Here is a 72089-nt window from a genome sequence, read left to right as displayed (position 1 = left end):
AGCTGGAGTGTGGGTTTGGGCATTGGAGCAGGAAGTGATTCTGAGGCTGTCTCATGAGGCAGCTGTCCAGAGGAGGAACTCTTTGGGTTACCCAGTTTATCTCAACTCCATTAAAAGCCAGAGCAGGCCTTTCTTGCCTGAAGGGTTTTCTCTGACAAGAGGAGATTCATAATTCATGCCACTGGCTCTTATCTGGCCTGTCACGCATTGTGTTGGATACAGATTCCCTGTCTTTTTCAGAATTTGTGTGTGCCACAATGTGCATAAAGGGGAAGCTACTACTGTCCTTAGGGTAGCAATTCTCAAATTTGGGGGGTTCATCAAAATCATCTGGGGATCTTGTTACAGTAAAGAGTCTGACACTTTCCCCCCAACATCAAATTGTTTTAGGAAGTCCGGAGTGAGGCCTTGGAATCTGCATTAATAGTTAAGCCCAGGAATTTCTGAACCAGGTGTCCTGACGATCATACTTTGAAAAGCACTGCTCTGGAGTTTATATTCTGAAGTTAGGGCATTGGCTGCATCACACCAGACCTGACAGACTTAAATGCACACAGGCATCTGCACCATACACTCTGTTCCCTGTCTTGTGATTCCTGCCCCCAGTAAATCCTCACAAAACTCTATGAGATGAGTCTTACCATTCTTCCCATTTTGCAAATGAAGAAAATGAGGCACAACAGAGTTAAGCGCTTGCTCAATGTCATGCAACTAGTAAGTCACTGAAAAAATGATTGAAACTCTGTAGTCCTTTGCCAGTGTTTGAATCCTTAACCAGGGTGCAACGTTGCCTCTCACTTTTTGCAACCCAGCTCTTGGTGCTATTCTGTAGAAGAGTTCCAAGCAAGTTACAGTTCTTAACTCTTTCAAATGGCCTCTCTTGTCTCTCACTCCCTGGTGGCCTAGGGAGCAGCGAGGCTCCACCTCCCCAAAATCATTCCAGGAAGAGAAATGGGGAAGGGGACAAGCTTTGTTCAAGGCCATGAACACCCCACAGCCCAACTGTAGGAGAAGTTTCCTCCAACAAAAGAAAAAGCAGCTCCCCCAAGCAGAAAGCTTAGTAATGCATCTCAGCACACCTGGAATCTGATGAAAAGTGAGGGTCATACTAATGACTTAAAGGCTCTGCAAATACTGAAAGGCTTTCTCAAGACAGAGGAAATCATGTTCAATAATAATGTGTATTATTATTATTACTATAGCTAATTTCTATAGAGAGCAGAGATGTGCAAAGTTTTTTCTTAAGGGGTAGCTCATAAATATTTTAGGCCTTATGGACTACATGATCTGCGTTCTAGCCACTCAGCTCTGCTGTCATAATGTGAAAACAACCATAGACAATACATAAAGGAATGCATGAGGCTGTAAACTTTATGTACAAAAACAGGTTGTCATAGTTTACTGCCCCCGGTATAGAGCATTAGAGTTTACAGCATGCTTTACAGTCCCTTATCCTGTTGCATCTAGAAGAATAGGATTCCTAGGGAAGTTAACAACCCACTTGAGGTCACCAGCAATCTGGTGACACAACTGTAAACTATGCCCATCTGTGCTGCTTCCATGTCTAGTCCTGCAGCTACAACCCCAGCCACCATAGGAGATGGTGTTGCAAAGATCTGTAAAATGGTTTCCTGCATACGGTAGCCATCATGACAGAAATGGGATGGCTTTACTGTGTAGAATCCTTAATAAGCCAGAATGCCTGATTTTCCTTCTTGGCTAGAAATTTAGTATTTATTGCAGTAAACAATTATACTACAGTGAGTAATTTAAGGCCAGGGCCCAGAATCATATTTTTTTTCACATTTGCATCTTCAGAATCTAAACCAGGGATCTCAAACTGGAAATCCTACAAGGACCTAGACAGCTAACACTAATGGATGAAATCTTGGAGTGGTAGGAACAGGGGCAAACTTAGGGGCACACAGTCCATTTCCAAGAGGCAGCTACCCAAGTTGAGACAAATGTTGCCTTCCAGAAATACTGGCCCAGTGTTGCCAAATACTGGTTTTTCCAAGAGATGCCAGAAACCTATATTTTAATATGAAATATCCTGATTTTAAATATTGGCCATTTGCTTCCAACTATAACAAAATGATGGTGCAGATCAACTAAGCAGGACATATAGAGCAAGTGTGAGGTTCATATTCTACTTATAAATCACTAGCTTTTGACCTCTGACTTTGCACATAGTAGGTACTCCACAAATGTTGACCAGATGAATGGAATTTCCATTTTATAGATGGGGATATAGAATTCAGTGATTATAACATGGTTCAGTGCTCCTTCTGTTAAGTAAAATCCAGCTCCTAGGAGCTCCAGCAATTTCTCCTCCTCACCTCTCTCTTTCATTAGAAAGCTATTGACAAATGTTTTCTCAATCAATTACTGTAATCAGTCAGCTGCAACATTTACAGGTCAGGAGAACACATCAACACCTGTCAGGAGGCCAGACAATCATGATTCCCATTTGTCAAATGTGCCATCTCCCTCATTCCATATGCAACTCCATCCACAAGTGCAGTACCTCACAAATAAAAGGCTGTTACAAGGCCCTTTAAGAAAACAGCTGGGAGAAACAAGATCATGGTAGAAGTGGACCCAATTGAAAACCTCATGGTTACCCCACCAACTTAAAACCATGTCCTGTAATGGAATAATTAAAAGAGGCATTAGGATATGACAGGAGCAACCAAGCTGTCCTTGACACAGAAGGGTAATAGCCAGTATGGGAGGCCTTTATTTGTTCGTAATCCGAATTTGGTGTTCGCCTAACACCTCCCAGGCTGGTGTGCACTGTTTCCCTGTTTTATGGAGCACCCATGGCGGAAGAAGGGAGGGGAGAATGGAGGTCTGCCTGTTCATCTATTTCACATATGAGGAGCCTTCAGTCTGGATTCATCCGTGAGTGACAGAATTTCTAGGGAAACCATACGGTGATTATTAAACATTTATATAATGCCATCTGTATACTCCATGCCTCATGAATCATAAATGAGACAAGAGCCCTTCTCAGCAAGCTGAGGATTTCTGTAAAAGTGAAGCAGAGAAAACGGAAGACGGGCCAGTGAACAGGGACCTGTCAAGTGGGCCCGTTGAACAGAAGTGATGGGACTCCAGAGGAAATCTGAAGACACTGGGAGGGGAGGGGCTTTGGGTTTAGCGGGAGCTGGGAAACAGTGCCAGCAAATCAATAATGGTAATCATCAGAGTAACAGTAGCAATGTTGATTGTTTGAACACTTACTATGGACTGGGTAGGAAGGAAGTTAAGTGCTTTCCAGCCACAGTTTTACTTCGTGCTCATGACTACCATATAAGGTAGGGATTACCACTTCACCCTGTGGATGTGAAAACTGAGCTCAGAACGTTTACCCGACTTACCCAATCCCAAGACCTAGGATGTGGCAGAGATGGAATTTGGGAATTCAGGTCCAGGTTTGTGAGGCCTTAGGTAGTTTCTGGTGAGCCTTGAGGGTCATGAAGGCTCAGTATACTTCTTTATTCCTTTTACCACGAGCTGGCTTTGGTGTTAGGCTTCTGAAACAAACATGAGAGATGGTTCTTGTTTTGGTGTTGCTTCCTCCCTGAAGCTTGTTCATTTTTTTCCCGCTTAATGGCAGGTGATTGATTGCCTGGCAGTGTATTGAAAATATTGGTAATGAAAATTATAAAAATAATAATGACAAGTACTTTTGAACGTGTGTTAACTATGTGCCAGGAATTGTGGTACTGTGCATATGTTATCTCCTCTAATCTCCCTGAAAACTATGTGTCGTAGGGATAATTATACTAGGGAAAATTGGGAGGCAGAGAGAATAAGCAGCTTGTCGAAGGATTTGAAGTTATCTTTGCTCCAGTCTAAGTGTTGCGCTCTGTCAGTAAAATAAGGGGATTTAGGCATGAAACCAACCTTTCAATATAAAGATCCCAGAAAGGGCAAGAAATAAGCACTAGATCATAAGGTAAGGAGAGGCAGAGGCCACACTGGTCCCAGGGTCAATGGACTCCTCTCCAAGTGCTTTTTCCCCTATTTCTATATTTTTCTTACCAGCTTCTATAAGCTGCCTCAAAGCAGAGGCCAAGAGCAGTCTTATCATTTAAGCAAACAAACAAAAAAGCACAAGGAACCCAGAATGATGCTTGTATTAAGACTTTGGAGGGCGCCTGGGTGGCTCAGTCGTTGGGCGTCTGCCTTCGGCTCGGGTCATGGTCCCGGGGTCCTGGGATGGAGTCCCACATCGGGCTCCCTGCTCGGCGGGAAGCCTGCTTCTCCCCCTCCCACTCCCCCTGCTTGTGTTCCTGCTCTCGCTATCTCTCTCTCTGTCAAATAAATAAATAAAATCTTAAAAAAAAAAAAAAAGACTTTGGAAACTACCTGACTCAAAATAGTTGATCTAGACTTAAAAACCAATAAGGTCACCCTTACAACTGAGCTGATGCAGGTTGGCTCTGACAGTCATCATTAAGATGGCCAAATAAAAGGACAGAAAGGAACAATAACTGTTGATTCAGTATTAGCAGATACACAGAGATCTGGGTTTGGCTCACTGAGTGCATTTTTCCAAGGAAGAAAGCCATTAGTCCTGGAGATTTCCCCACCCAACATGAAGATCTCTAATTTATTACATACATATCTTAGGCTAGATTTTTAGAGCAATATGATTTTTTATTTATAGGGGAATTTAAATACGGCATTTTTCAAAGTGTAAACATCAGATCTAGCCTATCAGCTAGAGTCATAAATCACAGCTGTTTCATTTCCAAATCATTAGGGAGACTGAAAGCTTAAAGTATTTAATTTATCCAAACCACATGGGGTAGTTTATCATTGTGCATGATGTACCATTTTTTTTTATTTCAATGCTGACTAGTAAAGTTTTTAACAAATCATGCTGAGTTTTGAGGGTGAATGAAGACAATGCAAATCTTCTAAATCTCCAAGAAGTAGGTAATGTGAGAATCCCTATGAAAATTTGCAGAAATGGAAGTTTATATAATACTTAGGATATCTCCCTGATGTGACAAGGTAGCTCATATTAGAATCCATTTTGCATGGAATAAGTTGAACAGTTTTTTTTAAGAGAGAAAAATGTGTTGGGCTGATAGATATGGATGACATGACTGAATAAGATGGACACAAAATGTTCTAGTCCCTTCTTGGTCAGAAAAGACATTTTTCCCCCAGTTAAAAGTTTCTCTTTATAAATAACATGAATCCTACTGCACCTGCCTTGGAACTTATCTTGGTGTTCACAAGAAAATGTCTTGGATTCTTTGATGAGTACTTTTTTTTTAATGGACTTAGAATTCCATGCAGCCTCTAGTCAAGGACTGGAGCAGTTGGGTTACTCATCTCTTTTAAAGCTTAAGTGGTATGTATTCATTAAGATAACAAAGATTTAATATGTTAACAATGCTAAAACTTGGGATTTGAGTCCCGATCTATTTTGACTCCAAAGCCCCCAAGGTGAAGCAATCTTGGTGGTACTCAGTGCTTTTCCTCTCAGAGAAAAACAGACAGCTCTAGGCGGGAGTAAGCTGATGTGAATGTAATTTTCTTCTTAGCCTAAAATGGGTTAGTTTGTCTCCCAAGTGTGACTCCACATTTACACATTGCTTTTACTTTTGCATTGAAGCTTTCATTTATATCTGCACTCTCATATTCATTGCAGCATTATTCATAATAACCAAGATAAGGAAACAATCCAAGTGTCCCTGACAGATGGGTAGATAAAGAAAATATGGAGTCTATATACAATGGAATATTATTCAGCTTTAAAGTAGAAGGAAATCCTGCTATTTGGGATGACATGGATGAACCTGGAGGACATTATGCTACATGAAATAAGCCAGCCGCAGTAGGACAAATACTGCATGATTCCACTTATAGGAGGGATCTATAGCAGTCAAATTCATGGAAGCAGAGAATGTAATAGTGGTTGCCATAGCCTGAGGAAGGAGGGATATGGAGAGGTGTTATTCAATGAGTATAAAGTTTCAGTTCTGCTAGATGGACAAGGTCCAGAGGTCTGCTGAACAACATAGTGTCTATAGTTAACAAGACCATATTGTCTATGTTAAAATTTGTTAAGAGAGTAGATCTCACGTTTAGTACTCTCACCACAAGAAAAGAAAACACACACACATAAACAACAACAACAAAGGGACATCAGGAAACTGGGAGGTGTTGGATATGTCTATTACTCTGATCGTAGTGATGGTATCATGGGTGTCTGCATATATTCAAACTCATCAAATTGTACACACTAAATATGTACAGTTTTTGTATATCAATTACTCCTTAATAAAGAATTGGTGTCACACTAGGTGATGGGCATTCTATATTAGTCCCATATGTGTGAATATCCAAATTTGGTGTGGCCTGGACCTGAAGTTATTTCCCAAGTTCATCCTATAACTTTAGGTGACTCTAAAACATTTACATGCAAAATTTCTCTACCAATCTCTATCATCTTTCATTCTTAAATTTTTTTTAAAGCATGAACATTCATCTGCTTTTTCATTTACTTTTTAAAAAATATTTACTTATTATTTGAGAGAGAGAGAGTGAGTGAGACAAAAAGAGTGCACATGTGAGTAGGGGGAGGGGCAGTAGGAGAGGGAGAGAGAGAATCCCAAGCAGACTCCCTGCTGAGTGTGGAGCTCGATCCCACGACCTTGAGATCATGACTTGAGATGAAATCAAGAGTCAGATGCTTAACCGACTGAGCCACCCAGGTGTCCCTCCATTATCTTTTAAATTGTGGAAGTCATGAAACATTTTTGAGCCTCCATTTTTTTAGTTGCAAGATGGAGACAATAATGCCTTCCTTTCTAAACTGGGAGGATTAAAGAAGGTAGGGTAATGTAAAATACAAGCAATAACAATAGGACTAATTATTGAGTTAAAATTTAATAGCTAACCTTAATTGAGCATTTAGCATGATCTACGCAATCCTTGCTTTTCATTTTACATAATCTTCAGTCAGAGAGGTATTATTATTATTTTTAAGGCAAGTAAACAGAGACTTAAGAGAGATTAAGAACTTACCCAAGATCATGGCCTATTGTACATTAACATCACATAAAGCTTTATGACTTTGCAGGGCAGCCTGAGACAATCTTGAAGACTAGAAGACTGGAATTGTCACACCCAGCTTTGGGACAGGTTGGGGGATGCTCGTGCGTCTGTGAGATATTTTAAACTTGGCTACAGGTTCCCATGCCTCAGATCTGTCACATCTTATTGAAAATGTTTTAAATGGACCACATAATTCAGCCAACTTTTTGCCTCCTCAAGGAAAGGAGAGCACTCATATTTAATAGGCATCTTTCATGTTCAAGGCTATGCTAAAAACTATCTCATTCCATCTTCATAACAATGCCATGTAATAGGTGTGTATGTACACATTTATAGGTCTGAAAATGGAAGTGCAGATTTTTTTCTTTATACTTTGCTTTGATTTGCAAAGATTCAATAAAACACATTTATATGCTCATTTAGTAAAAAGGGAAATTATGAATATAAGCATAAAAAGTCAAAATCATGGAAAATATGGTAAGGGAGAAGCTGAAAACCAAAAGGTAAGTTAGGATTAATGTAGATATCATTGGGTCTGATATTGTTATTTAAATTGAGTTCCAGACAAATCTATGAGCTTCCTGGTAGCCAGGGCACAAAGGAAAATGAATTAGTTACATGATTTGTTTTGTCCCTAAGGAAAAGGGAAAGTATATCTTAGTATCTCAGGAGCAGCAAAGTTCAAGATCACAGAGTTAGAAAGAAGTGGAAACACTGACATTGGAGCCAGGGTCTGCCTATCTCCCAACCCCACACCCTTGCTCCACCAAAAGCTGTCTCCTACTATGTCTAGCTTGGGGAAAGGGTGCTTTTGCTCTGGTTTCTGTTGATACAGCTTTGCCTTCAGCACTCACCTTGTTTCAGTATAATTAAAGTATTTCATCATAGGCAAAAGGGAAAGATGTTAAATTTTAATTCCTTGTGTGACGTAAATAACATGGGCAGGTTTATTAATTTCCCTGCTAGTTACTGCAAGCATGTGGAAGGATGGGGGCTGAAGGACAAAAAGAGAGAAGGGGAAGGCACCTTAGGTTGGCAAGTGACTTTATAAATGAAATGAGCAGATGTGTAGGGATGACGAGGACAGTGAACAGGACAATGTGCATTAGGGAGAAAAAGGGAGGAAATAAAGAAATGAAAATAAGGTCCCGGCATCTACTGTGGCCCAGGCACTACTCCAAGGACAGAGGAAGCCAGCAATCAGGGAGGCCTGGAGATATAGATCCCACATGGGAATAATTACTCACCTTGGGATTGGGGAGGGGCTCTGTACTCTTCCCTCTTGTCCTCTGTTAGCTTGAGGGCACATTCCCAACAGAGAGTCCTGGCTATTTTACTGCCACTTGATGGCTCAGGACAGGTGGGGCTATGTAGTTGGACACATCTGACTCCAGTCCCAGCTTTATTATTCTAGTCTCATGAAAGTCCTCGAATCACTCTCCCTCCTAGATCTCAGTGTCCTCTCCTGTGGTGTGGACATAACCATCCCTTGGCTTCCCAGAAGGGTCAATCCATTCCTATAAATGAAAAGCTTTGGGAAGCTGCACATGGTGATGCCAGTGTGGTGCAAGGAGTTCATGACTGAGTTTTCTCTGGGATTTCTGCTTTCCATGAGAACGCTACAGAGTGGAATTTAGCCTCATGACATTCATGCAAAGAGTAAGCAAACAATAAGACAAAACAAGACAGGCAAGTACTAATCTGAATGAGCTAACCATTCCATAAATGTGGAGTTGATGAGCACAGCAGACTGGTCTCCTCTCTCAGGAACCTAGCATTCCAGTGGTCTGAGCTCCATGCCAGGCATCTTACAGACTTCATTCTTTTATCCTAGTAAATCACCTACTGTGGGGTAGGTATTGGGATTCCCATTCCACAGATTAGCAAAATGAAGCTTGGAGGGTTGACGGGACTTTCCAAAACCAATAAGTAACAGAACCAGGTACCACCCCAGTCCATGCTGTGTCCTTCAACATCTACTTCTGTATCCTTCAAGACCCAAGAAGTCATTTGGAAATCCAACAAAGCACTGGCCACTAAGCTTCCCTGAATAGGCTTAAGCTCTGGAAGGAGTTCATGTCTCAGTGTACAATGATATAATTATGAGAAAAGAACCCAAACAAGACAGGATTTGAAAATCCTCCTGTAAGAATGTCTCCCAGTATTCTAGGAGGAATAGAGAAGATATGCAAGACCAGGAATATGAAGTTGACTAGACTGCCTACCTATTGACTAGACTGCCTACCTACTTGGCACAAGGCTACTCTTAGGGAGATGGAGGGAAAATACAAATAACACTTTGATTTCCTATTGGAATTGTTGTTTCAAAACACTTTTACATATATCATCCTATTCAGATCCACCTTTCCTCCACACACCCCTCCACTGCCCTACTCCAACCCTTATTATCTATCACTCAGGTTCCACTCACAGCTCAGCTTTTGTCCTCCTTTGAGGGTAAGAGTTAGTGGTCTTTGGGAAGGCAAATCTGACTATGTCACTCTCTGACCAAATTCTTTTGATAACTTCGATTAACTTTAGAAGAACAATAGTCCAAGGGCCCCCTTCCCCTTTCTGCCTCAAGCCTGCACTGTCCCATCATCACGTACCTTGTGCAGTCCCTACTTTGCTGAGCTATTGGCCTTTCTCTGTCATTCTAAACACTCCTGCTCTTATGGGCTCTTGCTGTTTCCTTTGTCTCCATCTACCCTTGTCCTCTTTTTCCCATTAAATCCCATTCTTCTTTCAAGGAGCAGCCCTGTTGTCAGCTGGCAAGATTCTTCCAGTTAGAGTCAGTCCCTCTCCCCCGTATTTCCATTACATTTTGTTTACAGTTCCTGCCTTTTAACTTGTAGTATGGCCTGACTGGTTTATGGGGACTGAGCTTGGCATGTGTTTGTCTAGCTCCTTGGCATCCCTGGGGTCAGGGCCTCTCTCTTTTTCATTTGTATGTCTTTAGTGCTTAGCACAGTGCCTGCTCCCTGGGAGAGGCACAACACTTTCATGGAAGGAAACGTGGATTTACTATCTTGGTAGAAAAATAGAAACCGGGCTAGTTATTTTAACAGATGGAATTTAATATAGTGAATTGGTTAAATAAGTGTGAGAGGATTGCATCGGCAAGAAGAAAAAAATACCAGTGAATAACTGCAGGAAGCAGCTATTAATCCTGGGTGTGGAGTAACAAAAAGGAAAGGTTGGGGTAATCAGATTTAAGAAGTTTGGAAGAGGAGGGAAGAGGGTACTGCCCACTGGCACTAGTGTTTCTGCAGGGCATGGCGAGGCCTTAGTTTCCTTGTCTGAAAATGGGGTTGTTTTGAGGATTACATGAGAAATCAATGCAAGAGGGTTTAGCACTGTGCGGGGCACATCCTTTAAGAAAGTAAACTATTATTGCCCAAGGTTATGGAGTTGCTACTGAGTATGACATGTAGGGCCTTGGGACAGGCAGGATCTTTTTCTACACTTGGTTCTGCAATCTTGCTTATAGGGTTGAGTTGACATGAAGATTATAGATAATTTGTATAAAGAATCCAGAACACTAACTGTCTTAGAATAAATGGAACCTTCAGTCTTTCAGTTACTCAGCCACTCTGCCTCTCCCACCACCCCCCCCTAAAAAAAAACCCCGGAAAAATCCTGACTTCTCACACCTCACAGATGCCATCAGCAAATCCTGTGGCTCTGTCTGTAGAATATGTCCACAGCTGGACCATTTCTCACCACCATTGCTGTTGTGTCTGTAATCTCACCTGGATGACTGCAGGTGCTTCCAACCTGATGCCCTGCCTCCATCCTTGCCCTTCTTTTAGGCTACTCTCTATCCAGCAGACTGAGGCAGCTTGGAGAATGTGAATTTGATCAAGTCACTTCTGTGCATCCTCCTGTGCCTTTGAAACATCCCCAGAGTAGAAGCTGAGGCTCTAATAGAAGTTTGCAAAGGCTATGGGAGCTGGACACCATGCCGAGTTGCAGCTGCACCTGTTCCCATCCACAGCCCTTCTTTACCTCCCTTCCTTTTGTTCATTGAACATTCCCAGAACACCTCAGAACCTTCGCGTTTGCTGGTCCCTCTGCCTGCAATGCTCATTCTTCTGACATTTGCAAAACTAAGCCCTCACATCACTTGAGTCTCTGTTCAAGGATCGCCTTGTTGATGAGGTCTTTCCTCACTACCTCATGTAGAATTGTACATGCTTTCCTTCACCACTGCCATGGCCACTGTGTTGAGCTCACTGCCCCTGCTTTGCTCTATGTTGCCCTTACTATGACCTAACCCATTGAATAGATGAATAATGACTTGGTGGTAGCTCTACTTATTGTCAAAAAAATCCTGGGATCTAATCCTGCATTGTTGTTATACTAGCTGTGGGAATGACTAGCTGTGAACATTATGCTTAATCTTTCCCTGGCAGTGAAATATGGACAATAATACATGCTTATAATGTTTTGCATATTTTTATTTAGTTGCTTGTTTTGTGAGAAATGAATGAAATATTGTTTTCAAACAGTCTAAACAGGGCGCCTGGCATACAGCAGGAATCGATTAATATTAATTGTTTTCCACTCAATTGAATGAATTCCATTCAATTTGGTTTGACAAACATTTATTGAGTTGTATTTTTAAGTTAAAAATTTCATTTAAAGTTTCTCTTCTAAAAAGCATACATAATCGTGAATATGGAATTAGTTGTGAAAATGAGTATTTACTTAGATAGGAAAAGAAATCACAACAAATTTGACAAACATAATTAATGTTAGAAAAGTCTAAGAGAAATATTTTAATTAATTTTTAAATACAACTTTATGATACTTTTTCTTACATTTTGGTGGCCTGCCTACATTTTGATCTCCCTTCCTGATGACAATGATTTCCCCATATCACTTTCATTAGAGGGCATTGGGAACTAACTTAGTCTTTCTTCCAGCAGAGTTGACTGGGATTTGTTGTTTATTTTTGATAGTTGGGATGCATAAAACATATGACCTCACCCACAAGGAGACATACTATTTATAGTACTAAAGATTTGTACCCTACAAACATTGGAATGCTGATATATCCTATTTTGTGTGATTCCAAGCAGAGAAGAAAAAAATGCATAATGCATTTATAATTGTATCTGCTGCATTGTTTGTATCCTGTCAGAAGACCTGCTCTGCTTTGACTGGGCATCTGGATGATTCTTAGGGATCACCTTGACTTTCTCTGTTGAAACACTCCCACTTTACCAAATAAAGGCTTGTCTCTCACTCACAGAATTTTACTATAAAAGGTTGTCCTGAGGTGTGGAAACACAGGGGGACTATTTGAAATATTGTTTGAAAAAGTCTAAGATAATCAAGACATCGTAATTTGCTTTTTTCACCCTCATCCATAACAAAAAGAAATGTCTTTTCAACAAAATTTTACTTTTTAGTTTAAAAATATTTATAAAATGTATAATATTTTAGCTCTACTGCATACTTATATTAATAGTATTTAATAGTATTAACAATTCAATATAGAGGAAAAAATTTAAACTCATAAAGCGTAGTGTTCCCAGGGAACAGAACACACATACAGATGTACATATCCATCTATCTATCTATCTATCTATCTATCTATCTATCTATCATCTATCTATCTAATTTTGTTATAGACATGTATGTTGGGATTATCAGTGAAAGACCCTAAGCATGAAAATATATTGTATTAATATAACATTCTCTGACTCTGGGGGAAGAAAATGAGAACATGCTTTCAAGGAAAATAGAAATGATAAAAATTTCAACTGTCAGGAAGAAAGTTATACATGTATTGAAAAAAAATGGATGATGGCTATACCAAATCACCATAACATTTAAATTCATTTAAGTACTTTTAAGAGTGATATAAATATTGAGATTTACAAAGTGCAAGCAATTACTTCCTTTGCAACTCTAATGAAAAATGAAGGATGTGAACCTAAGAATGTGCAGAGGGTAAATAACTTTAAAAATTCTTTCATTAAGGACTGTCAGTAGCTCATTAATCATACAGTGTGATAGGCAGATTAATAGCTCCCAAAGATGTCTGTGTCCTAATCCCCAGAACCTATGAATATGTTAGGTTTGGTGTAAAAGAGAAATTAATGTTGTAAATGGAATTAATGTTGCTAATCAGTTGAATGTGCAATGGGGAGATTATTTTTGATTTTTCAGGTGGGCCCAATGTAATCACAGGGGCACTTTAAAGAGAAAGAGAGAGGCTGAATAAAGAGCTGCATGGAGATGTGACCTGACAAAACTGGACTTGATGTTCCTGACTTTGAAGATAGAGGGCCATAAGACAAGGAATGTAGGTGGCCTCTAGAAGCTGGAATGGCAAGGAAACAGATTCCCTTAGACTCTCCATGAAAGGCATAATCCTGCTGACACTGAGTTTTAGACTGAGACCCACTTGGTACTTCTGACTTCCAGAACTGTAAGAAAATAAATTTGTAAAACCAAGAAAGTAACAGTGGCTTTGAATGACAGACTGGAGCACATGGATTTAACAGACATATTCAGGACATTCCATGCTAAAACAGCAGAATACACATTCTTTTCAAGTGCACACAGAACATTTTCCAGAATAGACCACATATTAGGCTATAAAACAAGTCTCAACAAATTAAAAAAAATCAACACCATACCATGCATCTTTTCTGACCACAACACTATGAAACTAGAAATCAACCACAAGAAAAAATATAGAAAGAGCACAAATATGTGGAGGTTAAATAACATGCTATTAAGCAATGTATGGGTCAACCAAGAAATCAAAAAGCAAGAAAAATCTCAAATAAACAACCCAACCTTACACCTAAAGGAGCTAGAAAAAGAAGAACAACGAAAAACCCCAGCCCAGCAAAAGGAAGGAAATAATAAGATTAGAGCAGAAATAAATGAAATAGAAACTAAAAAAAAAAAAAAAAAAAAAAGAACAGATCAATGAAACCAGAAGATGGTTCTTTGAAAAGAACAACAAAATTAATAAACCTCCAGCAAGCCTCATGAAAAACAAAAGAGAGGAGACCCAAATAAAATTGCTAATGAAAGAGGAGAAAGAACAACCAACACCACAGAAATACAAACAACTATAATAGAATATTATGAAAACCTATATGCCACCAAACTAGACAACCTAGGAGAATAGATAAATTCCTAGGTAAACATATAACCTACCAAGACTAAAGCAGGAAGAAATAGAAAATCTGAACAGACAAATCACCAGCAAAGAAATTGATCAGTAATAAAAAAAACTCCCCCAAAAACAAAACTCCAGGACCAGATGTCTTCACAGGCAAATTCTACTAAAGATTTAAAGAAGAGTTAATACCCACTCTTCTCAAATTATTCCAAAAAATACCAGAGGAAGGAAAACTTACAAATTCATTCTACGAGGCCAGTTTCACCCTGACACCAAAACCAGATAAAGACAACAAAAAAAGAGAACTACAGGCCAATAACTCTCATGAATATAGATGCAAAAATCCTCAACAAAGTATTAGCAAACCAACTCCAACAATATATTTAAAAAAATCATTCACCATGATCAAGTGGGATTTATTCCTGGGATGCAAGTTGGTTTAATACTCACAAAACAATCAACCTGATACATCACATCAACAAGAGAAAGGATAAAACCCTATGATCATTTCAACAGATGCAGAAAAAGTGTTGGACAAAGTACAACATCCATTCATGATAAAACGCCTCTGCAAAGTAGGTCTAGTAAGAACATACCTCAATATAATGAAGGCCTCATTGAAAAGCCCACAGTTAACATCATACTCAATGGCGAAAAACTGAGAACTTTTCCCCTAAGGTCAGGAACAAGACAAGGATGTCCACTCTCAGCATTTTTATTCAACATAGTACTGGAAGTCCTAGCCACAGCAATTAAACAAAAAGAAATAATAGGGTGATGGGTATTGAGGGCACGTGCTGTGATGAGCACTGGGTGTTATACGTAACTAACGAATCATTGAACACTCCATCAAAAACTAATGATGTACTATACAGTGGCTAACTGAACATAAAAAAAAAATAAAAGGCATCCAAATTGGTAAGGAAGAGCTACAACTCTCCTTATTTGCAGATGACATGATACTATATATAGAAAAGACTCCACCAAAAAAATTGCTAGAACTGATAAATGAATTCAGCAAAGTAGCAGGACACAAAATCAATCCAGAAACCTGTTGCATTCCTATCCACTAATAATTAAGCAGCGGAAAATGAAATTAAGAAAACAATCCCATTTACAATTGCATCAGAAACAATAAAATATCTAGGAACAAACCTAAACAAAGAGGTAAAAAACCTGTACTCTGAAAACAATAAAACACTGATGAAAGAAATTCAAGATGATGCAAAGAAATGGAAAGACATTCCATGCTCATGGGTTGGAAGAACAAATATTGTTAAAATGTGTGTACTACACAAAGCAATCTACAGATTTAATGCAATCCCTATCAAAATACCAACAGCATTTTTCACAGAACTAGAACAAATAATCCTAAAATTTGTATGGAATCACAAAAGACCTCAAATAGCCAAAGCGATCTTGAAAAATAAAAACAAAACTGGAGGTATCACAATTCCAGAAATAAAACCACAATTATATGGTCATTAATCTTTGACAAAGGAGGAATGAATATACAATGGGAAAAAGACGGTCTCTTCAACAAATGGTGTTGGGAAAACTGGACAGCCACATGTAAAAGAATGAAACTGGACCACTTTCTTTCACCATACACAAAAATAAACTCAAAATGGATTAAAGACTTCCATGTGAGACCTGAAACCATAAAAATCCTTGAAGGGAGCACAGGCAGTAATCTCTCTGACATCAGCCTTAGCAACATTTTTCTAGGTATGTCTCCAGAGGCAAGGGAAATAAAAGCAAAAATAAACTATTGGGACTACATCAAAGTAAAAAGTTTCTGCACAGCAAAGGAAACAATCAACAAAACTAAAAGCAACCTACTGAAAGGTAGAAGATATTTGCAAATGACATATCTGATAAAGGATATCCAAAATATATAAGGAACTGATAAAACTCAATACCCCTAAAACAAACACTCCAATTAAAAAATGGGCAGAAGACATGAGCAGACATTTCTCCAAAGACCAACAGTTAGCCCAAAGACACAAAAAGATGCTCAACATCACTCATCATCAGGGAAATGCAAATCAAAACTATAATGAGATATCACCTCACACCTGTCAGTATGACTAAACTCAACAACACAAGAAACAACAAATGTTGGCAAGGTTGTGGAGAAAAAGGAAACTTTTGCACTGTTGTGGAAGGCAAATTTGTGCAGCCATTGTGGAAAACTGTATGGAGGTTCCTCAAAAAATTAAAAATACAACTACCCTACAATTCAGGAATTTGAACTACTGCATATATGCATAAAAAATACAAAAAACACTAATTTGAAGGGATACATGCACTCCTATGTTTATTGCAGCATTATTTACGATAGCCAAACTGTGGAAACAAGCCAAGTGTCCATGGACAGATGAATGGATAAAGAAGATGTGGCATATCTGTACAACGGAATATAATCCAACCATAAAAAAGAATGAAATCTTGCATTTTGCAATGACATGGATGGAGCTAGAGAATATAAAGAAAGTGAATTAAGTCAGTCAGAGAAAGACAAATATCATATGATGTCACTCATATGTGGAATTTAAGATATAGCACAAATGAACAAAGGAAAAAAAAAGAGACAGAGAGAGAAAGACAAACCAAGACTATAGAGAAAAAACTGATGGTTACCAGAGGGGAGGTGTACCGGAGGGGATGGTTACCAGAAGGGAGATGATGGGAAATAGGTGATGGGGAATAAAGAGTACATTTATGATGAAAAAAAGAACATAAAATAGAATCAAAGAGTTAAAAAATAAATTTGTGTTGTGTGCCTAAATTTATAGAAATTTGTAACAGCAACAATAGGAAGCTAATACATATATTAATCAACACAATTTTTAGTACCATGTTTTAAAGAAAAAAAATAATGCTCTTTAATACTTCTCCAAGTAATTAGAATACTGAATTTAAAAGGAGTAAAGGAGTATTTATTCATGTCAAGTCCATCCATGTATATAGCAGTCTGATTTTTCTAGAATAATGGTTCTCAAACGTTAACAGGTACCAGAATCACCCAGAGACTTGTTAAAACATAGATTGTTAGACTCATCTCCAGAGTTTCTGATTCAGTAGGTCTGGGGTGGGGAACAAGACTGCCTTTCGAACAACTCCCCAGGTGATGCTGGTGCTACTGGTCTGAGGACCATATTTTGGGAACCAGTGATCCAGAAGAAGGTTGAAAGAGAGAAGTGAAAGTCATCTTAGGAAGTCAAATCTATGTTAGAAATTTCATATATTAATCCTCAGATGCTTTGTTCACAAAATGTCTCTTTAACGCTTACGCAGAGCTCTGTCTAAGAAAGAGAGCCCTGTTTTAGACAGGGTTATCTTATTATCAATTTTAGGAAAATTGATTATATCAGGTGATAAGAATAAATGAATAATAGGAGACACTGGCTTTTGCTAGAGATAGCACATTTATAACAAAAAGAGAGGAAAACAGGCTGGCTGAGAGTGAGGGGGCAAAGCCAGAAACTAGGACAAGCAGACATATGGAGTTAAAATATTTAAATGCCTACTTCCATTTAATGAAGAGGCAATTAATCATTCATACTTTATCAGCTTGAGAATTTTGATGTCCAGTATAGAAGCCACTAGCCACATATGACAATTAAGCATCTAAAATGTGGCTGGTCTGAATTGAGATGCGCTATATATAAAACACACATGGAACTTTGAAGATTATGAAAAAGAATGTAAAATACATCATTAATAGTTTTAAAATATTTAATACAATTGAAATGATAACTTCAGGATATATTAGGTTAAAATATATTATTAAAATTAATTACACCTGTTTCCTTTTGCTTTTTTTTAAACATGGCTTCTGGGAAATTTAAAATTACCTAAGCGGCTCCTGTTAGATTTCTATGGGAAAGCAGTGCTCCAGAATATGTCATTGTATTCCGCATTTGCTCTGAGTAATAATGGCAGGATGGGAGGCTGGGGGTTCAAGACTGTTGAGTTCCTTGAGGGCAGAATGACTTATTTGCTTGGTGTACTCCAGAGCCAGAGCCTTTCACAGTGCATGGCCTGTGGGAGATGTTTATTTTATATTTGTTGAAAGAACGAATGGATAAGTGAATGGATAAAAGAGTAAAATGTTTGCGTTCTGTTTAAGAAAGAGGAGAGTGTTTCAGAAATACTTCCAGCAAAAGTGGATAGGATTTTAGAAACTGTAGTTTTTAAAGGTTACCATAAGCTTGTTTTCTGAAAAATACATGAAGGAGAGGTGCCTTGTTCTAACAATTCGAGATGGATGATGTGTGACTGTCTTAGATTTAAAATGCCTCTTTCCCTCCAAACAACACATAAATATTTAAGTAACAATTGTAACTGTAACTTAGTAGCTCCTGAATCATTTATTGAATGTACTTGGATTTGACATACTCATCATACTCGAAATAAGAAGTGGTAAAATATGAAGTAAAAAGTCATGGCATTAAAACTCTGAAGGTTTGAGGTAGAGTCTCCCAAATCTGCTATTTATTAGGCACAGATGCCCCCAAATTATGCATCTCACCTTATACAAATGGTATCTTAGGTGCATGGTTTCCCAAGGCACAGAGTGTAATTTTAGGCATGCAGGGTTTTTTTGTTTTTTGTTTTTTGCTCTATGCACAGAAGCACAAAATGGTCTTGTGTCCAAGTGCAAACTGAAAACAAGAAGCAAGGTAGGTAGAGGGAGGGGAGAAGCTGTTCTTTGTTCTGTTCCTGTGAAGATTCTGGCGGCTCCTGCTCACATTAGTTATTCAGTGCTATTTCCGAGTGAGTCCTTCCTTTATACATCACAGTTAGGACTGGAAAACAACCAGGTGATAACAAGAATGCATGTGAAATAGTTTAATTTAGCACTAAATATGTAAACAAAAATGAAATATGAGGGAAGTCAACAGATTTCTTTCATTAAACTTCCAGTGAAAAATATTTTGAAGGGTGCCTGGGTGGCTCAGTCGTTAAGCGACTGCCTTCGGCTCAGGTCATGATCCCAGGGTCCTGGGATCGAGTCCCACATCGGGCTCCCTGCTCAGCGGGAAGCCTGCTTCTCCTTCTCCCTCTCCCAGTCCCCCTGCTTGTGTTCCCTCTCTTGCTTGTGTCTCTCTCTGTCAAATAAATAAATAAAATCTTTAAAAAATATATTTTGAATACAATGTAAAAAAGACATGTTTTAGTGTCTGTGGCCGCTTCGTCAGTATGGTTGCACAATCCCCGTGTGGCCATTTAAATTTAAATTGGAATTAATTAAAATGAAATAAAATTTAAAATTCCATTTTTTAGTTCTATGAGCCACCTTTCAAGTGTTCATTGGCTCCATGTGGCTAATGGCTATTGCACTGAACGATGCATACAACACTTCCATCATTGCCAAGAGTTCCTTTGGATAGTGCTTCCTTAGACGATTCATTCTCTTAACTTATCTGAGCTTGGTTTCCTTATCCAAGAAAAGGGAAGAATAGTGATTTAGTCTTTAGTTACAACACAAGATTTCTGACAGAGTCAAATGTTCATAAAAGTGCTATTTTTGCCAGTATCTGCATCAGAAGAGGGAGGTTAGAGGTGAGAATTGGTTATACTAGACAAATGGCTGGATATTCACTGTGTCTAAAGACCACCTTTCCTCAGCACACCTGCTATATTTTGGCTCAATGTAAGTACATGGCTGGATTTGACATCTCTTTTGCCCCACCTGATATCCTCTTGGTCCACCTTTTCTATTCCACCCACTGCTGCAGTAACCAGCTACCATGGAAGTCAAACCTAATAGCATCTGGCCTCAGCTGTATCCTCTAACTCTTGCATTCTCCCTGGAGTTTCTATGACATGGCCAATGTGAGGTACCTAAAGGAACCTGCTCAGACATTCTGAGGTATATGCAGCCCTGATGATATGAGAGGTAGCACTTCCTGAGACAACAAGGGTTGTTGTTGATCAATGGGGGAATGGGAGCAGGTAGATAAATATACCTCTCATTTATCCTTTAGGCAGCCATTATGTGATGTATCCTGTAAGGTTCCTCAGAAGGGCCCTAAGGAGACTGAGCCCCAGTTGTCCATGTGGTGATCACCTGGACAGAGCACCCTGGCCAGGCTTTTCTTTATTCCCTATTTCACCCTTCACAATCCCCCTTCTCGTCCTTGGGATCACTTCTTCAAAATAAACTCCCTGCAAGACCTTGTCCAGGCTCTACTTCTCTTGGGGGCACCTAGGTTAAGAGGCTTTTGGATGATTTCCCACTTTTCATCCACAAATTTTCTCGAGGTCATTTGAGATTTGGAATTTGAACAAGTTGCTTTAATATCGTCCATGACCTTGAGCCTAAAGACAAAATTAGTCATGTCAATTAGCCTGCCAATTCTTACTACATCTGCAGTGAGAAAATTTGTAGAGATTGGAAAAGGCAGGGATATGGAAGAGTCTCCGTGAGGACCCAAATCCCCTAATGTAAGATAAAAGTCAGTATGTTTTCAGTGAAGTGATTAACGTGTGCCCAGAACTGTGCCTGGCAATAAGAGTTAATAGTAATAAAGATTTTTTACCCCAAAGTAGCTTATAAAAAATATTAAAACTTTAGCTTTGATGTCAGAAGAGCCGAGGACTTGGTTGTTCCTTATCTCAAAACCACATTTGTTTCTTTAATATTGCTTTGTATCTACTTATTCAGACAGTAGACTGTAAGCTCAGTGAGGGTAAGAACCAAGTCCATTTACTTACCTGCTTTGTCCTGGCACTGAGGATGGGGCCTGTCACTTAGAAGGTACTCAACAAATCTTTGTTGGCTTAATGAATGACTAAGAAATAGTATTTATTGATATTTTACTTTGTGTTAGGCCAGGGGCTGACAAACTGTGGTCAGTAAGGCAAATCCATCCAGGATCTGTTTTTGTAAATCAGGTTTTATTGGAACATGGCCATGCCCATACATTTCCATGTTGTCTGAGGCTGTTCTCAAGCTACAGTGGAAGAGTTGAGTAGTTGTAGCAAAGACCAGAAGGCCCACACAGCCAAACATATTTACTCTCTAGTCTTTTACAGAAAAAGTTGCCAACCCCTGTGTTAGGCCATAGGGTGCTAAAAAGCTGCATTTGCTGTGTGTGCCATGGCATGGGAAAGGTTGGGAAGGTCCTTGATAACTTCTACTGAGTAGAAGCCAATGGTCTTGTGTCCAAGTGCAAACTGAAAACAAGTACCGCACACCAAGGTATGGGGAGAATTGTCTGTACCTAAAACTTTAAAGTATGGGGCAGGGAGAGCTAAAAGCCTTTTCAGCAGGCCCTAAAACATGGGCCTAGACAAGTCTACTACTCCTCTTGGTGTAGGGTCTTCATGGCCTTAGCTCTGGGTAGGAGAAATTTCTCTTTGTTTCTCCCCCAAAACCCCTGCTTAGAGTATCTGAGTTCTAAGATAGTAAGATAATCACAGCTATGAACTTACGGAGCGAGGGTGAAATCCATGTGTCTATTTTGTGTCATATCTGTACTAAACCCCCAGATCCTAGTACAGCACTTGTACATGATAAACGTCTGTGGAAATTATGAATTCTCACCATATTATAGATGAGGACTGTTTCAATCAGGAGAAATAGTCTTGTTTGTTGTAGATGTGGAAGCTCTGGTGACTGTCACACAGCTAGCACATAGTGGAGGTGGACTCAAGCTCAGGTTCTCCTGCCTCAGCACTTGGGATTCCCTGCCCTCTACCTGTCACTAGCTAGCTGTGCTCTTGACCTAGCTTTCTCATCATTCTGGGGCTGACTTTGCTCAGAGCTGGGAACTAACTGGATGATTGCTAAACTCACTTCTTAGTCTTGGAAGGTACTAAAACAATACAAGCTATTGTCTGTAGACATGAACTGAAAAGACTAGTTTGGTTTAACTGAGGTGGGAAAAATATTTTTAAAAGTAGGGGGAAAGTGAAGGAATTTCATAGTGGCTAAGCACTGTAATCAAATTAGTTTTATTTTAGAGAGCTTCAGGCTTCCATGCCACAACTAGGTCAGAAATCACTAGAGTAAGACTCAAAGGTCAAGTTGACCAGAAAATAAAAAAATCGAATGCACCAAATGGAAGACACAAAGCCCTCTTTGCTTTCAAACTACTACCCTCTATTCGGAGCTGGAAAGGGCTTATCTCAAATTGCTTCATCCCATGGCAGCACTTCCATGGGTTCTCTTTGGTTTTCCCAGTGCAGTAAATCTTATCTTTCTTTAACTCAATGCTGAGGGCTTCTTTCTTTCTTTCTTTCTTTCTTTCTTTCTTTCTTTCTTTCTTTCTTTCTTTCTTTCTTTCTTTCTTTCTTTCTTTCTTTTCTTTCTTTCTTTCTTTCTTTCTTTCTTTCTTTCTTTCTTTCTTTCTTTCTTTCTTTCTTTCTCTCCCTCTTCTTTCTTTCTTTCTCTCTCTCTTTCTTCTTTCTTTCTTTCTCTCTCTCTTTCTTCTTTCTTTCTCTCTCTGTTTCTTCTTTCTTTCTTTCTCCTTTCTTTCTCTCTCTCTTTCTTCTTTCTTTCTTTCTTCTTTTTCTTTCTCTCTCTCTTTCTTCTTTCTTTCTTTCTTTCTTTCTTTCTTTCTTTCTTTCTCTCTCTCTCTTTCTTCTTTCTTTCTTTCTCTCTGTTTCTTCTTTCTTTCTTTCTCCTTTCTTTCTCTCTCTCTTTCTTCTTTTCTTTCTTTCTTTCTTTCTCTCTCTATCTTTCTTCTTTCTTTCTTTCTTCTTTTTCTTTCTCTCTCTCTCTCTTCTTTCTTTCTTTCTTTCTCTCTCTCTTTCTTCTTTCTTTCTTTCTTTCTTTCTTTTTCTTTCTTCTTCCTTCCTTCCTTCATTTCCTTCCTTTCTTCTTTTCTTTCTTTCTTTCTTTCTTTTTCTTTCTTTCTTTTTTTTGTATTATTTTTTCTTTTAATTCTAAGAATCTGTTTCTTCCTCTGTTCATTTTGAAGTTCAAAGGCATGCTCTTTAAAATCTTCTACAGTCAGGTCACCCTATCTATGACCTGCCATCTCATCAGTTTTATTGTCAAAGCCTTGCTGTGGCTTCAGAGCACATGGTTTATTTTTAGTTTTATGTCCTGACTTGCCCTGGGCCACACGAGTCATTCAGAAAAAGGTGGCTCTGGGACATGCAAGCCATACTCTTCCCTTAATTCCCATAATTAATTGCTTTTTAATCAGTGGCAATGACTCTGGCAAATGAGCCTGCCAAATATTTGCTTACTCCCCTTATGAGCCATTCAGTTTCGGCCACTGAACCCACACACTTAGTTGCAGATGAAGCATAATGAGGTGTCTTGGGGATACTGAGCCAAATCTTGATCTTGCTGAGCTTTGGAGGGCTTCATGAATTATGAGGGCTTTTCTGATACAACTCTTACTCAAATTTTGGAAGAGTTTTAACAAATTTTTTAAGCCTTTTTTTTTTTCAATGAATATTTACTTATTTTAAGTGCTAGGGCATAAAGACAAGACAGACAGATTATTCTTCTTCCTTCATGGACATTCTAGTGCAGAGAGAAAGAAAATATACAAAAACCAAGTAACATGCACATTAATAAACAAATAAGCAGTGAGTGATACATCATGCTATGAAGGGAATAAAGTAGGAGGATGAGACTGAGACTGGGGTGAGATGTTAAAGTTGGGGGTCAAGCAAGGTGTCAATGAAGAGGTGACATCTGAACAGAGACGTGAGTGATAAGAAAGAGCCAGGCATGTGAGAAACTGGTTGGCGGTGGAGTGAAGGGGTCCAGGCAGACATGAGATAGTAAATATGTAAACTCCGAGGTGGAAAGGAGTTTAGTGTGTTTGGAGAATACAGTGCAGCCCAGTGTGGTTGGAGTTGGATAAACATGGAGGATAGTAGTTTAGGATGAAGTAAGAGATGTAGGTAGGGCCTAATTGTGCTGCACCTTGTCTTCCCTTGTAAGGAGTATAGGTACAAGCTCTGTTCTGTAAACCATGATGGGTGCCAGACGCTAGGGCTATACAGACCAAAAAGACACATTTGCGGACCAGATCAGTTGCCCTGAGGGTCTTGCCTCCTTGCATCTATAAAGCTCCTCCTCCACCTAGGACTTCTTTCACTCCCAGATGCTCCCAGACCTCCAGGACTTGCCCCTCTCACTTTCAATCCTTTCCTCCTTAGATACCATCAGAAGTCACGGCTCCCAGCTAATTCTTTATCAATGGACATGCCTCTAGGCTTCCCAAATCTGACTCTATCCTTACCTCTTCCTGCCCTCCGAAACCCCTGTGCTTTCCTGGAATTCACAGTGAGTCATGAACAAATCCCCTATGTTCCAAACTTTCTTTCTGAAAAGGCCTATCACCTCCTTGATCTAAACAAAGTCTTTTGTCCCCTGGTGAAGCAGCTTCCCCAGCAAGTCTTCCATTGGTGCCTATTTCATCTCTACACCCCAGATAACTTAGGGCCTGAGGGTGAGGGGATTATTCCCTTTCCACATGGTGTGTTTTCCTACTTCAAAAACCCCAGCTGCTTTGAAGCATATCAAAAGTACCCAAAAGTACCGGGTTACAGAGTACAGAAGTACAGAAATACAGACGAAGTGCTTCCAAAGTGTTAGCTTTAATTATATATTTTATTATTTTATTTTTGTTTTTTAGAGCAGGAGGGGAAATTTATGGTTAAAGACATAGACTTTGGAATCAGATTGCCTGGGTAGGATCCAAGCTCTGACATTTTTTATTTGCGAGATTTAGAGCAAGTTAGTTAATATCCTTGGGACTCGGTTTCTTATCTTTAAAATGGGGATAAGATAGATGGGGAGTACTCTGAATGGTGCTTGGCATATTATAAGTGCCATATAAATGTCTGTTATTTTTTGTTGTTATTAATTGATTGATGACTTGAATATCTGGCTTACTTCTTCCTCTCCTCCTTTCTGCTTGATAACATCTTTGGCAAATTCCGTATCCATGAAGTTTGGTCATCTATGACCGATCATTCAGCCTTTGGAGCCCTTAGCTCTAAGCATTTCTTTCTCTGCCCCACCTCAGCCACCTACTCACATGTCCACGCTCTAGTCTTTGTCATCTCCAGCAATTTCATCTCTCCCAAATCTTGATTTCATACATCCCACTTGCTTTATTATCATCTCTTCTCTCGCTAGCTTATTCACTCCAGCATTTGCCCTCCAGAGACTGATGTCATTGACCTTAGTTCCATTTACTTTTCCACAACTTTGGGCTTTCTGATACCTGGAAGGACTTCATTATGGATTGGCAGAATATTATAACTCCTAATTCGAGCAAGTCTCCCGCCCCACCAGAGGAATGGGGGTTCATGAAAAGTTGCATTTACCTACAATCCTCCAATCTGATAAGTCCTGGTAGCTTTTGTTGAATATGTAGTCATTGCACAAATCAAGTGTGTATTAGTCATGCAGGAGACAGACACCAAACTTACCCTGGTAAGTAGGGGGAGAGTTTTGTAAAATGACTCTATGCAAACGTTTGGAGAAATGAACAGGAAAGAACGCAGTATCCCAAGGGTTGGCAACAGCAGTGAGCTGTCAAGACCCCTGGATCTGAAGAGCAAGGGGAAGGAGCAATTACCTGAATCCAGAAAGAAGGTCTACATAGAGAAGCCTGTTTTAGTAAAGGAAGAGAGCCAATGGAGCAGAGAGAAGTGGGTGTGTGGGGGGTGCAGGCTGGAAATCAGTAGCCTGAGCATACTTCCTCTGTCCCCTGACCTCTTGCATATCACAACCAGAAGCCAGATGGTGAGGAGCTTGCATCCTTATTAGCCAGGTTAGCAGGATGAAAAATGTGTGGAGAATAGATCTCAAAGGGAAGGCAGAAAGTATCTAACATATGAATTAAACTCTCATTTTTATAAGATGCATGCTTTAGAAAGCTAGTTTGTGCCAAAGCTCCCACCTGGTGTCTTTATGACTTCTGCAGACAAGAGCTCCAGGATGTCGTATTTGTTAGCCTGTGACACAGTACTGCACATGGTGGACTGGGATTGTCCTAGTGTCCTTTTCCCTTGGAGGATTTTCCTGGAAAGTGTACGGCCTGTTTATCATATTCCTGAGAGCTGAAATTGTGTTTCATTTTTCTTTTTAGATAGTTTTGAATAGTTCATATATATATTTCTTTCAACCCATTCTTCTTTGTCATAGTCCCATTCTAGGTCTCTATAAAATAACTTCTTGGAAATTCAAGATTCTAAGGGTTGGGGAGGTATTGAATACAAGTTGGTGGGACATAATATATGAATTACAGTGCTCATTAAAATTAAACGTTAAATAAGAGAATTACAATTGTCATTGACTCTTGTGCTTGGTCCATAAGTGAGTGAATTATGATCTAGTCAGAATCAACACTTTAAGTGTGTCCAACTTTATTTTCTGTACTTGTAGACTGAGTTAACCCCACGTTAGCAACTGAATATTATATTTTTCATTCATTTGTTCTTTTGTTCATTCATTCCATGACTATGTTTTGATTACCTATTTGTACCAGCTCTTTGCTATACTGGAGTGGTGTAGGGAACAGTGGTAAACCATAAGGGATGAGAAACATGGTCTCTGTCCTCTGACAGTTTACTAAAAGCCTGGTAAATGCTAGATTCTGGATTACTAATTTGCCTTACAATGCCCAGCTTATCTCCTGAAAAATGTTAACAACAATAATATTAATATTTAGAGAGTATTTTCTCTATGCCAGAAACTCTGTTAGGCTATTTTTCATTTTCTTTAAAAAATTCAAACAATGCATGTATAGAATTTAAAAATTCATATAATACTATAAAGCTTATTATAAAACTCAGAGGCTACTATTTTTAAAATGATCTGACCAGTTCTTCTACTATTTATCTCATTTTCTTATAACATGTTCATATTATAATTGCTTGGTTTTACATTTTTGGATATGTATCTTTGGCTTCCTATTTGGAAGATAAGGAATTAGGTCTCTTCCATACCACAACCCTAAACATTTCTCCTCCCCCTGGTTCTGCTCTATCAATATTCAGTGTTTAAATTTGTTTTTTTTTTTTTAAAGATTTTATTTATTTATTTGACAGAGACAGAGACAGCGAGAGCAGGAACACAAGCAGGGGGAGTGGGAGAGGGAGAAGCAGGCTTCCCGCTGAGCCGGGAGCCCGATGTGGGACTCGATCCCAGGACCCTGGGATCATGACCTGAGCCGAAGGCAGTCGCTTAACCAACTGAGCCACCCAGGCGCCCAATATTCAGTGTTTAAATTTGTATATATGATATAGTCCTCATGGCTGAGCCACATCGTGTGTTTTACAATATTTTCTCTTTCTTTTTTCCATTTGGTACGTGTTTCGGGAGATAAAAATTGCCCTACTTTTTCATTTGTTCCATGTAACCATCACAAATACATCTACAAACTCTCTTCCAGGTGGCAAAACTCTGCATATTATTGTCAAATGCATGAAGTAATCTGTCAGTTAAGTTTTTTTGTTTGTTTGTTTTCTCCCTTGGAAGCATCCTTTTGGAGTCCTTTTTCTCTTACTTCAGTTTCATCTTGTTGCTCTCCACACTGGCTGCACCACAGTGACCTTGGAGCTTGTCTTTAGCAGCATCTTGGAATTACCTCCTTTTCTCTGCTAAGTTGGATCTCCTGTTTCCTGGATCTTTTCCTTGTCTGACTCCCTTACTTTGATGGAGTATGGCTTCCAACAGCTTTCTGAGGAAAGCTGTCTGGTAGGTAATATTTTGGGACCTTGAATGTCTAAAAATATCTTTATCTCCTCATACACTTGACTGATTAAAATTTAGAGGGTTGTGGTGTTCTAGGTTGGAAGCCGTATTTGCCCTGGTGTTTGAGGGTATTATTCCATTGCCTTGCAGTCTTGAATGTTGTTCTTAAGCCTGATGTCATTCTAATTCTTTATCTTTTTTAGATGATTGTTTTATTCCTCTGTTGCAACTAACTGGACTTTTTCTGTGCTAATATTCTTAGGAGAATTGTCTCACCCCATTCTCACACCAGTTCTAGGAGACAGGTACTGTTCTTGCCACTTTCTTAAAGGTGAAGAAAGGAGACACAGAGATATTAGACACATTGCTAATACACCCAGCAAGTAGGTGAGAGGGCTGAGATTTAAGCCTGAGTCAGTTCTGCTTACATCACCTGTATTCTTCATCATGATGCATGAAGATATTCCATAAAGTTCAGGTTTATCACCATGCTTTGTCTGAGCCCATGTCTATATGCCCACTCTCCCCTGGGTCCACATCTACTGCTGTGGCAGTGCTTAAAGCCCATTCGATGCCTGGCTCACCCCATTCCTTTTTCCCCACCACCCTGCTGTCTCAGTATGTATTGGAGCCTGGTGTGGGGTGACCATGATGTTCCTGGAAACTGACTCCACTCACAATCTGCAATACCCATCTTTTAGCAACTTCTTTTTTCAAACATCAGATATTTGAAAATGCAAGAGTCTTATATAATTTTCCTCGAGTTATATTTGTGTTCCATATTTCTGCCACTTTCTGTAAGGGAACCTTATTTATATTCCAGTGATCTGTTGTCTTTTCCTTGGCTATAGATCATACTTTTTCTTAATTTGACATACATTCAAAGTACCTGGGATAAATTTTTAAAAATTCCTCTTCATTTTACTCCTGGCAAGCACCCCTTCCTAAGGCCTCCATCATGCATCTTGGATTAAGAAGGATTCATATTTAAGTGTATATGCAAGGAAAGAGTGTCACTGTCAGCAAGTGTAAAGAGCAGGGAACCTGAAGTCAGTGGGCTCTCATTTTAGTCCTGGACCTACCAGCTACTTGTTGTTGACCTTGGGTAATTCATCCAACCATTCTCAGTCTTTGCTTCCTCGTCTCAACAGTGGGTTAATTACTCGTATTCTCCCTGCTGTTACTGGATGTCACAAGGAAAAATGAAAAAAAAATATGTGGGAAAATATCCTGTAATTCTACAGTAGTCTTTACCAGTCTGTCATTCATTTATAATCATCAAAATTTGGGACATATCTAAATTATTGTGCATTATTACTTTGTATTTAGTAAATATTTTTTCTTTAAGTCAACTTACTTTTAAAATATAAATAAATGTATGATGACTAACATAATAAAAAATAAAATATAAATAAATGTATTTATAAAGGGAAATTAATGGAAGGGAAATAAAGACAGGGGGAAATCTAGGAAGAATCCCAGCTCAGAGAGTGAGAGTTGCTCAATGTATATCCAGGGAAGAACAGAGAGGAGTGAGTCTTGGGCTTGGGCATGAGTTTTCCAGGGTGTTGGAATCAAAAAATAGGCAGATGGAACGAGTAAAAAAGAGGAAGACCCAAGGCAGTGGGTTGATATGCTGAAAGAGAAATCTAACCTGAAACAGAGGATTGAGGGCGGGAGAGATAGAGAAGTGTGGTGTCAGTGCCTTACAATGAGTGGTAAGATGAGGTACTGTTGTGGGGAAAGGCTGGGACTGAGGAAGAAGAGCTAGAGGTTTAGAGAAAGGTTTGGTTTAAGGAGGTCATATAAGGGTCAGGGTTGAGGGATTGGGGGAAATTGAGGAGAAACAAGGTTGGTTTGGGAACATGGGAGTGTTGAAAAAGTTAAGGGAAGGGATGCTGATGAAAGGTGGTGAGGCATGTTGAGTAGGACTTGAGGGATGGGAGTTGCCATGGTGACACTGCAGCCAGGTAAGCTAGAGGACCCATTTGGAAGTGGGCAGATCATTGAGGTGATGGAATATGTGTCCTCATCACATTAAGTTTCAGAGACTCTCTTCTTGGGACAGGACTTTAAGAACAGGGATGCCCATGAGCAAGTGGTAAGAACAGTCAATGTATCACATACATGTCCTACATTAAATTATTTTGTATATTACGTATTGTATACTGCCATATGTGTGTATACCATACTCTGGAAAACACTGCTTTAACACATTCTACGAACAGATAGAATTATTTATAATTAGCTCTTTGAACACACTTTATTGTCTTTATAATTCTCCTCCATTCTTCCCTGGTAAATATATCCCAGGGTTTAGAAACTCAAAAGGATCCCATGGGCACAGTTGTCCTTGTATTTATATGGTGGCTGGGGAGCAGGTGGAAGATAGTTATTGGTAAAATTTTAAATTTGTTGAAGTTCAAACTCAAAACACCTTTTAACATCTGGTAAATGTAAATGTTTCCCCCTTTTTGCTTTTCATTTGGGCCTTTCTCAAAAAACTAAAAGTTCTTGTTCTCACAACTTTGGCTTATATAGGAAGGGGTCTGAAAAAAGAAATGCAGTGGAAACAGTTACATCATAAACTATTTCAAGACCTGCCCTAAAATGGGGAATCTGGGAGATAGCTCAGTGCTCCATATTGCTGGATTCCTACACTGGAAAGGTGAGGACAAAAGAGGATTAAGTGTCCTAAACATTATCTTAGGATTTTGGTTTCATGCCTGGGAGGCCCAAGCCTGCCGCTCTCTCTATGCACTGAAAGATAGCAACAGCTCTAAGCCTGACCTGTACATCTTTAACTACAGTAGGGTCATTTACAAGGACATTGGTTATGAATGATTTTGAGCAGTTGTATCAACAGGGGGAAACAATGAGGAAATGGTTTAAGGAGAAAAAATACCAGCTTCTATAACCTTCCCTGTTTTCCTCTTTCTTCCCTCCCTACCCTTTCTTCTCCCGAGGCTGGGATTTAAATTTAAATTTGGGTTCCTTTGCAGAATCCTGTAAGTGTCTGTTTTTTAACATAAAACTAACCACTATGCTTTTGAGAATCCGTGATCAGTGCTTGGGCCGGGGTGGTAAGATTCTGAAGCTAGAGGGGAGGTTAGAAGTCATCTAATTCTCTCCCTTGTCCTTGAAATGAGAAATGTATAGGCCACAGGGGTGAAATGATGTGCCCAAGGTCACCCAAATGGCTAGTAGCAGCATCAGGGCTGGGTTGCAATTCCCTGCCTCCATCTGTTGTAAATCCTCTTGGACAGGCTTTGTGGCAAGCTACCAGGGAAGCTTATTGGAAAGCATTTAAAAACGTTAGACCGTCTGCAGATGTGATTTTAAAGGTTATTTATTTGTTTTACTGCAGATCATGACTTCCCCTCCATCCGTCTTCTTGTTCCAGGGCCAGATTCTGCCCTTTGATGTTCTTTGTGGCACTCAAGTTGCCTTTGGCCTGAATCAGAAGCAGGGTTTGACCCAAAGCTACTGGTGCCTTTGTTTGCTCTCAGAGGACTTCCTCTCCCTGCAGGAGGCTCTGAAAAATCAGTTGTCTTAGAGTTATTTCTACACAAGATGTGTCCTGCTGTGTGTGTGTCATAGAATCTTTGAGCTGGATGAGACCTGTAAGGTCATCAGTCCAACCCCCGACCCAGTTCAGGCACGTCTTCCAAGAATTTCCTGGCATATGGTCACACAATCTTATGGCTGAGAGTTAGCTTGGGGATCAAAAACGTATCTTGGGTTTCTTTTCTCAGGTAAAGACGCTGAGATTCACGAAGGTGAAGTGATTTAACTCCACCCAGCTGGAGGAGCTAAAACTAATTCTGGCTTCTGACCCGAGTCTGTAGCTTTGTCTAGTGTACCATCTTATCCTTAACTAAATGCTTGCAAGAAATGTTCTGTGGGGCGCCTGGGTGGCTCAGTCGGTTAAGCGACTGCCTTCAGCTCAGGTCATGATCCTGGAGTCCCGGGATCGAGTCCCACATCGGGCTCCTTGCTCAGCAGGGAGTCTGCTTCTCCCTCTGCCCTTCCCCCCTCTCATGCTCTCTCTCTCTAATAAATAAATAAATAAATCTTAAAAAAAATTAAAAAAAAAAGAAATGTTCTGTGAATCATCCATGCATTTATTCATTTGTTAATCATCATTAATTTGCTAAGCCCTTATTTTAGAACTAGTAGTTATAGGCAAATTGACAGTAGAGCAAGAGGAAAAATCCTCACACTGAAGTCTTCATTCCCTAAGACAATCAGTTTCTTGGAAGTTATGTTAATTTTCTAATGGTGCTGTAACAAATTATCACAAACTTGGCTTAAGACAGCACCAATTTATTATGTATAGTACTGGAGATCAGAAATCTGCAATGAGTCTCACAGGGCCAAAATCCAGGTGTTGGCAGAGCTGTGTTCCTTCTGGAGGCTCTAGGGGAGAATGTGTTTCCTTGGCTTTTCTAGCTTCTATAAGCTGCCTACAGTCATTGGCTCCTGGTGTGATCCTTCCTCCATCTTCACTGCCTCATCCTAACTGATCCCATCATCTCTCACACTCTCTTCCCTTTCTCTGTCCCTTACAAAGCTCATGCGATTGTATTCAGCCCACCTGTGTAATCTAGGATACCCTCCCCATCTCAGGATCCATCATTTAATCACCCCTGAAACTGCCTTGTATCATGTAAGTTAACATATTCACAGGTTCTTGGGTTTAGGATTTTACTATCTTTGGAGGCTTGTTACTCTGCCTACCACAGAAGTCACAGACAAAGCAGCCAGAGAGGTCACCAACAGATGTGAAGAAGGAAAAAAAAACATAGAGAACTGATACTTGAGCCAAATTGTGAGGGATGGGAAAAGTTCACCAGCCAGTTGAGGTATGATGGGACATGACAAGTAGAAAGAGTAGCATGTTTTAAACTTCCCACATAGGAGTGGGAGCACATGGCCCTTCTGGAGAATGCCTGGTCTCTTAGTATGCCTCTTAAAGATTATTGGCTATTAAAATATCTCTCATAAAACCTCAACAATTTGCACACATAAACCAATTAGGATAAGAGATACAATGAGATATCCCAACTAACCCCAGGTAATATTATAAAAGCTGCATTTTTTCATAAGGTTTGAAAATAGAAGAATATCATGAGCGATGGTGGTTTGCATTTCAAGTCTGTCGAAGGCCTTAAATAATCAGAAAGGGTCAGGTGGTGGGGACTGACCAAATAGATTGCCTGGAGAACAAACAGAGGTGTAAAGGATAAGAAATAGTTACTTTTAAAAGGGTGGAGGGGTGGTGGTGGCTAAAGAAAGCATAATCTTTTTTTTCTTTTTTTTGGTTTCCACTATATGATTTCACAAATGAGACACACTCATTGTTGCCAAGTGAATCCTAGAAATTGCTTGATTTAGCTCCATCCCATAGTCATTCGCAAACTCCATCCATGTAGAACACCTTATTTGAAAAGTCACTTTTAGTGGTCCTTGGCTATACTTAATCAGTATGATCTTTCTCCAGTTCATAGAAAAGAGAATAAACAAAATAGAATTTTTTTCAATTTATAGTTTTTCTCCCTTACCTTTTTTTTTTTTTTCCAAAGCCTGCTTTGACTTTCCTATTAGCAGGTACATATCCAAATGAACGGATGGTAATAAATGTAATAGATGGAAAAATGCAGATATGGTGCTAGGTTTTGAGATGTAAAGAACTACAATATGCATCAAAGAGCCCTATTTCTGATTTGCTATGAATAGATGTACCCACAATTTATTGGGCCCCACAAAGAATATCACGATTCCCCTTTGGGCTATTATCACAATTTGTATGATCACTACATTTTTATAGCAAGTGATTATTGGTGCTAATTATTTCCCAAGTTGTTATAAAATCAAGGGATATAGAAATACAAAAAATATTCTGAAAGTACACTTTCAGACCTTGAATCCAGAGAGAAATTAGGCAACATTAATTTCTTTGGCATCCTTTAATTTGCTACTAAGTGATTTATTTGCATCCTTTAGCTTTGTAATCTTTAATCCTCCATACCAATTTTGTACAAAAAGAAGCAGGAAGAATGGTAGTAGTTCAATCAATGAAAGTGGGATACATAATAAAGACAACAAAGTGAAAACTTGCTGTAAGTTCCCTATGATTATAGACCTACTAATTGGCAGTGCTCAACGTGAAGCACCATCAAGTCAACCTAGGTCCAAAGCCCTTGCTCTTTGCACTCCCAAAAGCTGCTATGTCTAGAAAAAATAATGGCTAACATTTATTACATGTTTACTGTGTGTCAGATACTGTTCTAAATGCTTCATGTATATATTCACTCATTTCTTCATCATTGTAAAAATCTTTTGTGGCAGATGCTATTAGTATCCCCATTTTCCAGACCAAGATACAGAGACTTTGAAAGTTATGGAATTTGCCCTGGGGTACCTGGCTGGCTCAGTAGGCAGAGCTCACAACTCTTGATCTCAGGGTTGTGAGTTTGAGCCCTATGTTGGGGTAAAGATTGCTTAAAAGTAAAAAAAAAAAAAAAAAAGAAAAGTTATGGAATTTGTCCAAGATTATAAGCTTTTTTCTTCTTTTCCTTTTTTTAAAATTTAAATTCAGTTAGCCAACATATAGTAGTACATCATTATGGTCAGATGTAGAGTTCAGTAATTCAGCTGCCATGGCCCTCACTCTTAAAACTTCCATAGTTCTTGTTCTATAAGTCAGGGTGGGCTCTGGAGTAAGTCTGTCTGTTTCCAAATCCCTCTCTATTATTTAAAAAGCTTACAATCTTCTTTATCCATTCATCTGTTGATGGACATCTGGGCTACAGTGGAATATTCCTCAGCCATCAAAAAAGATGAATCTTACCATTTACATTGATGTGGATGGAAATGGAGGGTATTATGCTGAGTGAAATAAGTCAATCAGAAAAAAGCAATTATCATATGGTTTCACTCCTATATATGGAATATAAGAAAGAGAGCAGAGTGTCATAGGGGGAAGGAGGGAAAACTGAATGGGAAGAAATCAGAGAGGGAGACAAACCATGAGAAACTCTTAACTCTAGGAAACAAACGTGATGTGATGAGCACTGGGTGTTGTTTGCAACTGATGAATCACTAAATTCTACCTCTGAAACTAATAATACAGTACATGTTAATTGAATTGAATTTAAATTAAAAAAAAGTATTAGTTAGTGGTTACATGCTAATCAGACCCCATTATCTGGTAATTCAAAAGCATGTGTAGTGGAGCCTTAGACATCTAGTGGTACCTCAGGCTCCCTGTAAAGTCTGAGGATACATCGATAGGATTTTTGTCCATACTTGCTCTCCTTTTATCTGTTGTACATTTTATGCTTTTCTACACGGCTTAATTTGAATATTGGTTCTCTAGTTTTAAAAGCTGGGAACCTACTCTCCTACTTATAAAATCTGGGTGTGGTCATCAAGCCATCCTTTAATAATTTAATACTTCTTTTCTGCTTCCTTTCCCCAGCTGCAGTGGGTTTTCACTACTGTCCAGGGCCAGCATTATTTGTTGCTCCTTACCTATAAGCTTAATGCTTTTGTTGTGTAGGAGAGTGTAGAAAGATCCAAGTAGGGTTCACGCCTTTCCCATGGTGGCTGCTGGCCCACTCTCTGAGACCTGTGTCATGAGGGGGAGTCCCGTAGGTTTCACACCTTGCCTCCAGTCATTCTTGTGAGCACCCACTGAGGTCTGTCGTCTTTTGAGAAGAGCCAGTAAGTGGGTGGAAATTCCCATGGTGCCAGGAGTTCTATAATCTCATGTTACCCCAGTGTGGCTTTTAGCAATGTGTTAAAAATTTTAGTTGAATTCTTATTAACAGCTTTTATGGCTCCTGGTGGCATCTGCTCCAGGTAATTAAGTGCTCAGTCTTGGCTCTTCTTGAAGGCATGTGTCTTTCTTTTGATTTAGGGCTAGTTGGTTGTCCTATGACCTCAGTACTCTGATTGGTTCAAAAAACTTTGTGAATTTGCAGATTGTCTGGCACTGTGTTTGTAGTACCCATGGCAGTACTCTCCCACTCTCCACGTCCTAAGCAGAAACCAAAAGTCTTTGACAACATTCTTTTTGATGGAATCACCAACACTCAATGCGAGTTTTACTTTGGGTTTTCTCTGTGTCATCCATGGAGTCTATCAATAAGCACTTTTGGGCATCTCAGACTCCCAAATCTTACTCTCAAACATCTCATGCTCTACTAGGAGTCATAAATGCACCAACAAAGAATTTTTGAATAGGAAGTTAAGTGCTAAGGTAAAAGTAATCTATGCTAGTAAATAAAATGGGCAAATGGGGCACAACCCGGGTAAGAGACAAAAGGAGCTACATTAGTTCTTAAAATAAAAACATTTTCCTAGTGGAGAAACCTGGGTAGAACCTTCTAAGAAGAAGAGCAGAATAATCTGAGTTGTGGAATTAGTGGAATTTTTGCTTTAATGTAATGAGATGGAGAGAATAATATTATGTCTTACTCAGACTCTGTTGTTAACACTGTTTAAAGACATTCAACTTTTTTGTTCCTGGCCTATATATTTGAGTAAAATGAAATAATATATGATATGCTGAAAGATTCGGTAACTGCGTGATATATTATGATGCTGAATAATTCACTTTTCCTATTGTTGAACATTTGGGCTTACTTTCATTTATTTTGCTTTTGCAAATGAGATAGTTATAAAGATATTTTACATGTGAAATATCTCTTACATTCTTTTTGGATTATTTCATTGGATATACATTTATATGAGAAGAATTTCTGAATTAAAGATGACTTCCAACAATTTGATACATACTACTGAATTGCTTTTTAAAGTGGTAGTGCCGGGGCGCCTGGGTGGCTCAGTTTGTTACGCGACTGCCTTCAGCTCAGGTCATGATCCTGGAGTCCCGGGATCGAGTTCCGCATCGGGCTCCCTGCTCGGCGGGGAGCCTGCTTCTCCCTCTGACCCTCCTCCCTCTCATGCTCTCTGTATCTCATTCTCTCTCAAATGAATAAATAAAAAAAAATAAAATCTTTAAAGTGGTAGTGCCAATATTTATCTTCCCATTAGCTTATGAAAGTGCTCATCTCATCCCATCCTCACTTGCATAAAAAAAAAGTAGCTAATTTGATAGGTACAAAATATGGCATGCCATTCATTCTTAAAAGTTGGCACTCATTAGAATATGATAGGTCTGACAACTTAAAATATTTCTATTAAGCCACTTTGCTTCCTCTTTTATGAATTCTCTTTTCATGCCCTTTGCCCATTTATATATTGGAGTGTCTGAGTTTTGGCTGCCCCTTTGAAGTTTTAGGTTATGAGATCATATTTATTGGCTCTAAATATTGTGAAATCTGCCAGAGTTCTAGAGCAAGGGTACTCAAATCTGACTGTTCAAAACTGCCTTTGGAGCTTTTTAAAAAATATGCATTTCAGGGGTGTCTGGGTGGCTCAGTTCATTTAGCATTTGACTTCGGCTCAGGTCATGATCTCAGGGTCCTAGGATGGAGTCCCGCTTTTGGCTCCCGGCTCATCAGGGAGTCTGCTTGTCCCTCTGCCCCTCCCCCTGCTCTCTCTCTTTTTCTCAAATAAATAAACAAAATCTTTTTTTAAAAATATGCATTCCTGAGCCCTATCCATGAAAATTTTGATAGAGTTGTTTTAGGGCAAGGCTCAGGAATCTGCACAAAAATCCAGAGGGTTCTGACATATCAGCCCAGTTTAGGAATACCTTCTCTTGTTTTCCATGCTTCAGTTGCCCTCCTTGGTTATCATATTATACCTCTTAGGTTCTGCTCTTCACCTGGTAGCAAGCAGGGTAAAGGCTGCATTCCAGAGGATGAGCCTGGTAAATACTAGAGAATAAAGAACACTGACTTTTCACTTGGCTTGGGTTTAAATACTCACTTTTGTGCTAAGCTGTGGGATCTAGGTCATACTTGGATGATTTTCATTTTCTTTATCTTTAAATGGAGAGAATCATATTATTTATGATGACTACTTTACTACTATGTCAAGGCTACCAGTTAAGAAACTTCTGTCATGGTTTCAGGATAAGATAATTGGGGTCTAAAAGAGTAAGAAAGTACTTGAATCACTCTTACAGAGGGCTAACTGTGGCAGGTACTTTGAGAAGCATTTACATCATATTATTCCATTTGATCTTCATACTGACTTTGAGATGGGTGCAATGCTCACTTTCTAAATGAAGAAACTGAAATTCAGAAAGGTTAAGTGATTTGCTTCATCTGACGTGACTGGAGAATGGAGTTATCATTTACTAACAGGAGGAAGATTGTAGGAAGAACAGGTTTGGGGATGAAGATCAGGAGCTCAGTTTTGCACGTGGCTAAGTCCGAGATATTCATTAAATGTCAAGGGGAGATATAAAGAAGACACTTGCATTTATGACTGTGGAGTCTGGGGGCTAGAAATACAAACTTGGAAGTCATCAGCACGTAGGTTAATACAATGGGAAAGAATGACTCCAAATGCGTGAGGACAGATGAGAAAGGGAGGGGGTCCAAGGTCTGAACTCCAGACCCATTTTAAGAGGTCAGGAAGATTAGGAGTAACTGGCAAAAGAGATAGTGATGAAGTGGTGAGTGACAAAGAAGGAAAATCAAGAGTGGATGGCATCTTGGGAGGCAAGAGAGAAAGCGAATAAATATTTGATAAGTATGTCTCAAATGAATGAAATGACATGTCTGGGCAGAATTCAAATCCAGATCTCTTTGAACCCGAAGCTTATATATTCTTACCCAATATACCAGGGGTCGGCAAACACTGAAACGGCCAGATAATAAATATTTTAGATTCTGTGGCCCAACAGGTAAAATCGAGGCTATTAGGTAGGTGCTTACATAACCACTTAAAATGTAGCCATTTAAAAATACAAAAACCATTCTGAGTTCAAGGGCCATCAAACAAAACAAAACAAAAACAGGTTGCTGGCCCACAGCCGCATTTTGCTGACCTCTGTGCTACACTAGATTATTCCTTTTAATTCTAGAACTATCGATTACCAAAGATACTCATACTCAGGCATCCTCCCCTTAACCAGCTCTCAGTCTCATGCAAAATTCTCCAATAACTTCCTAGACTCTTGTCAGCAGTGCCATAGTTTTACTTTTTTTTCTTTATGTAAAGGTGGCCTGTATCTAATCCAGCACTTTTATTTCTCCCAAGACACTATTTCTTGTTCCATTTTGCCTAGTTGCATAGTTGGTGAAGAAACAGAGCACGAAAGCAAGCACAGAATTTGCATGAGTGTGTTTGTCATCAACTGTGTCCTCCAAAGTAGGTTTCTGGCCTGAGAGCATAATGGAGGGGAAGGGTATTTCCCTCTCCTCTTCTTTTCTCTCTGAATGTCAAAAGAGAATCTGTGGAAACCTCAGTGTAGGCAGAGATATTTTCCCAAGGGGTGACACAACGGGCGTCCTATGATTCATTACTCCTGCATACAAACTCTGCCCACAGAAGCATTGTTTTTAGGAAGATAAAGTTCAAACTTGGTAACATTGATTTCTATTTTTCTCAACTTGCTTTCTACCAAAAATCAGCTCTGTGACCTAAAATCATGTATTGTGTTTACTCTCCTCTTCTGCAGTGCCCTCTATCTATGCTCTCTGTTCCTCCCCAAACCCCTCAATCCCAGCACCATGAGGTCCGCGGAGCTTCCCACATCACTAGCCACTTGTCTTTCCTCAATGCCACTCTCTGCCAAACTGTTCTCTTTGGACAAATGGACTCATTAGGGAGAAAATCACAGCACACATTTCTCATTCACCTCGCAGGACATGCATATTTACAGATATTTCCAATCGATCACGAAATGATTCCTACTAGAAATTCTCCCAAAGGTCAACCTGCCTTCTTGGAATTTGCTCCTATTTGGAAAAGCAGTTTAATTATCATAACCAACCATCTTTGTGGAGCAGCCTCTGCATACAGAGGATGATCAAGGGCGTTAAAGTCCTGGGCTCAGAAGGGCAGCCCCTATCCATTTAGGTCCTGAGTCCTTCTGCAACTCTCCTGTATCTATCCTCACTCGAATTGGGAAGGAGATGATTTTTCTCCCTTTTCTCTCCTGCTGTTGGCTGGCAGATGTTGCAAGGTCTAGGGGTGATGACTGCTGCACAAACCTTCTTGGTTGATGAGTCAATACTCTTTCATAAAACCCATCTTTTCTTTCTTCCTGCTTCTGGAATGTTTCTTTTGTCCAGATTCCCTGCTGCCAGTTCAGCTGAGATTTGCTATTTGTCCTCAAGCGTTTGTGACTTAACTAAAAAGCTTTGTAAACTATGAGATCTGTAAATTTGTAATTTCCCTTCCTTAGGACCCAGAACAGAGCCTGGCAGAAGGGAGATAATCAGTGAATGTGTCTTAAGTCAAACTAAGGAGGGGCTTATTAATGCTGTCTGGTTAATAGATTGGAAAGGAGCAGGAAGGAGGTGGGAAGGCCAATTTAAAGTCCCGAATAATAGACTGTGAACTCCCTGGGGGCAGGGGATAAATGTGAATGATGTCAGTGGAGTTCAGCCTGGGGTGGTGGCTGAGGAGGTGAAGCAGAGCCATGTCTCCAAGAAATATAGTGGAGAACGAAATGTCAAGCAGAGAGCTGGTCTGAATGGAAGAAGATCACAGAAGGGGCCAAGATGAACTCCAGCTTATTTATCTGGAGACTAACAACCAAAGAGTTTGTCAAAGAGAGAGCCATCTGAGAGTCAAAAGACATAGGTTCTGGGCTTGCTTCTCCCTCTTCCGTGCTGCTCCATAAGCTAATTAATCCCCTTGGCCTCAACTTCCCCATCTGCAAAATAGATACAACATCACCATAGAGTTGCGAGGATTATTATTATCATTCTTTTGCATAATAACAGCTCCCTCTGGGCACAACTCAAGGGCCCACAAATATGGAAATTCTTCACAAGTAGGCAAACTGAGAGGTAGGGTAGTTTGGATGGGAGAGGAGAAGAGCCTGTCCCTGGGAACTCTGAATCCACAGAGTGTGTGCCAGGCTTATCCCAGTGGGACCCAAAAGCTGGTAATGTGTACAAAAGAGTATTGTCTTCTCAGAATCTGCTTGTAATTTTTCCACAGGCTCATATGTCACTTTAAAGGGTTAACAGGAAACTAGATGTCATCTTGTCAGCCTTCCTGATCTCTTCCAGCTGGAAGTAATCCTGCTCAGCTCTGAGCACCCACCGTCCTCCATCTGTACTTTTCTTGTAGCACATTTCTCTCTGTACCTCAGACCCTGGATATTAATGCACATGGCTTATCTCCTCCCTAGACGGTAAGCAACTTGGAGGCAGGAGCCACGGCTTTGTTACTGATAAATTATGCAGAGTTCTGCCAACTTGTCTTGTCCTAGTAGAAATTCATTAGCTGCTTGTTGAGTAGATAGGTGGATGAATGGGCTGATGGAGGGATGGATGCACCATCAATCTTGTTTAGTAATGAATTCTGCGGCCCTCACACAGAGCCTGGCACATGATGAATAATGAACATATACCTGCTCACAGACTGGACAGAAAGATGCCCCATTGATCTTGTTCTCACTGATTCTCTAGGGTGAGCACAGGGTCTTGTGCTTAGTAGACTCTTAAGAAATAGTTGTTGACGAACTTACTGTGTTTCTGAACTGCAAGAAATCAACTAGCTAGAAGAAGAGGTCAGCAAGTTGGTTTCACGTGATGCATTCCTCTCCAAAATAGAATAACATGAGGGTTAATATACATACCATGCTATTTCCTGAATCTCCAGTCTGTGGTCTGTAGCAGGAGTCAGGAAACTACAGCCCACGGGCCAAATCCAGCCCATTGTCCCTTCCTTTTGTGAATAAAGTTTTATTAAAACAGTCATGCCTGTTCACATATTGTCTATGGCTATTTTTGCATACAATAAAAAGAGTTGCAATGGAGACCATACGGCCTGCAAGGCAGAAAATGTTCAGTATCTTGCTCTTTATAGAAAAAGCTTTCCAACTGCTATTATAGGAAACTGGTTATCATAACCCAGAAAGTGACATCCTCCATGAACAGCTGCTGGACCACAAGCTAATAGTAAATGGCTGATATTTTTGAGTCTTTATGATGAGAGGAAAGTTTCTAACACACCCTTTTCTTGGGAGCAGTGATAGTTTTCATGTGCCCCCTTACCCCTTTTCCTTCCCGTGGCCACTCTCAATTCTGCCCCACAGATGTTAACCTCTGAACAACCGTCATGTACCCCATGCAGGTTTTACTTCTAGAAAAAAATTAGCTTCAGTCCAAACCAAATATAATTCTCAGCTGATGCAGAATCCAGAGAAAAGACATATGAGGTTATAAAATGTGACTTGGAATAAGGCTGGCCTCTTAAAAATAATTAACTTAGAGAAGACATGGTCCCTGATCCTAAGGAGCTTGAAATCTCCTGGGAAGACAGACTGATAGCCCACAATTACAGTCAGAGGTAGACTGACAGTGCAGCTCATGAAACTTCGGACTCAGGACCCCTCACACACACAGACTCCTTCCACAGTCCTAGTAAGAGGTTCACGTGGTCCAGATGTTCTTGTAAAGTTTGCGATGGAAAGATATTTTAACCCAAATAAGCTGTGTCCAACTTTGTAATATGAATTTTCTGTGCTTTTCCTTAAAGAGAACCCCCTAAAACTGCATAAGGCTTCATGTCCCATAACACCTAGATCTTCTCCTGATTCCATTATGACACGACATTGCTTTAATGAGCTATGCCCTAGTCCTGGAAGAGAGCCCCTAAGGGTGACTAGAGGAATTTGAGGAAGGTGACATCTGACCTAAGGATGAGCAGGACTTCTCCAGGCAAAGAGTGACCTCTGTGGGGAAGGGGATGGGATGGGCATGGGAAAGAGCATGCGTGAGTGTTTAGGGGTGAGAGAGCTTGCCATGTTTGCGGAAACAAATCATATAGCATGGTAAAAGTAGAAATGCTCCAAGAGATAAAGAGGGGAAATTAAATTTTTCGTTTTTGTTTTTTGGTTTTTTTTTTAAATAGAAGATGAGAATGGGGAAAGAAGCAGGGGCCAGATCCTGAAAGGCTTAGCTGGCGAGGGGGGATTGTGGCTTCCTGGCGATGAGACTCTATTACAGAATACTGAGTGGGGAAATGGTTTGATTGCATCTTATCCTTAGAAAGGTCCCTTCAGAAATCCAGGACAATTCCTGGTATCCTTGTCAACAGAAGAGACCTGAGGATGGGGAGGAACGTTTTGAGGGAAGACGACTTATTGTTGGTTTTGACTGTGGAATTTGTGAGGGCCAGGCACCTGGACAGCTTGGATTTTCTCCAAAAGTTTTCAGCTGCCCGGGCACAAGGGGAAATCTCATCATTTGCCATTCTTCCTGAACAAGACTTCGCGTGCTGCACTGTGTCTCAAACCGCAGATTCATCTGCTCACCACTATCTTGCAGTTTAGCCACAACCCACAGGGAATGAAGGGCATCCCCACCCTCGGGCCTGGCCACCATCAGGAGGGCACAGTGGACCCGTGGAAAGGAAGAGTGAAAAAGAACTTAGTCCATAATAATGCAGGTAAAACATGGGCTCAAGAAAGCTCAAAGAAAAAGAAATTCGAGTTCCTTTTCTAAAGCTATGCTTTTCAACCTAGAGAAGTCTGAGGTTGTGTTTCTTCCATAGCCTCTTAACAGGAGTCTCTGTTTCCAGATTTGCTCCCTTCCTCCTCGCCAGCAGGAAACGCCAATCTGTGCTTGTCCCTCTCCCTGTTAACCCCGCAGCGCGCCCCACAGGGTCCACCTCTCCCAGCGGTGGTCCCTCATCTCTGCCCTCCCTACCCCCAGAGCATCAGGCTCAGGCACGGGTCAGCTTGTTCACCTCCTTCCCCTGCCACTCTCTTGACCTTGGTGCTTCTCCCCCTTCAGGTGTGGCCCAGGTGAGGCCCACTTGTGGCCACTCCAGGAAGCCTTGGGCCTGCTGTCCCTGCTCTGTGTTCCCATCACAGGCCCTGCGTGGTTCACTTTGCATTAACACTGTAGCCTCCAGTTGCTGGGCAGGGCAGGCTGACAGGGGTGGCCCCCCGTCAGGCCATTCGCACTGCCTAGAACACTGCCCTCCCGGCTTCTCGCCACTAGCCCATTCTTACCCTGAGGTCTCATTTGTAATATCGTTTTCTCAGAAAAGCCCTTCTTGAATCTCCAGCCTAGTCTGTGAACCAGACTTAGGTCTTCACAGTCCCCTTTTCCAAGGCACTTGAGATTACTTACGCTGTGAGTATTTATTAACATCTTCCTACGCATTAGGCTGATAGCTTTATAAGAGCAAGAAAGACATCCGACCTTTTGACCAAGTTACCTTTTAGATGTAGTCACACTAGGAAATCAATTTCTGGGGGTGCCTGGGTGGCTCAGTCAGTTAAACATCTGCCTTTGGCTCAGGTCATGATCTCCTTACTTTGCTGGGAGCCTGCTTCTCTCTCTCCCTCTCCCCCACCCCTCCCCCCTGCTCATGCTCTTTCTCTCCCTCTCTCCCTCTCTCCCTCTGCCAAATAAATAAATAAAATCTTTTTTAAAAAAGGAAATAAATTTCTGGGGAATGAATGGAAGGGAGATCACTCCTTAACTTAAAAAAAAAAAAAATCAGGCTGGGGATGGGTCAGTGTTATGAGACAGAAACCAACCTCCCCACCAGTTAGGGACACAGAAGATGGATGTGCGGATTAAGCTTTTCTCTGAGACTGGGACTTTGTCCTGTTCGCAAAAATGATACACCACGAAGGGAGAGTTTTTCCAGGTAAAAGTTAAAGCACTGGTTTGTGTAATCAAGAGAAAGTCATTTGTCCACACTTTCCCCCCTCCAAACAAGTAGAACCCAGGCTAGACCCCAGCTTACAGCCCTAGGCACCGCCCTGGAAGCGAGCCATTCTCCGATCGCCACAATTAGGTTACGAGATGGTCACATGGTTTCAGATAACGGCCCTATATTTAGAAGTTTTGTTCCAAATAGAATCAGATTCCAAAGGCCTATGAGGGTTCGCCTATTTATGAAAATGGAGACGCAGTGCCTTCTGACAGTAGCGTGTTGGGGCCGTAGCCCCCTACCCTGCGAAACGACAGCAAGGCTCCCATGACCCAGGAAACCCACAACTGAGATGCTTATTTTTGAAGTGGCAGTTGTCTTCTGCTGGTTTAAAACATGCTCCCCTCAGGAATAACCTCTGGCTGCCCCCAAAAATGCTGACGCGCCTATCGTGTGACGTCAGCCCGCCTGTGCGCCCCTCTCGGGGTCTCCTTCCTCCCCTGCAGCCTGCCAATGCCCTTCCTTCTGTCTTGCCTTTTTCTGAGAACTAACAATTCTTCCTGAGAAAGGGAGAATGAAATATGCAGAGAACACATTCCCAAGAAGATGAGTCTTCCTTTCTAATGGCTGAGTAATATTCCATTGTATATATGGACCACATCTTTATCCGTTCATCTGTTGAAGGGCATCTCGGCTCTTTCCACAGTTTGGTTATTGCCGACATTGCTGCTGTGAACATTGGGGCGCATATGGCCCTTCTTTTCACTACATCTGTGTCTTTGGGATAAATACCCAGGAGTGCAATTGCTAGGTCATAGGGTGGCTCTATTTTTAATTTTCTGAGGCACCCCCACACTGTTTTCCAAAGTGGCTGTACCAACTTGCATTCCCACCAACAGCGTTAGAGAGTTCCCCTTTCTCCACAACCTCTCCAACATTTGTTGTTTCTTGCCTTGTCAATTTTTGCCATTCTAACTGGCGTAAGGTGGTATCTCAGTGTGTGTGGTTTTTTTTTTTTTTTTTTAAGATTTTATTTATTTATTTGAGAGAGAGAGAATGAGAGACAGAGAGCACGAGAGGGAAGAGAGTCAGAGGGAGAAGCCAAACCCCTGCCGAGCAGAGAGCCTGATGTGGGACTCGATCCTGGGACTCCAGGATCACGAACTGAGCCAAAGGCAGTTGCTTAACCAACTGAGCCACCCAGGCGCCCTCAGTGTGGTTTTGATTTGAATTTCCCTGATGGCTAATGATGATGAACATTTTTTCATGTGTCTGTTAGCCATTTGTATTTCTTCTTTGGAGAAGTGTCTGTTCATGTCTTCTGCTCATTTTTTGACTTGATTATTTGTTTTTTGGGTGAGTTTGAGAAGTTCTTTATAGATCTTGGATACCAGCCCTTTATCTGTAGTGTCATTTGCAAATATCTTCTCCCATTCTGTGGGTTGCCTCTTTGTTTTGTTGACTGTTTCCTTTGCTGTGCAGAAGCTTTTTACCTTGATGAAGTCCCAAAAGTTCACTTCTGCTTTTGTTTCACTAGCCTTTGGAGATGTATCTTGAAAGAAGTTGCTGTGGCCAATGTCAAAGAGATTACTGCCCATGTTCTCCTCTAGGATTTTGATGGATTCCTGTCTCACATTGAGGTCTTTCATCCATTTTGAGTTTATCTTTGTGTATGGTGTTAGAGAATGGTCGAGTTTCATCCTTCTGCATGTGGCTGTCCAATTTTCTCAGCACCATTTATTGAAGAGACTGTCTTTTTTCCATTGCATATTTTTTCCTGCTTTGTTGAAGATTATTTGACCATAGAGTTGAGGGTCCATATCTGGGCTCTCTATTCTGTTCCATTGGTCTATATGTCTGTTTTTGTGTCAGTACCATGCTGTCTTGGTGATCACTGCTTTGTAATATAGCTTGATATAGGGCAACGTGATGCCCCCAACTTTGTTTTTCTTTTTCAACATTTCCTTGGTGATTGGGGGTCTTTTCTGATTCCATACAAATTTTAGGATTGTTTATTCCAGCACTTTGAAAAATGTCATTGGAATTTTGATCGGGATGGCATTGAAGGTATAGGTTGCTCTGGGTAGCATAGACATTTTAACAATGTTTATTCTTCCGATCCATGAACATGGAATGTTTTTCCATCTTTTTGTGTCTTCTTCAATTTCTTTCATCAGTGTTCTGTAGTTCCTATAGTATAGATCCTTTACCTCTTTGGTTAGGTTTATTCCGAGGTATCAATTATGGTCTTTGGTGGTATTGTAAATGGAATCGTTTCTCTAATTTCTCTTTCTACAGTTGCATTGTTAGTGTATAAGGAAGCAACTGATTTCTGTGCATTGATTTTGTATCCTGCCACATTACTGAATTGCTGTATGAGTTCTAGTAATTTGGGGGTGGAGTTTTTCGGGTTTTCCACATAAAGTATCATGTCATCTGCGAAAAGAGAGAGTTTGACTTCTTCTTTACCAGTTTGAATACATTTTATTTCTTTTTGTTGTCTGATTGCTGTTGCTAGGACTTCTAGTACTATGTTGAACAATAGTGGCAAGAGTGGGCATCTTGACGTGTCCCTGATCTTAAGGAAAAGGCTCTCAGCTTTTCCCCATTGAGGCTGATATTTGCTGTGGGTTTTTCATAGATGGATTTTATGAGCTTGAGGAATGTTCCCTCTATCCCTATACTCTGAAGAGTTTTAATCAGGAAAGGATGTTGTATTTTGTCAAATGCTTTTTCTGCATCAATTGAGAGGTCCATATGGTTCTTCTCTCTTCTCTTATTAATGTGTTCTATCACATTGATTGATTTGCGAATGTTGAACCACCCTTGCATCCCAGGGATAAATCCCACTTGGTCGTGGTGGATGATCCTTTTAATGTATTGTTGGATCCTATTAGCTAGGATTTTGTTGAGGATTTTGGAATCCATATTCATCAGGGATATTGGTCTGAAATTCTCCTTTTTGATGGTGTCTTTGCCTGGTTTGGGGATCAAGGTAATGCTGGCCTCATAGAATGAGTCTGGAAGCTTTTCTTCTGTTTCTATTTTTTGAAACAGCTTCAGGAGAATAGGTATTATTTCTTCTTTGAATGTTTGGTAGAATTCCCCAGGGAATCCATCAGGCCCTGGACTCTTGTTTTTTTGGGAGGTTTTTGATCACTGCTTAAATCTCTTTACTGGTTATTGGCCTATTCAGGTTGTCAATTTCTTCCTGTTTCCGTCTTGGGAGTTTATAGGTTTCCAGGAAAGCATACATTTCATCCAGGTTGCTCAGCTTATTGGCATACCCAACTTTTACATCAACATGGATGGGACTGGAGGAGATTATGCTAAGTGAAATAAATCAAGCAGAGAAAGTCAATTATCATATGGTTTCACTTATTTGTGGAACATAAGGAATAGCATGGAGGACATTAGGAGAAGGAAGCAAAAAATGAAGGGGGGGAAATCGGGGGGAGAGATGAACCATGAGAGACTATGGACTCTGAGAAACAAACTGAGGGTGTTAGAGGGTAGGGGCGTGGGGGGATGGGTTAGCCCAGTGATGGGTATTAAGGAGGGCATGTACTGCATGGAGCACTGGGTGTTATATGAAAACAATGAATCGTGGATCACTATATTAAAAAAAAACTAATGATGTATGGTGACTAACATAATAAAATTAAATTAAAAAAAAAAAAAAGATGAGTCTTTTTGTAAAGCAGAGCATGGAGGAAGCCCAGTGAAGCCATTTAAAAAACAACAGCAACAAAAACACAGAAAAAAAACAGAAAGAAAAGAAAAGAAAAAGAAAAGAAGGAAGACAATGGTTTTTTGCCCATCCCCCACTCAAAAACCCTTTCCTTCCCAAGTTATGTTTGCTGAGGCCTCTTTTAGTCCATCCTACTTCCTGGGCAGCTTCAGAAATAGAGGGGGGGGGGGCACCTGAGTGGCTCAGTCGTTAAGTGTCTGCCTTCGGCTCAGGTCATGATCCCAGGGTCCTGGGATCGAGTCCCGCATCGGGCTCCCTGCTCGGCGGGAAGCCTGCTTCTCCCTCTCTCACTCCCCCTGCTTGTGTTCCTGCTCTCGCTATCTCTCTCTCTGTCAAATAAATAAATAAAATCTTTAAAAAAAAAAAAAAAGAAAGAAATAGAGAGAGGGGAGCTTAACCTATGTTTCCGTGTTTGCTTTTTAAGCAAGGCCAGGTAAGAAGGGGCTCATTCACAAGAGCACTAGTAAACTAAAATGGCAGGTGGCCGCCGGCAGAAAGAAATGAAACGCTAGAACATTTCAGTCCTCATGATCCTGTTATCTGCCCTTCTAATCAGAACGTGACTCCTGATTGATTTTGAGGAAAGTTCCAATACTTCAGGCTATTTGCATCCTTCCCTTTTCTCACAGAGTTCGCTCAAGTGTGTCTGGTCATATGGCTTCTGATTTACACCGACTCCTAGTTCCTCTTTCTCAGGGAGACCTGTGAACTCTTGAAGTGATGCATGTGTCTAATGAGTGGTTGGAAAAGACCTGTTAGCTCTGTCCTAAGGAACTTACAGGCGGTAGCCCTGGGGTGGTGGGGGCATTGAAAGAAAAGGCATGGCCTTTCCTTCATCCTTACTATGTGTGTATATCTATTTTTTTTTAAGATTTTTATCTTTATTTGACAGAGAGTGCATGTAAGCAGGGTGGAGGGACAGAGGAAGAGGGAGAAGCAGGCTCCCCACTGAGCTGGGAATTGGATGCAGTGCTCATCCCAGGAACCTGGGATCATGACCTGAGCTGAAGGCAGATGCTTCACCGACTGAGCCACCCAGGCACCCCTGTGTATATCTATTTTCAAACAGCATAGAACAAGTCAGAAGGTGTAAGTCAAAGATCTGTGCAACTTGGGCATGCTACTTCACCTATGACTCAGTTTTCCTATCTGTGAAATGGGATAACCATGTCTCACTTGTCATTTTACAGGTCTACATCTGACATGGGGACCAAAGGAGATGGTAGGCATGGAGGCATTTTGTAAACACTGCATCTCTTTGTAATGCAAGGTACCAGGGTTAAGTGTCAAGTGAGTGGTGTGAAACAGGCTCTCACCATGACCCTTGCTATATATCAGGATTATATGGGATGCCATGAAACATGTGAATGCCCTAGCATCATCTCCATAGACAGGGAGGCTGTTCTGGGGCATTTTTTAAAAAACATCCTCAGACGATTTGAATATGACTATGCAGTCAGGTCTGGGAACTGTTGGTAAGTAAGAGTTGTGGATGTGGAGAGAAAGGGGAATTTGTGGAGTAGGGAGGGCAGAAAGGAAAAATCTTGAAGGAAAGCATAGAGATTTGAGCGACAGAAAGGCCCTATTCCAGGGGGAATGGTGAAGGGAATGGAATGGTAAGTTAATTATTCATGAAGTAGTATAGTCCATGGGTTTGGGAAGGCGGCACTTCCTCCAGGCGTCCTGGGGGGGCCGCTAAGTGTCTCTCCATGGTGGCTTTATAATACCTTGTACTTCTCTATGTTACTGCACTGTCATATTGTTTTATAACCGTCCGGATGTCTGTTTTTCTCACCCAACGGACCATGAGTTCTTTGAGGACACAGATTGGTCTTACTGTCTCTGAATTCTCAGCACTTAGCAAGGTGACTGACACAGACACGAGCTTCATACGTGATGTTTGACTAAATGACAGGAATTGGGCATCTGGTAAGGAGTTATTTTAGATTTGACTCTGCCACTAATTTACTGGGATGCCTAAGAAGAGCTACTTTGCCTCTGTGGGTTGCAAGGTCCTCCTGTTTTGAGATTCGATGGCTCTAGGAATTCAAGTATTTGAGTAGCGTTGTGTCTAGAATTGAGGTTTGGTGACATACCAAGTTCAAATAATTAGAACACTTTAATTCAGGTCAGTGCTTCTCAAACTTTAATGTGCATACTAAGTTACCTGGGGATCATGTTAAAATGCAGATACTAATTCAGTAGGTGGGGGGTGGGGGGTGGGGGCCAGGCTGAGATGCTGTATTTCTAACAGCTCCCAGGTGATGTCATGAGGCCAGTCAGTGGACCACTCTTGAATAATACTCCCAGGTGAGGCTGATGCTGCTAGACCATGAACCACACTTGGAAGAGTAGGTCATTAGGCTGCATTGTACAATGCCAAAAATGACCCGATAAAAAATCTTCACTCCACACCCTGAAATAATGGACTTAAAAAAAAGATTTTTTTTTAGTAGGGGTACTTTGTAGGCTAGAAAAATAGGATTTAGGTCAGCCTAACCAGGGCTCTAATCCTATCTCTATTACTTCCTAAATTATCTCAAAGCTCTTTGCCTCAGTGTCTTAACCTGTAAAATGGGATCATAAAATCTATCTCAAGAAGGAAGACATAGGACACGAGGATTCAGAATGACAATGTAGGTAATGCTATTAGTATGTAGTAGGTGCTGAGCACATGTAACTTCTCTTCTTACTGACTCAGCAACACAGGAAGTAAAGAAATTTCAGGAATTACAGACTTATTTTCTCTTCACAGCAAGAAAGGAAGGCTGAGCTTTGTAGGAAATACATGCCTTTTCAGTTCCTTTCTTTTGGGGGCATGAAATCCCCAGGTGTGTCTTGCTACAGAATGAGTGGGATGAAAGAAGAGTGAAAACGAAAAGCGTTCAGAGGAGCTGACTCCCAACTCCTCAGGGAGAAGCCGCCAGCCTGGGATGCTTTGTGGGGAGATGCTGAGGTGGTTTGGGGGAAACATGAAGTAAAAGAGAAAGAAAGGAGAAAGACACAGGGGCTCCCCCTACTATTTCCCTCCTCACCGCACGGGCCTTCTCCCTTCAGCTCCGTTTTCGATATCGAAACCTGAGTCTTGAGGGACTGACCTTTTAGACACATTTTACTTATATAATTAAGATAAAGGGAATAGGGCAAGTCCATATTATGGCCTCTTGGGAGATCAGGCGTGAACACAGGTGTTAATATCTGTCCCTTATAGTAACGTCCATAATCATTTCTCAGGTTCCTACCTAAATAACAAGCTCCAAAGGTAATCCCTGAGGCGATTTTTTAAGGACATTCCATCAGAGTGGGGATACTCAGCATTGTCAATTTTCTACTGCTTTCTCTGTACCTGTCTTCTGGTTTCTGGACACCCACCAGACTCAAGCAGGCCCTAGACTGTTCAGATGACAGTTTTGGAGACCTCAATCAACAGCTCCTTGCTGAGGTGTATGCATGCTCCATCTTTAGTTCCACTATACTTGACATTTGCTAATCCTAGCCAGGAGTTAGGAGAACAATCCGATTAGGAATATAATCCTGGGACCATCTGATGGATCTATCACTCCCAGAAGGAATCCGTGTTTCAAAAGAAAAGCTTCTGAAAGTAAATGAGTCTTTGATTTTGTGGGTTATTACAGTGACTGTTCATTATACATATTTGGGGAATGGAAAAACATGGAGATGTACAAGCCTGAGGTTTATGTCATGAGGATCTATACTAGGCCTGAGCATCTCTAGTAAAGAAAGGTTTCCAGCTGATTCTCATGCACAATTGCAAAGTCCTGGCTCTTGGTGAATTACTATGGGAGACTGGAAGTTTTCCCTTTGTTTGTTCTTGATGTAAACATCCATCTGATTATCCACTTCTGTGTAATAAAACATCCCAAACTGAATAAATTAAATAAAAGTGATTTCATATGTCTCAGGATTCTGCAGATTGCCTGGGTTCAGCTGGCTGGTTCTTCTGCTCCACATACTATCAGTGGGGTCACTCATTTGGCTGTGTTCAGCTGGGCTCAAAGATCTGACAAGTTTTCATTCAGGTGTGGGGGCCTTTTCTCTTCTGTGCAGTCTCTCCATGTAGATAGTTTGGGTTTTCTCAAAGCATGGTAGTCTCAACATAATCTATTTTTTAATATGGTTGCTGGTTTCAAGAATGAAATCAGACACTGCCCATCTTCTTAAAGATTAAGCCTGGAACTATTTCTAATATATGCCATCCAGGCTTAAGGGGATAGGATATGGAGTACACATTTTGATGGGTGAGTGGCATGTGCATGTAGGAAGGGAAGAAATAGTGCTATCTTTGGAGACTGCTTACCACGTATCTTCCTACCAGTTTGGTACAAAATAGGAATCTGAAAAATAGCACCCTACCTCTGAGGACTGTCAATCTTCATACCACACAAAACACAAAATGTCCATTGGGCTAGATGAGCATTTTGGACCATTAACCATGAAAATAAAACTGGCAGTTGTTTTATCAGCAAAAGATGAGGTTTTTTGGGAATAGCAGAGAATTGCAGTCCAGGAGAAGAAAGCTATGGCAGAACCATACTCAGATCCCCTGAACAAAGGAGAGGAATGCTCTTTCATGGAGGAAAGGAAGGAATTGGGAGCTGTTAGAAACAGAGGGTCCACTGGAGTGAACTGGGAGTTGGAAGCATAGCGGCTTCTCTTTGGCTGAGTTGTGACTCTCCCTCATTGGCTGGGCTGTTCCCAGGTGAGGAGGTAAGGCATTTTCCTCCTGCTGGGATAGCACAGTAGTTTCCATATGCAAGGTCCATCTCTTCCTGCTGGGTTTGCAATTGGCCACGAGTGATAGGGTGTGAGAACAACCCCCCAAACCTCCCGACTCCATTGTAGTGAGGCTTCCCTTCATTAAATTTCCCAAGACCATCACTGGCTTTCTTAAAGGGGTGAGAGGACAGAGGGGATTCCCCCCACTCTAATATTGCTGGAGAAGTGGCTCCTTGACCAACTCTAACTAGGAAACTCAGGCAAAACACACCACGTTCACTTTGTGCCCCCCTAATGCCTAAGGGAGCTTCCTGGAAGGGTGGCACCGGCCAATGGAAAAAATATGGTTTTGAACCTAACAGAAAGGGGTTTGACTCCTAGATCTGCCAGGTGAGACCTCTGGTGGGTTAATCTTCTGAGCCTCCATTTCATCTTCAGAAAAGTGCCCGTGATCATCTTCTCTCAGGCTTTTTGTGAAAATGCAGGGCAGTGCTATACACAGGTGCAGACTGAACTATTTAACAAATGTTGTGCCTATTGTACTAAGCGATGTATTCTTTCTTAAAAGACGTCACTTTGTAGAGGTATTTAAAGTCGCAGGGGAAAGAAACATTTTGTCAAACACTTGTGGGAGAAGGAAGGAGAGAGAGCAACCAGCTCAGTGTATATTTAATGAGCAAGGGCATATCATTTAAAACGTCGAGGTTCATGTGTTGGGTAAGTGACTCAAAAGAATTTCTTGGATATCGATAAGTATTGTGTGTGGTTTTAGTTCATTTTCCAGAACAGTGAGTCTACCTCCCTGGGTACAGTCAGAGCTGCTGGGAAGTTTAAGGAGGGGGGGCCTTGGGAAAGCATTGGTGCTTTAAGCCAGGTGGGCTGTGGAGGTAGATTCTGAAGAAATCAGTGGAGAGAAGAAAGGAAGCAAGGATTGCAAAAGATTGGCAAGAGGCCTGGAATTTCACATCTACGTCATCTCTTTTGTGGTAAAGGGGAAATCCCAGGATCCATAGCTACCCCAGATACACCAGTGCATCCTTGACCTATTAGAACAAGACTGTGGAGAACAATGACTATATTATTTCTCAGAAAACCTTCCGATCTGGCTCAGAACACCAGTTTTCCATACTTCTGTCTAGAATGATGTTATACTCTTCTTTCAAACCCATAGCCCAGGGGTTACTAGCAAAGAATCCCAATGACCTGCTCTCTAAAGGGCTCCTAAATGGAAATCAAGTGACCTTTTTCCATTTCCAAGATTTTCTTCTTCCAGCTGTGAGACAGAGAACTTACAGGGTTGGAAGGGAGAGAACTAAAATGGGTTAATGTGTACTGTATGCTAGCCACTCTCCTGGGCCCTTCACAGTGTTTCTCTCATTGTATATTTTTACAACAACACAGCAATGTAGGCATCATTAGGCCCATTTTACGGATGAGTAAAGTGAGGCTCCAAGACAGGGTCAATCAGGTAAAGATGACTTCAAAGTCCAAAGCATTAAAGGAGAGACTTATTGTGAAATAGTGAGATGAGAAATCCAAGATGTCATAAATCTTTTTGCCTCAAACAGAAAAAACATCCTAGAAATATAAGCAGGTAAGCTGCCTGTTTCAGAATGTGACAGAAAAATTTGACAAAAATTCCAGAAATATAGAGACAATTTGAATGATTCACATGGGTTTGATTTAATATATGAAAGGATCCTACAAATAGAGGTTATTAATCATTCTCTTATATCGAAGTATCAATTGTAAAAACCTAACCTGTCATTGGTCGCAATTAAAAAATACCTTAAAAATTCCCCCAAATAGAGATTTTCAAAGTTGTCATTCTCTGACCATAATTTGGTAAACCTAGGAGTCAAGGACCAAAAGTTCATATGCACAACAAAGAGAATAACAAAGCAAGTCAATTTTTATTTTTAAAGTTTAACCACTAGGAAAGTATAGAATCCTCTTCCAATATAAACATGGGAGCAAAGAAAAAATGAAAATAGAAATTAAATCTTATCTAGGAATTATGAAAAGACGATTCCTTGTTATCAAAACCTATTGGATGTGAACCTATAATTAAAGCGACACATATAGCCTAAATTGCTATAATTATTTTATTATTGGAAATAAATGAATGATTCCAATGAAGAATCTGGAAAAAGAATCATAAAGTAAATCATGAGGGAGAACACATGAGCTGACACATATAAAATGTGAAATTCATTATGTAGGAAAACAACACAGTAGAAAAGATAAAGAGGAGCAAATGTTGGTTCTTTGAAAAGACCAATGATTGACATATTGACATTAATCGTGGCAAGCCTGCTGAAGGGAAAAGTGAGTTTGCTTCACTTGCTCCAGGGTGCATAGTGGAACATCTATCATTAAAACCCTGCCTGTCGGGGCACCTGGGTGGCTCAGTCGGTTAAGCATCCAACTCGTGGTTTTGGCTCAGGGTCCTGAGATGGAACCGCGAGTGGGGCTCTGTGCTTAGCAGGGAGTCTGCTTGAAGATCCTGCCCCTCTCCCTACTCTGTCTAAAATAAACAAACAGGGCGCCTGGGTGGCTCAGTTGGTTAAGCGACTGCTTTCGGCTCAGGTCATGATCCTGGAGTCCCGGGATCGAGTCCCGCATCGGGCTCCCTGCTTGGCAGGGAGCCTGCTTCTCCCTCTGACCCTCCCCCCCCCATGTGCTCTCTCTCTCTCTCATTCTCTCTGTCTCAAATAAATAAATGAAATCTTTAAAAAAAATTTAAAAAATAAATAAATAAATAAAATAAACAAACAAATCTTAAAAAAGAAAACCAAACCCTGCCTGTCTGCATCCAGAGCCTTGTCTAATGCATCATCCGCTATGAAAAGGTTCAAGAAAAATTGGGCATTAATAAACTGACTTGAAGATGGTAAAATAAAATAAAGGTTTTTTCCAACATTTCCAAGGTATCACAAGGCTATAAGAAGTTCAAAGGACCTTTATTAGTATTCCTTTCCCTTGTATGGTCACAAAGCAAGTAATGCCTCCTATGGCTGGTACCCAGTGACTTCCCATTTCCGAACATTCCTGTATTTTTTCCATCCAGCTTGAATAGATGAGATCCAGAGAAAGGTGAGGAGATTGAAACTAGAAGGACAATGACAGTCCAAGAGGAGAAGCCCGAATTGGACCTCAGGGGCTTTACTGAACTTGGTTTCTGTATCAGACACAGGTTCACATAGATTGTATAGAAGGTAGGTTTTTAAACCCCTTTGCACAGAGACTTTCAGCAACCTGCCCCAGGCCACATAGGCATTCAGGAGCCAAGTGAGAGGCTCCACACAATAGCGGGCGGGATTTGGCCCCAGGCTGCGCGACTCAGGAGTCCATGCTTGCAAACTCTCTGCCAAACCCTTTCCTACTCCCTGCTGAATGACTTCGGCTCCCTTGCTGTTTTCGCCTCCACCTCATTGCCTCCCATGATGGCCCTCACATTTCCTTGCTGGCCTGGGATCTGTGATAGGGCATTAGGAACGGATTAGGCTGGGAGGGGTGCAGCCGTGTGAAAAGAAAACACACCAGCTCCCCTTCCTCAGCTGCACGTTCTTTCCTTCAGCTGATAGCTCTCCTGTTATATAAATGGAATGTTATACAAATGTTTCCGCCATGAGTTTCCTTTCAAAGGATGAATAAGAGAATAAGGCGTTTTGTTTTCCTTTGTTCCCCGGTAGCACCTATGTTAAGAATTTTTGCTCAACACATGACTCACTAATTCTTGGAGCAAAGCACAAGGAAGTGAATGGATCTAATACTTCAGTGAGATGTAGGCTTGACCTTGTGTGGGAAAGAATCAACTGGAACTGCTTAGGTGAGGTTTCATTAAAAAAACAAAAATCCTCCCTCTCCTACCCCTTCTCCAATGGCTCCCAACATGATTCTTGTGTTCATGTAGCCCCATTTGCTTTTTTGTATGATTGTCAAATATTTCATGCAAGTGATATCTAGTTCCTTTGTATGTGGGTGTATGCTGAATTGTTCGAGTTTATAATTATTAACTGAATCATTGGTTCGTTGTTCGATAGGCAGTCTGGATTTGGGAATAGTTATTTACAGAACAAAGGTGGGAGAGAGGTGGTTTAAATACAGTGCAGAGTAAATAAGCTTGATGAGTACCTAATTTTTGTGAACTTAAGTACAGTAAGCTTCCAACTAAGCATTTTAGTTCCCTCAGCCTATGTATGCTATGGGCAGAACATACCCTGTTGGAAGAGGGAGATGTCCTTCTCAGCTCACAGAGAGCCATTCTTAGAACCTACTTTCTAGAAAGTGACCTATGTGGGCAACCTCCACTTCCCTACGGCCTCCAGCCCCAGTAACTTGACTGCCTGGAATGTCCTCATTAGAATTCACTGGCTCCAGGGAGCCTCACAAATGTCAGTGAGTCAGCTTGCTGGTTACTGGGGATCTAGGAGCAGGCTGCCTGGGTGCCAGGATGTTTTCTTTGGAAGGAACCCTCTTCCCTGAATTTCTTTTCTTTGCATGAGACAATGAGGAGCTGGAAGTCACTTTGGGTGTGACTGTTTATCTCTCGTTTATATTGGTTGCTCAATTCCTTAAAAAACCTAAGTCCTGGGGCAAAGAGGCATTTGGGGAATCAACTAGAAGGACTCTCCAGAGGCCATCTTTCCTGTGGTTGACAAAATTTCTTCTAATAGCCTCCGCTGTCTAATTCATCAGGTCTATGCCCTCTGTCGGAGAAAGAAGATCCCCCGTTTCCTCCCCCAAACTGTGGCATGGACCGAAAATCAGGGTTATCACCGAGTTTTCCCTCATTGTCAAGATGATATCACTCCCGGATAACTTAGCACCCCTCCTTCCGATCCAGGCTGACAGTACTACCACCTGTATTACCAACAATTGCTGGCACAACAACCACCACCATTACCTAACCCATCCCCTGACCTCCACCAACAGAATCGCCACCCCCACCGTCAGGGACGTCACCACCAAAATCTATTTTTGTGGCTGCACCTGCACCACATCTACCACCACCACGAATAATGGTGCTATATCTCCTACCTTCATTTAATTCAGTTATTTACTGCGCGGTTACTGACTTAGTTACACACTGACTACAGCCTCACTCTACAGGCCCTGGAGATACCAAGAATACTATGCCATGATTCCTGCCCTGGAGGACAATAGCTTATTAGAGGAACTTAGAAAATTATATAAATGGCAATATACAATACGGAGAAATACATGCTATAGGACAGATATAAATAAGATGCTGGGTTTGCTTAAAGCAGAGGGTAGATATTTTAGTAATTCAGGAGGATCAGTTTACTATCACTTTTTTTCTGGGAAGCTGGAAGCTAAGAATGTTTTCAGCTCCAAGTAACACAATAGCCAATCTAGGATAATTAAGACATAATTATCGCACATGGCAAAATGTCCATGGCTGGCTCAGCGGCTCAAGAATATCAGGGCTCTAGGCCACCACTGATGTAATTCTCCTTCCTTTTTGTTCATAGCAAAATGGTGATCTCTTGCGGCAACTGAAATTCAGTCAGCAAACAAGGTGAGGCCAGAGTAGAGGGAGACCTCCCCTCTTGTGCCTATCTACTTTAACAAAGTAGAGAAAATATTTCCCATAGGACTCCAGCAAAGGGCCCTAAATGTCTTTTTGGCTAGAACTGAGTCATATAGAATTGAATCCCTAGCTGCGTGGGAGGCCCAGACTGAAGATCTAGCATTTGTAGCCTCTCAGTGAAGACAGAAGGGGAAAAAGAAGAAATGAATTGAAATTGCTGATTGTTAGGAAGCCAGACTACATGTTACAAAGAGAAATCTGTAGTTCTCCCCAAGGAAGAAGCCTTCTTTGATCGTCTAGTTCTGGGTTCTGGTGCTCTTCTTACAATATCCTATGCTATATTGGATGCTACACACACACACACACACACACACACACACACGCTCTCTCTCTTTCTATATATATATACACACACACATATATATATATCAATTTGGTTGACAATTTTTTTTTATAAATCACACCCAAATAATGACAAAAATTATGACCAAAATTTGCTTAATTATTTGTTTAATTTTTGTGTACCCATCAGATTTTAAGATCTAGAATTAGGTCAATGTCCATCTTGCTCATCATGGTATTCTCAGCATCTAGGACAGGGCTTGGCATGTAGCAGATAATCAACATTTGTTAAATGATATGTATAAGAATGCATGAATGAATGAATGAATGCAGACTTTGAGATCAATTGAAGAAAATATTTCAACAATGATAAATATTGAGAGGGACATGTATATATATATGTATGTGCATGTGTATATTTTTAGATTCTGGTGTCTTATTTCTACAATAGCATTCAAAGCATGTTTAGGGTTTTTTGTTTAGTACTCAATCTTTATGCTAGAAATTGCTTTTGTGCCTCCTGTATTTCATTTCCACAGTGTTGCACTGAAAATGGTGGGGAATGATAAAGCTAAAGTGGTTCAAGGTTTATTTTCTCAACTAGGGTTGAAAAACTGCAGAGAATTGTGCAGTATTATTTGTAAGCAAGTATTTCCACTTTGAATGACCTTCCTCTTCTTCTTCCTTTTCCTTCTTTTGGTTGATCATTTATAATGGTAAGGGAAATAGATAATGCAACCTAGGCCCCCTTTCAAATATGACAAAATTATTCTCTATTTTGATGTGTAAAACTCTGTAATCAATTGCAAATTATAAGCAGCAGGGAGAGTCTGGTTAAAGAGAGAAACTTAGAATAACAGATAATAATCTTTTCTTTCCTTTTTAGGAGCATCTGAGAGAGAAAAATCATCTTTTTTATAAAAAGTAATTTAAAAATGTTTATCATGGAGAATAAACCATACTGGTTCTCTTTTACATTTTGTGAAACAGGCTGTTAGGTGTGGGGTCATTTGGAGGCAGATGGTTTATCTTTTCAGGGCCTTATGATTCACAGTCATTCCTGGACTTCTAAGACAGTAACGCTGTTTCCTCATTTTATCACCTTTTTAATAATGTTCTGTTCCAGTAATGTTCTTTTGCCAGCTCTATACATTCATCGATCACAAGATAAATAAGGAGATCACATGCTTGAAATATCCCCTAAGCCTGTCTAGTATCATTTAGTTTCAATGAAAACTTCTTGTCCATAAACTTGTTTAACTCTCAGGAGGGATTTTTCTCATGGTTACTTCTTTGGTGAACTTGGCCCTACTCTGGCCCTATTGCTGTGTTCACATTACCTCCAAAACTCACTGGCTTAAAACGTAGCCATTTGATGATACCCACTGGATGCATCTGGAATTTAAGAGAGCTCAGCTGTATACTTGTGCTCCAAGCAGTACCAAATGAGGTCACTCTGTGGAATCAGCTTGTGAATGGGCTAGTCTAACAGGTCCAGTATGGCTTCACTCACACATCTGGCATCTTGGCAAGGATGGCTGGAAAGCTGAAGGCCGGCTGGGCATTTATTTCTACTTGCATCTACTCTGCAAGGCTGGCTCAGGCTTCCTAACAGCATGGTGGCTGGGATTTGAGAGACAGCGTTCTAAGAAAAAGCACTCTGAAAGCATATATCTAAGAAGCCCAGGAACAAGCTGCAAGGTTCCTTATCACCTTGCCTTGGAGATACCAAACATTTCTTTCCCAGAAATGCATTTCTGGTGTATTTTATTGGCCAATCAAGTCACCAAGGCCAGCCCATGTTCAAGGCAGACTTCCTCTCTTAATGGGAGGAGTATTACCAAAGAATTGGTGGCCATCTTTATTGTGGAAGGAATGGTAAGAGCAAAGTCAAGAAATAAGGAAGAAGAGGAGCAACTTTTTTTTTCTTCCAGAGAATGAGTCATACAGTGTGGATGAATTATAATGTACATGGGATTTAAGCTGGGAAGGTAGAATGGAAGGCTTAGAAGCTACCTTTATCCTTAACAGAGTGGGAAATAGGGAATTAATAAAAGGATGTAAGAACAGGAGTGACCAGGTCAGAAAAGATGTGGGTGTTGGTTAGGGAAGGTGCTCAGTGAAGGAGATGAGAAATACACTGGGTGTGGGAGTCACTGGGATAAGCTCACTAAAGGGGAGGCAACTGGAGAAGCCTGGGGGAAAATTTGCCCAGATCTGAATCAGGTGTTACAGGAGTAACTGGAAAGGAGGGACCAGATAGAAGAGAACTTCCAAGACAGAATTTACATATCATTATCAAGCCCCAACTCAGTGTTTTATAAATAACAGGGAATTTTGGGGGACATGCAAAGTAAAAGTCCAACAGTGGGACCAGCTTCAGGTATAGTTTGATTCAGTTGAATAAAACTAGTAGGATCATCTTTGTCTCTGATTCCTCTGTGTGGGCTTTATTTCTTGGTTATTTCTTCTAATGCTGATAAAATATCTGAAGCTGCTGTAAGCCTCACATCCTCACACTATCAAGTCCCACAGAAGAGAGTATTCTTCACTGTCCTAGAAACCCTAGCAAAGATTTCCTTGTGTTTCCTTGGGTCTGATTGGGTTATAGGAGTCAGCACCCCATTCCTCTCTAGTCAGTTCCTTCATTCCCTAAGTTCTACAAGGGCAGGCACCTGTGGTGGATTGACCAGAACTTCTTGTACTTCTTTCTTATTCTCTTGGATCCCAGCCCTAGGCTGGAAGGAAGTTCAACCAGCCCATGGAGAGGCCCGTAGGGATAGGACCTAAGACTCCTAGCTGACAGCCTCAGCTGAGCTCTCAGTCAATATCTAGGACCAACCTGCCAGTTTTGTGAGTGAGCCATCATGAAAATGGATCCTCTAGCCTTAGAAAAGCCACCTCAGCTGATGCCACATGGAGCAGAGACAAGTTGCCCTCACTAAGCCCTGCCCAACTTGGAGGTTCTTGAGTAAAGTAATGACTGTTGTTCATTTAAATCACTGATTTTGGGGTGGCTATTATGCAGCAGTAGATAACTGGAATAAAGCCCATTGCCATGATATCTCTATGTCGCATCCTCCAATCCAGCTTTTTTAGTAATAATGTTGATGTTTTGATTTTCAGATTCAGGTTTGAATCTTTTGTCTTAATAAGTCAACTGTTTCTGAATTCACGTTGGGAAATTCAGCTTGTACTACGACAGATGACTGAAATAGTGATTGAAGACATAATTGTGTATAGTCTTTGTAAAAGCAGAGTACTGTTGGGGTGCTGGGATAATGGCAATTTTCTTTCCATGGGAGAAATCTTCATAGAGAGAACAAAAGAACTTAACAAATACTCAGCTGGTGAAAATGGCCATAAAACTTTGAAGGCATTTTCAAATTCATTATTCATTTATCTGTCTGTCCTGTGTGTCTGTTCATCGATCCATCCATCCATCCATCCATCTCTAGTTCCTCTCTTAACAGGAAATATAATAATAAGCCTGACCAGTGAGACTTTCATGGGGCAGGTAAGGAGGAGAAAAATTCTCTTATTTGTAGAGTTCTGGAAATTAGTGAATGGTGGATTCACATTGGTTAAGATTGATAAGAAAACTTTTCTAAAATAGACATACCTGAAGAAAATGTTGGCAACAATAGAATAAAGCCAGATAATCCAATAGCCAGAAAATTTTAAAAAGGACAATTATATTAGACTGGTACTTGGAAGGGTGGTCTAGGCTAATTCATTCGTTCATCCAACAATCATTCATTAGGTGCTATGTGTACCAGCAACATATGATGAACTGAGGGTTCAACAGTGAATAAGAGCCAATAATTCACTACCTTATTGGAACTTACATTCAAGGGGAAAAACAGATAACATACATGTAAATCTATAACAACATTCAGGGTACCAAGAGCTCTGAAGATAATAAAGCAGGGTGGCTGATAAAACAGGACTAAGAAGGCAATATTAAGGGTTAATCAGGAAGGATCCTTCTGAGAATACATTTGAACTAGGCTCCAAATGGCAAGTAGAAACAAGAAATGTGAAGAATTGGTAGACAGGCATACCATGCAGTAGTTACAGCAAGCGCAAAGGCCCTGTGCAAATACCATCAATGGGCCCGTACCCACAACTAGCTTCATGTGATGGGAGGGTTGTACAAATTCATCGAAAGGACCCCAGTGGCAAAGGAAGCCAGTTCAATTAGTCATTTATTTGTCCATCCATCCATCTATCTATCCATCCACGCAACCATCCACCTGCATACATGTTGGATGCCTTCTACATACCAGGAACTGTGCTAAGCCTGGGTGCTGTAGAAATGTAAAGATCTTTACTCTTACATCCCTCTTTACTTGAGGGATGCATTATCCATCCCCACAATCACTCTCTGAGATGAACTGGCATGTGATTGAACACTCACTTTATTGGTAAGGAAACTGAAACACAGAACCTAATGACTTAACCTGACATCACGCAAGTGGTATTGGCAGGGCTTAAGCATTTTATCTTCCTTTCATAATCAGGTAAAGTATTATGTATGACCTATTTTTTTTCAAACTCTCTTCCTTCGTGGGGTAACAATTAGAGTTTATCTATTGCTAATGCTTACTTACCATTTTAGGTTTCTTTAATTAGAGTATTTTAAATTAGTGTTATTTTAATTTTACTTATCTCCTGAGACATTCCAGAGGATGAATAACAAATGGAATAGTGCACATGAAAGCACTTTGTAACCTATAAACCATAATACAGATGCAAGTTATATATAGTTTTATATTTGAGGATATTGCTTCATGCATTAATACTGCTTCCTCTTCAGGGATCCCTTCAGAGAATTTCAGAGTAAAATAGACTTCTGGATGGATGCTTTAAAGGCATTTTATATTTTCTTTAAAAATGAGACTGTGAATTCTGAAAATGACCCAAAATAGGTGCTTAATGAATATTTGTTGAATGAATCAATAAGATGAAATATGCAAGAAACATGGGTGCCATGTGATCATTCAGTGTGGCTACTTGCTGTGGAAGAAGGGCCAATTCAGTACCACATTGCCACCCTAAGGAAACAGTCTGATTAATTTTAACATCTGTGGAGGGTTGCTATTAGCTACCTTGGGAGTGAGAAGCATATGGCTCAGGGAAAGAAGATCATTCTTTTGAGAGAAGGAAATAAAATTATCTGGGGGAAGATGACCCAGTGCTCTCAAAATATTATTAATCATTTTGTTTTATTTTTTAACAGTTGGATTTAAAGCCCTATGTTGACATCATGTTTACTTTTGTTCCTCCAGCTGAGCAGGTGATTCTTTAAGCTGAAAGCCACAATCACTTGCCTTGACCTAGTGACTACTCAGTGGTTAACAGCTTAGGCTTTGGAGCCAGGCTGACTGGGTTCAAAATTAGGCTCTATCTCTTAGACCTATGTGACCTTGGAATAGTTTGTTAACTGCTCTGTACCTAAATTTCCTTTTTTATTTTTTTTTTTAAGGTAAGTAGTATCTACCTCAAAGGATTGTTGGAAGGATTAAATGAATTAACACATGTAAAGTAATTAGAACAATAATGTTCAGGAAGTATTAGCTAGCATGTGTCTACTTTCTTGAGTTTCCCATTGGATTATAAAGGCTGAAAAAGAAAGGCTCCATCCTATTTCATTTATGCATCCCCTGTGTCAGGATTGGGTAAACTGAGTGAGGCACTAGCCTGAGTGCAGAATTTGGTGGAAGGGGGAAAAAATCAATACTATATGCTGGCTAACTGAACATAATAATAATAATAAAAAGGAAACAAAACAAAACAGAAAAAAAAAAGATAAATAATATTTTAATTCACTACTTAAAAAAAATCAAATTTAATGCAAACATTCCATGGTGAACACAATACCAAAATTGTGAATAAAGACATAACAAGAAACTTGAAGTTAATTAAAAAATATTTAAGATCATTGCTTGGTCAATACTAGCCAATAGGATCCAACAGTACATTAAATGGATTATTCACCACGACCAAGTGGGATTTAATCCTGGGCTGCAAGGTTGGTTCAACACCCACAAATCAATCAATGTGATACAATACATTAATAAAAGAAAGAACAAGAACCATATGATCCTCTCAATAGATGCAGAAAAAGCATTTGACAAAGTACAGCATCCTTTCTTGATCAAAACTCTTCAGAGTATAGGCATAGAGGGTACATACCTCGATATCATAAAAGCCATCTATGAAAAACCCACAGCAAATATCATTCTCAATGGGGAAAAACTGAGAGCTTTCCCCCTAAGGTCAGGAATACAGCAGGGATGCCCACTATCACCACTGCTGTTCAACATAGTATTAGAAGTCCTAGCCACAGCAATCAGACAACAAAAAGAAATCAAAGGCATCGAAATCAGCAAAGAAGAAGTCAAACTCTCACTCTTTGCAGATGATATGATACTTTATGTGGAAAACCCAAAAGACTCCACCCCAAAACTGCTAGAACTCATATAGGAATTCAGTAAAGTGGCAGGATATAAAATCAATGCACAGAAATCAGTGGCATTCCTATACACCAACAACAAGACAGAAGAAAGAGAAATTAAGGAGTCAATCCCATTTACAATTGCACCCCAAACCATAAGATACCTAGGAATAAATCTAACCAAAGAGGCAAAGGATCTGTACTCAGAAAACTATAAAATACTCATGAAAGAAATTGAGGAAGACACAAAGAAATGGAAAAACGTTCCATGCTCATGGATTGGAAGGACAAATATTGTGAAAATGTCAATGCTACCTAGAGCAATCTACACATTCAATGCAATCCCCATCAAAATACCATCCACTTTTTTCAAAGAAATGGAACAAATAGTCCTAAAATTTGTATGGAACCTGAAAAGACCCCGAATAGCCAGAGGAATGTTGAAAAAGAAAAGCAAAGCTGGTGGCATCACAATTCTGGACTTCCAGCTCTATTACAAAGCTGTCATCATCAAGACAGTATGGTACTGGCACAAAAACAGACACATCGATCAATGGAACAGAATAGAGAGCCCAGAAATGGACCCTCAACTCTATGGTCAACTCATCTTTGACAAAGCAGGAAAGAATGTCCGATGGAAAAAAGACAGTCTCTTCAACAAATGGTGTTGGGAAAATTGGACAGCCACATGCAGAAGAATGAAACTGGACCATTTCCTTACACCACACACAAAAATAGACTCCAAATGGTTGAAAGACCTCAATGTGAGACAGGAGTCCATCAAAATCCTAAAGGAGAACACAGGCAGCAACCTCTTTGACCTCAGCCGCAGCAACTTCTTCCTAGAAACATCGCCAAAGGCAAGGGAAGCAAGGACAAAAATGAACTATTGGGACGTCATCAAGATAAAAAGCTTTTGCACAGCAAAAGAAACAGTCAACAAAACCAAAAGACAACCAACAGAATGGGAGAAGATATTTGCAAATGATATATCAGATAAAGGGCTCGTATCCAAAATCTATAAAGAACTTATCAAACTCAACACCCAAAGAACAAATGATCCAATCAAGAAATGGGCAGAAGACATGAACAGACATTTTTCCAAAGAAGACATCCAAACGGCCAACAGACACATGAAAAAGTGTTCAACATCGCTTGACATCAGGGAAATCCAAATCAAAACCTCAATGAGATACCACCTCACACTAGTCAGAATGGCTAAAATTAACAAGTCAGGAAACGACAGATGTTGGCGGGGTTGCAGAGAAAGGGGAACCCTCCTGCACTGTTGGTGGAAATGCAAGCTGGTGCAGCCACTCTGGAAAACAGTATGGAGGTTCTTCAAAAAGTTGAAAATAGAGCTACCATATGATCCAGCAATTGCACTACTGGGTATTTACCCCAAAGATACAAATGTAGGGACCCGAAGGGGTATGTGCACCCCGATGTTTATAGCAGCAATGTCTACAATAGCCAAACTGTGGAAAGAGCCAAGATGTCCATCGACAGATGAATGAATAAAGAAGAGGTGGTATATATATATACAATGGAATATTATGCAGCCATCAAAAAGAATGAAATCTTGCCATTTGCAACGATGTGGATGGAACTGGAGGGTGTTATGCTGAGTGAAATAAGTCAATCAGAGAAAGACATGTATCATATGACCTCACTGATATGAGGAATTCTTAATCTCAGGAAACAAACTGAGGGTTGCTGGAGTGGTGGGGGGTGGGAGGGATGGGGTGTCTGAGTGATAGACATTGGGGAGGGTATGTGCTATGGTGAGCGCTGTGAAGTGTGCAAGACTGTTGAATCACAGATCTGTACCTCTGAAGCAAATAATACATTATATGTTAAAAAAAAAAAAGAAGAAGATAGCAGGAGGGGAAGAATGAAGGGTGGGGGAATCAGAGGGGGAGATGAACCATGAGAGACTATGGACTCTGAAAAAGAAACTGAGGGTTTTGAGGGGAAGGGGGTGGGAGGATGGGTTAGCCTGGTGATGGGTATTAAAGAGGGCACATTCTGCATGGAGCACTGGGTGTTATATGCAAACAATGATTCATGGAACACTACATTAAAAACTACTGATGTATGGTGATTAACATAACATAATAAAAATAAAAATTAAAAATAAATAAATAAATAAGATCATTGCTTGGTCAAGGGAAATTGTCAAACATGGAAATCTCCCCAATTGAAAATGAGATAAGAAAGAAATTGATTTTGAAATGTTATTGATGAGTTTGTTTCCAATAAAATGAGGGAAGAAAAAATAAACTGAGGGAAGTAAGACTATAATAAATTCAGTTTGGGGTATAAACAAAATACTTAAAATAATTTTGTGAGTTTCAATACTCCTGTGTTTTGATTTTTCAACCACCTTATATCTAGAAAAAATTAGCTTTTAAAACCTTATATTAAAATTCATTTTGCCTTAGGCTCCAACATAGCTTGGCCTGGCTCTGATCTTCCTAGCTCCTGGCTCAGGTCCTAGTACATTGAAGGTCTTCAGTTCATGATTGTGGAAGGAACTCTGAGCTCCACAAGGCCAGGGAAATAGTGTATCTGTTTTTGGAACCCTCCCCCCCATTTCACTGTGTTAGTGATTGGTATCCAAAGGGGTTCAAATCATGTTAGTTGAATGTTGAATGAAAATAATTAGATTTACCCATCTTGATTCAAAATTCACTTCATATCATGTTATTGGACTCCGTATAATTGAGATGTTCATAGTGGATTTCAGAAGTCCCACCTATGAAGTCCTAGCCTATGATCCCCTTACCTTGGTGTGGGCCATTATGATCCCTCCCTTGCTTTGGAGTACTGCAAAGGGTACCACACAGTCCCCAAGAGATTAATGAGAAGAGTTAGCAAGGAGGAAATTGTACCACATAAACCTCTGTGTCTGCTTCTTGCATGCCTACTAGATTGATGGCTTTCAAACACTTGTGACGATGATCTTTATAAGATATATTTTGTACATCATGATCCCGTATGCACACATATGTTTTTGTACATGATTACAACAGTATTATTAAATACTTAGTTGAATTATGTAAGATGTATTTATTTAAATTTTAATATCATTAAAAATGCTTTTGTGATGACCTCAAAGTGGTTTCATGAACCACTGAAGCCAAGGTTCATAGTTTGAAAAACACTACAGGAGAGTTTTTGGGAGGTGGATATTTCCTGTCTCTCTGCTATTGTATCTAGTATGGCCCAGGTGCAGGGAAGGTGGCTAATAAACAATACTGGCTGCAGGCCCTGATGCCAAGTGCATATGCTTTGGAGGTAGACAATTGGGTTTGAGTCCTGGCTTTGTCACTAATGACTGTATGACCATGGGCAAGTGACTTCACTGCCATGAGCCTCATTCTCTTCATTTGTAATAAGGATAAAGATGACAACAATAATAATAGTTAACATTTGTTGAGGGTTTATAATGCACTAGGCTGTGTATAATGAATAATGATTGGAACTTGGCATAGGTGTTGTGGGGAACCAAATGGGGTCAAGGTATAAAGTACTTGACACACAGGGGGAAATTAATTATTGCTGAGCCCTTTTTCTTCTGTGTGGACCCACTGAGCCAGGACTTCTTTTTTTTTTTTTTTTTAAAGATTTTATTTATTTATTTGACACAGAGAGAGAGAGAGCACGAGAGCAGGAACACAACAGGGGGAGTGGGAGAGGGAGAAGCAGGCCTCCCGCTGAGCAGGGAGCCCGATGCCGGGCTCGATCCCAGGACCCTGGGATCATGACCTGAGCCGAAGGCAGACGCTTAATGACTGAGCCACCCAGGCACCCCGAGCCAGGACTTCTTACTGGGAGTTAGAAGTGGGTTGCTTGCTCTTTGGGATATTTGGCAAACTTGGAGCTGGGATGAGTCCAGCACTTTGAAGGGCACTGTGAGAGCACACCGCCAGTCACATTCTCAACAACCCATCTTCCAGGCTTCCTCCTGGCCCATTTGCAACCCTTTGGTCTGCTTTGTGGCAGCTGTGTCCAGCTGGCCCTTGTCCACTTTCCAGCTTTTCTGGGAAGGACAGTGGCAGCGTTGTTGAGGTCTGAGGCCCACAGAGCACAGAGCTCATGTCCTCAGGCTACCTGTGGCACTTCTCCCAGGATATTTCATGTTCTCCCCATTGGTGTCACCAACACATGGGACCACAGAGGAGAGAGGGCTGGGCAAAGTGGCACTACAAATGCAAACCACTGGGAGTGGGGGAATTGTGTGAATGCATCTGTTCTGATCAGGTTTTCTATAGGAAGAAGCATTTATGTTTGCTTGAAATAAGTTTCTCAGTTTTCCTAGGGGCACTGGTCTGCCTTGCTCACAACTCAAGAATGTTTCTGTCTGAGCATCTGGGAAGTCACCTCTTGATTAGGAAAGAACTTGATGGTAATATCAGTTCTAATAGCAATACTTTCTAGATATGTCTATCATCCTATATGTAATTACCATTCATTGAAAACATACTATATTCCATTTGTTTGATATAGGCTATTTCAAAATCTTCATAAGAATATTTTGAACAGTGAATTATCATGCCTGGTGTGCAAATTTTAAAAACCAATATTTATGAAGAGTTAAGTGATTTCCTCCAAATCATCCAGCTCATGATGGTGGAGTTTGAATCAGAGCTTAAGTCTGTCTAACGCTAAAGCCAAGTTCTCTGTGCTTCCACATCACCTATTCACAAACCAAGTTCTCATTATCACTTTACATTTACTGAGTGTTTACCACATGTCTGGCTTTATTGTAAACACTTCACATGTATTACTGGTAATATTTAATCCTCAGAGCAACTCTATCAGAAAGGCTTCTTGGGGCGCCTGGGTGGCTCAGATGATTAAGTGTCTGCCTTCGGCTCAGGTCATGATCTCAGGGTCCTGGGATCGAGCCCCGCATCAGGCTCCCTGCTTGGCGGGGAGCCTGCTTCTCCCTCTCTCTCTACTGTTCCCCCTGTTTGTGCTCTCTTGCTCTGTCAAATAAATAAATAAAATCTTAAAAAAAAAAAAAACAAAGAAAGAAAGTCTTCTTATTATCCCATTTTCCAGATGAGGACTCTGAAAATAGCTATACTTGCTAAGATTATATTCTGCTGCAAGTGGTGGATCTGGGATTTGAACCCAGGCAGTCTGTGCCCTTGACCACTAACATATGCTACTTCATATTTATTTCCTTTGGGTCTCACATGACCATGAGAAAGAGAGAGAAAACATCGACCCTTTACAAGTGAGGGCACTGAAGGAATTTATTTGCCCAATATTACAGAGCTGTTAAGTAGAAGGGGGTCTGGATACTGGGCCCCTTGGCTTCTGGTTCAGTGCTTGCTCCTCTAGATCAGGACATTGCTGTTCGTGTCATTGATGCATGCATGGTGCTCCTTACCTATCCTGTGCTTGGCACCTGGGTGTTGTGAGCAGGTAGGTGTATGGTAGCATCTGTGAGCTTCAGGACTTGAGTGGGTCCTAGAGCTTGGGCTCAGATGGAAGATTCCTTTCCTGTCAGTACACTTTTCTGGTTCCTCTCCTCTGACTGTTATAGCCTGGCTCCTGCATGTGCCTAGTCCTTCCTCTGTCTCCCTGCTGCCCATCATTGTTCCTCAGGGACTTCCTGCATTCAGGGCACCTCTCCAGTGTGGCAATGACCTGGATTCTGAATTTTCTGGCTCATTCAAGATCTTGTCTCTAATTCTTGCTGGTCACAGTCTAGGGGCATAAACCTTGGGGAAATCTCAACCAGCCCTTTTCAAAATTCTCACCCTCTACTTTATATACAAGAGCATGAAACATGTAAGTGAATGCTTGGCTAGACCCACTCTTCTGAAGTTTTCTAATCTATTTATTAATAATTTGGTTCCCCAACAAAATTGTCCTTGAGAGCAGGTATGATTCTGTCTACTTCTTATGGCTCCTCCAAAGAGAATAGCATAAAGCTAGCTTCATGATAAGTAGGAATAGAGGCAAGAAAAGAGACAGGGTAAATAACCTTTATTACATGTCCCTCATGAACTAGACATTTTCATATATGCCATATCATTTAATTCTGACATCTCCTTGAGATAGGAACTATTATGATTATCCTTATGTTTAGAGAAGAAAAACCTGAGGCTCAAAGACATAAACATATGTAGTCAGAAATGCTTTCATCGTGAAATCACTGTTTCTAGGAGTTCAACACCCATGTATCTATGTGTGTGTATATACATGGGTGTGCATCACACACACACACTTCTTTCTTAAGTTTTTACTGGTATAATGTTTTTGATCCATGAATCTACATAAAGTTTGGATAGTTATTTTCCCTGATTGTACTGTACATACTTGTTCACAGAATGAACATATTTCCCATATCAGCAACAGTGCAAATCTCAGATAATTTTATTCTTTTCAAATACATATGCCTAAATGTGACAAACTTGTTTTGCACTATAAGACATTAATTTAAAGAAAATCATAAATTAATAAAATCCCCTGTTGAACTGTTTATCTTAGTATTGGACTTGAAAAACAAGGTCGGAATATCTATTC

The sequence above is a fragment of the Mirounga leonina genome, unplaced genomic scaffold (assembly GCF_011800145.1).
Source record: "Mirounga leonina isolate KUSES-001 unplaced genomic scaffold, KU_Mleo_1.0 Mir_165, whole genome shotgun sequence".
In the NCBI taxonomy this organism is placed as follows: Eukaryota; Metazoa; Chordata; class Mammalia; order Carnivora; family Phocidae; genus Mirounga; species Mirounga leonina.
The sequence above is the reverse complement of the archived record's forward strand: the minus strand, read 5'-3'. Positions refer to the sequence as shown.